Here is a 72,089-nt window from a genome sequence, read left to right as displayed (position 1 = left end):
CTAAATCAGGTTGACTTGACTCAGCCTACACTGACTGACACATAAAAAGAGAACCCGATGAAATACAACCTTTAATTTGTTCTCAAACATTCTGAAATGTCATCTTTAATGCAGAGGTCACTGACTCCTATATATTGTTAAGTTTTATCTTCCTGACAGGACATCACTAAACCAGAATACAGTATTTATATTGAGAAACTTTCCAATTAAAGCACAAAACCAAGCATGGTTTTACCACACGGTGGGGTTGGGGCGGGGGTTCATGGCTTTTTAGTGTTTGCATGAAGGGGGTTCTCAAGGAAAATATGGAGCCACTGATCTTGAAGAACTGTTGACCTCTCTTGTAATGTCCCTATTGGGATACGTGTCCTGTGGATGAGCAGCCATGGTCTTCTGCTGCCCTCTTTTGATCTTGTTAGGTTATAACATTAAGTTATCTATCTATCTATCTATCTATCTATCTATCTATCTATCTATCTATCTATCTATCTATCTATCTATCTATCTATCTATTGTAAATGAAATGTCTTTTCAGATGATTATAAATATAATAATTATAATTGTAAGGATTATAATACAGTTGGTAGCAGCAAGAACCTCTCGCTGATTTTAAACACAGAGATGCTGTTGAATCCCAGCTGAATCAGACCATTTCATGTCACTCCTTTCGTTGGGTTTCTGTCCTCACACATTATTGTAACAGCTAAGTTAGGCCCCTAGGAAAACAACTTCTCTTTGTATTTTGAGTTGAAAAGCAATGCTGTACTCTCACTTCCTTTAACTTCTTAAGGTGTGTTTTGTCTGACAGCCAGACTGAGGTGTATTTTTAAGTTTCAGTTTTCATTGTAAGAATGGCAAGTTAAGCAAGCCCGACTGCTTGATTTTTTTATTTTTTATTTTTATTTTTAGAGAAAAATAAAAATTAATGAGCTGAACTAAATTAATTTAGGGTTCTCTTTGGACCATGTAATTACCTGATCATATGTCTTTATACCTTTTTATTCAACATAAAAAATATATGTTATAAAATAAAATATATGATAATAGATTTTGTTTAAACCCTGGAGCTGCTAAACTCTATAAGTTCCAATAAACTGAAGAAATGCCATATGATGACATTTCAACTACTACATACTACATACTTTAAATGCCCCATCTTTCTGAATGTGTTTATCAATATGTATCAAATGAATTCATTATTTTAAAAAATAGTTTTAATAATATAGTTTATAACTATAATAGTTTATAATAATATAGTTTATCACGGAAACAGAATAAAATAGCAATAAAAAAATAAAAAAAAGAAGAAAACACTTTCCAAGACTTTACTTTTAGTTGTAGGTGGGTAAGTGCAGGTGTGTTTGTCGCCCCCTTGTGGTGATTATGGAGATGGGTGGAGCTTCGGAGGAGTGAGGAGTCTCGCTGAAATTCGCTGTACTCCCATAGCCACTCAGGTCCTCACGAAGCGGACCTCCTTCTGCCGGAGGAGACTCCTTGTTTCCTCACTATATCCGGTAGTGCTAAAGTAGACATGGTGATAGGCCTATCGTGTGTATTTGTGCTGGCACTATGTGCCCCTCTGTTCCCGAGTGTTTTTGGTAAGTGTAAATTCATGAAGCTTTAACAACCATCCTTGTTGTATCGTCGGCTGCTCGGTTGGTGCAGGGAAAGGTTAGCTTCAAATCGGCGCTCTTGGTTCACATTTAGGGCGATGTCAGTTATTTTCGTTTTGCGGTTGGTTATCAGCTTTTAATTTATTATAACACTGTCTCAAAATTAAAAGTTGGATTCCCGCTTGTCATCGGAATTTGACTATTGACTTTATGAAGATCAACAAGGAACAAATAGCGTACTCACAGACTAAACAAACAACTGATGTTTAACCGGTTTGTCACCGTGAGAGCCTGGATCCTTTTTCTATCACCGTATTTTTATTATCCGGTACTGTTTGTTCTGTTTGTTTATTTATTTATTTTAGCCCATCCTTAATTGCCTCAATAACTGCCCATCATAGACTATTGTATGCGCAAGTGTTTTATATATATATATATATATATATATATATATATATATATATATATATATATATATATATATATATATATATATATATATATATAATGTATGTATGTGTGTGTATATGTATATGTATACACGCGTTTGTGTGTGTGTGTGTGCCAGCTTATAACGTGGAGCCAACTCAGTAAAACAAGCAGCATAACACTTCACTTTCATTTCCTCGGTAGGGAGGTAACATCATGGCATGTAATTTCCTGGCAGGGAATAGAGGTGAAGAGAGAGAAACTATAAGAGCATATTTTAACAAATGACACTTATTTAATTGAATTTTTTGCAGTATAATTCAGCATTTTATGACACTCTAAATATTTCTACAAACTCAAGATTAGTAAAATAAATTAAATAAATAAATTGTGACAAAATAGCCTATCTTCTATCTAGACACCTGTTGAAATGAACTCTTTTGCTGAGGAAATGACCTGAAAGTCCCTGAGTAGCAGCCACGATAACAGTTGATATGATCAAATACTAAGGCATAGTGTTTCTCCAGTATTTCTTCTTTTTATCTCAGTTAGCATCAGAAACACTGGGCCATCTTTTCTTAAAGAAAAAAGGAGATATTTCCATGCCACAACTGCTTGTTGTGCAGCTTTTAAAATTGCACTTTATTATTCAGTTAAACAACTTGTTTTGCCGTTCGACTGCCATAGAAAGAAGCAACTTTTCTAATGTGAAGTTATCTGCATTCCCGTTCTTAACTTTGTTCTTGTTTTTACCAATTTCTCACAGGTGCATCATAATTCTGACTTTGTCTTTTGCAAAATAAAGCTCTTTGTTTGTGTTGTGTTACAGCTTGGGACTCGGACTGTGACGGCTACACAGATTTTTCTGGCAGATACCATTCCTCCCAGAGCTGTTCCCCTTTGCAGTTTTGCTGTGGTACCTGTCAGAACAGATACTGCTGTAGTAAAATTGGTCAACTGTTTCCTGAATCTCAACAAGAAAAATGGTATCTTAACATCTTTTGTCATTATTACTGTTTTTAAATGATAAATTGCCTCTGTTTGGTCTAAAGTTCGATATGCCGCTACAGATATTGATATTCAAATGTATTCAAATCCTACAAAAATGTGGTTGAGGCCATTTTTTGCCAAATAAACAGAAAGCTGCCTTCCTGAGCCATTAGTCCAGAACTAATCTGTAAACTAGTAACAACATATGAAAGTGTTTGGATTATCAGCAGTATTTCTAAACCATGTTGCTGAGTATTTTCTTACTTTGAAAAGTTAAAAAAATGGAATATCCATTTCCCTCCTTGGCAAGGAGTGAAAGGTGTGTATGTGTCAGTCAGCACTCTAAAACATGTAACACTACTCATTACTGTGAGGTATAGGTAGCCCATCAACTACCATATTGGTTTATCAGCTCAGTTTTCATTGTTAGAAAATAGTTATATATATTTTTGGCAACATGGAAAAATTTTGGTTATTTACTGTTTTCTGCTTCTTTTTCAGTCCGAAATTCCATTTTTCCACACCAGTGCCTATGATCATTGGTATTGTTGGGTCCATTGTCAGTTTCCTCATCTTCATCTGCTGCTGTGTGTGTCCCTGCTGCTGCCTGTACAAGATGTGCCGCAAGCCACAGCGTAAGTCGTCCTCCGTTAACACCGATGCTTCCTACTGTTATTAGTAATGGCTTAGGTTACAGGCCTATTGGCCTGATATTTAACTAAATAAGTATAAACAATGTTAGAGAATCTCAATATTTACAGTAGTTTAATAAATTGATGTGACTGAAACGAACAGGCGTTAACACCGACACTCACAGTTGCTGCAACACCAGAAAACCCCAGAAATAGATTTTTTTTTAAAAACCCAAAAAACATCTTCCTCATGTGAGCATCCTCTACTAGCTCTGGCTGCATAAGTTATAATAACTTTGGAAGTGTCAATTAGAGCTGCACAATATGTCGTTTGAGCATCGTCATGGCAATGTATGTACGTGACTGCAATAGTCAGATCGCAGGTCCTGCAATGTAGGACGCAGATGAACACTGTGTGCTCATCTTGTCTATCTACAACTTTCAGACGTGGATGGGGAGCCTGACCAGCTTACGACTCCAACGAATGACCAGATATTTTAAGCATAGAAAATAGTACATTATTGAGTATTGAGACAAACAAAAGATTTAATCATCCACTGCATCAGATTTCAGAGCCTTACTTTTTGCAATTTCACCTTCGAAGGTGAAATTTTGTCTTCAAACATCAGACATCTTCACACATAGACAGGTTTTGACTCGCAACAAAAATCTCGACACACATCAAGAGACATTTGCATCTGTCTGTAATGTTTTACCACATATGTAGGTTTCCTGCACCCAACCTCAAACTTTGTTTTCACACACTTTCTGACTTTTTTTTTTTTTGTTGTTTTTTTTTTAATTCGCTTTTTTGGTTTTGAGTGTGAGGGTATAATTTTCTTCTGCTTTTCAAAGAGAGGATCAGGAAACTTATATGAGGACTGTCCGCCCACCCACCACATGACATTCATTACAGCTGTGGTTTGACCTTGCTGTTTAACATGGGTATTAAGACGTAGGAGGAAACTGATCTGTCTCTGAATCAACTTTTTGTGGAGGCTCTGACTTGAGTTTTGGTGTGCTGCTCACAGTTTTGCTTTTAGTGACTGTAATATATCCCTGCGATTAATTATGACACATGCAGTCATGAGAGATGACAGAGATTGCTTTTTGACGGCTTTTAAGGGTGACAGTACATACTTTCAATGTTTTTAATGAAGAACATCTCCAGTAAGAAAAACATTCAGCTTCCTACTATAGTGGCAACAGAGTTGGTTCTTCTGATGAGGTTGATTGACAGAAACAAAGTACAGAAATGTGTTTTTTGCTGGTCATGATTGTAATTTAGGCAGACCAGGCTTTTGATAAGGCAAGAAGTGTATTATCACTTATATTTATTTACAACACCTATCCTGTTTCAATATTTGTCTTAACACAACACAATGTTTGCATGCACAAAATTTTGATCATACCTGTAATGTTTAAATGAGCCTGAACAAGTTTTTGTGATCATGTTTGAACGGGAGAAATACTTTTGACTGCAACAGTGTAGCACTGTCTGCCTTTTTGGGAATTAGCAGTGGAAATAGGAACAGTTATTTCTGATGTAAACAGCAGGGTGTGTTTCTGTATTTAATGCTGTCCTACTGATTTCAGTTTCTTCCTTCTTAATAATTTAGATCATTTTTAAAATCATAATCTTATATTTGTATCAGATACTGATAAGATCTTCTCTGGTTTCACAATCTCTTCCACTTGCTGTAACTTCTTTATTTATTTTACTTTGAGTAAAGCATATAGTGCAATACAAGGGTGGGATTACGTTACTTTGAGGTACAGCTGATGTAACAGCCATGAAAGTAAGGATTATTTCTACCCGACATTAAGAATATGTGTTTTCATTGGAATTAAAATTTTGATATGATTTAGTCTGCTCCAATCAGTTTCCTCTGTTTTGTAATTTTTTTTATCTCAATAGTTGTGTCTGCTGGAACAATGAATGTAACATTGGTAAGCAGATGCAGCGGTGTTATTTCCTGCTGTTTGGAGAGGGATTCTGCCTTGATGTTGCAGACCTGCTTTCCACGCAGCAGACCTTTTGCAGAGCTCTGCTTTGCAGGCTTTGCACATGTGCATGCACAATTCCCCCCCATTAGTTGTGTGCCTCCTCAATGAAAGCAAACTTGACTTGCAAAGCTTGATACCTACTGTGGCTTTCAAGTTAACATAAACTTGTACCAAATAATTTTACACTTTGTGATAGGCTTTACTTTTCTGTCAACATGAAAATGTATAATTAAAATGATCCATTATTTAAAGGTGGAGTGTGTAAGGTGGAGTATGTAATTTTCAATATTAAAAAAAAAATTATTAGAAAATAACTACAATCATAATTAGATGTTTTTTTAAGCATGTATGTTCCAGTCTGTCCATATTTGATGTGTTATTAAATTACAAGTTTAATTAATGACAAAGACCCTTCTTAAATGTTTGACTACCAGTAAAAAAAATGTGCTTTTTGTCATTTGTCATTAATTAAACTCGTAATTTAATAAAGCATCAAATATGAACTGACTGCAACCGACATGTTCAAAAAAACTTTCTAATTATGATTGTAGTTATTTTATTAGGTAATTAATTTTGAAAATATTGAAAATCTTACATATTCCACCTTAAAAAAAAAACAAAAAAAAACACATCTGAGAAATTTTTTTTATCATACCCAGAGTGGGTGGATAGAAACAGTAAATGGGATTTATTTTCTCTTTAGTTGGAGGGGGCAGTTAGTTTCACAAACTGCTTTCAATTAATGTGAATGAACGCTCCTTTTAAATTGGCTTTTGAGAATTTTAAGTTTGTCTTTTCTGCCATCTGCTACAGAGGTCAACTCTTATCTAGATTTACTAGTTATTTCTACAAACACTGTATTTGCACATTTCTTTTCTGGTTTCCATGTTTTTCAAACTTCATACCACAAATGTTCATCCTCACCTTTTTATTTTCTCCCAAAAAACAATTCTTTAACATTTTTCTTCACCTAAAGAGGCCACCTGGTTAGTAAATGTCATTTTTGTCTTTCTTACTGCTCACAATAGTCGTACACGTGTTGCCAGTTTGATATTTGCCAGCTTAACACATGTTGTCAGGAGTTGACAATGTTCAGGCAGAGAGAGTAGAACACAAGTAACACGATTGTGGCTTCCTTGGCTGTTGCAGGTTGGGATCATGTCCAGGAATGTCAGACTGTGAATCATTGTTTCCACAGCAACCACAGTGGGGAACTCTTAAGGCCAGCCCACATCATTTACAGGAAGTGGTTATGATGACTCGCAGTCTGTTTTTCTATAAAAGAGAAGAGAAAAACCATGATGGTGACATGCTACATTTGTCCTCACACCCTCTGTCGAGTTCTTTCAGTTTAACTGAACAGTAAAGGCTTTCCAAGAGGGCAAACCATCACAGTTTATCTTTACAAACTCATACATACATACTGTATCTTTAAGAATATTCATAAAAAAAGGTTTATTTGTAGTAATCTGGTACGTTTTTAGTGAATGTATGTAACATTTTATGACTTCACTACACATGTAGATTGAGGGAGATACAAAAAATTTGAGAAATTTTAGCAAAGGCAAAAATAATTATGCATATTTAAGAGAAATTTGCCACCTTTACCTCTTCCCAAGTGCTTTTAAACTAAAGTGAGTGTGTGGAAGAATGGGAAAGAAATCTGATAACCTGAAATAAAGTAACACCTGATTTGTAGTCATTTAAAGATTAGACCAGACAGTTGTTTTCTGAGTGTTACTTTCAGGCTTTTGAACAAACGTGAAGTAATGGTCTGACTTCTGCCTTGCTGCACGCATGTGGAAAGAAAACATGACTTCCCTTTTTTTTCAGGTGTTATGCTTTGTTCTGGACTGTGCTGTGCATGAATTCTTATTCTCTGTTGGTCTCCTGGCATAAGACCACAATTTTTTTGTCACCTTTGTTTATCAGATCTAGTGAAGTCATTCAGTGTTTACTCTTTTCGTCTCATTGCCGAACACTTCTTCCCACAGCTGTACTCTTTCTGAAGCTATTATTGAATTCAGATCTTACTCAAGTTATTTGTATTTTAAATCTGTGTTGTTTGTTTGCAGCTGTGATAGCTACCACCACCCACACCACTGTGGTCACCACCAATCCTCAGCAGTACCCGCAGCAGCCAACTGCCATGCCGGGACACCCTCAGTCCTACCAGGGGGGCCAGTATACACCCTATCAACCCATACCTGTGCAGCCTGGCTACGGCGCTCAGCCGATGCCCACATCGCCTTACGCTGGACAGCAGTTCACACCAGGACCACCACCAACATATCAGGAAGCCAGTGAGTGCAGACCGTGACACAGACGAGGGTTATTGGTTCATATTTATCAAACTTAAATGACTAAATCTACTTGCTGACAGATATTTTGCCACTATAAAAGTTTAAAACTGAAACAAAACTGAAGAACTTCTCTTATGTAGGATGTTAAGACAAGCTGAACATGTGTGGAATTAGAAATTGAAGCTTATGACTGGAAAATTTAATCCTTCTTTGCCAAAGATGTACTTTTAGAATGGAATTATTGTTTTTTAATTGTATTAACAAAAACTTTACAAATACATTGAGAAGTCAACAAGTACCATTCTGAACCACTTCCTCCTGTGGGAGGAAGTGGTTCAGAATGCCCAACATACCACCCACATGTATGTACAAACTAGTCCCATTTAAACTTTTATAATTTAACCAAAGTATTGTGTAATTTTAAATCTTAAGAATAGCAGAAGTGGAGGCAGATAAACTACGGACCACGTGTAGTTTGATCCTTTCTGGGTTTTGCAAAAGGAAAATTGAAGTTACACTTCAGTTCAGCTTTTTGAAACAGAATTGCAGTTGTTGTAGAAACATTTTCAGCCTTTTAATCCTCACGCCGTGTTTTCTTCTCATTGCCAGCTGGTCCTGCCTACCCTCCCCAGCCGATGCCCTACAGCCATGCTGCATTCGGCCCCGGACAGCCAGCGTACCCTCTGCAACCTCCTGCCAAACCACAGCCTTCGACAGCTCCACCAGCTCAGATGGACTACCTATCCCAGCCTGCATACAACCCGGATTATGTTGCACCACCTACAAATGGATAGTGTCTTTCCCTGTTAAGCCACAAACACGCTGCAACATTTTCAATTTGCTTGAACTGGAAAAAATGTTTTCTTTGAATGAAGACAAGTAGTTCCACAACCTAATGATTCATTCAGTTTAAGAGTTACACTTAGAGATCTAACAACATCTGTTAAGCTGAAAAATGACCCAAGAGAATATGTTTATGCTTTTCGGCTTGTATTGCATGGAATTGCAATATACGTGACACATGTTAAGATTGTCTTTACAGTTTCTTAGTGGCTTCTTCATAGTCATCCTGGCATCCGAAACATGAAACCGCTGTGTGATTTTAGTTTCTGAAGTGCTTTGTAATTTCTCATTCCTCTGAATATGCCTCATAACTTTTCCTCTGCCTTAACTGTCCACCAGCCAAACCTACCTGAGCCTTTCATTCCAGTGTAGCAGCTGCTGTCTGATGTGGGAGATGGTTTGTCATGGCTGTACCCATCATCTGCTGGTTAATTTCCCTGTGTGTACTCCTTTTTCCATTTTCTTTTTATTAGTTTTTCTTTAAAAAAAGTGTGTACTATTTTGTAATACACTCATGCATGTGTATTTGTCTGCAGAAATTCTTGTTACAAAGACTGCTGACTACTAATGTGCTTGTTAACAGAGTGTGTTACTTGTGTTCGGTGAACATGGTTTCCTTCAACCAGTTTTAACTCCAGCAAAAGGGAACATTTAGATGTCTGTTCAGCGCTCTCCAGCGGTTGGGCGGTTTTCTGTCTACTAGTTTGTCTTGATTTACTTTTTTTTTCATTCATTGTTTTTATTTGTTGCTCTGCTGCTTTGGCAGCTTTATGTAAATGAACCAAAGTAGATTCTTTTTCCTATTGATAAAACAAACATTAAGTTCAGCCCAAGACAGAAAGATAGTTTGCTCTATTAAGGAAATGCAGAAAACAAATGTGCCTTCTCAGCCTGTTTTTTTTTTTTTTTTTTTAATCAAAAGGGTGCATGTAATTTTAGAGCACTTTAAAATGTTTTTTTATTTATTCACAAGTTTTTAATTTGTTTGTGAGAGTTTTTTACAACGTCATTAAGGTCCACATTCAGCCATTTTTTCATCACATTGACAAAGTCCTTTGTGTTGCAACAGAAGTTTGATGTTATGAATATTTAGTGTTTCTTTTCTTCAGCTGTTTGCTGTTGGGGGAATTTTAAGGTTGTTGTTGTTGCTAATTAAGAAAAAAGTTTTCTTGTGATCCAGCTGAAACTGGTAAAGTCACAGCAATGGCCACATTGCTTTTTTCCGTAACCATGTTGGAAATTCCAGTATTTGACTCCATTGTAAAATCACTTTTTGTGAGCTTGCCTTCTGTGTGAAATCCACTTTTTTTAGTTACATATTCATGTTATTTCAGCCCTTTGGTCAGTGTTAAGGTAGCTTCAGCTTCAAATCCTTTCATTTGTTTCTGTCTAGTTTTATATTTTGTGTATCTGTTTTAGACTTTGCTTAAAAAAAAGATACCTGCACATATTTTTTTCTTGTTCTGTCATGTTTACTTTTTTCATTACAGAATATTTATCATTGATGTTGCCTTATTGTCTTTCTCTAAACTTGTTGAATTCTCTGGCAACAAAGAATTTTTGTTTATGTGACTCAGCTCTCTTGAAAACCTAAATCCTCAATGATTAACAATGTTTAAATAAAATTAGCTACTTATTGGTTCATTGTAAACTCAGAATAAAGTCACAGCTGAACTTCTCAGCTTGCAAACTGATAATACTGCTATATCTCACTTTGTCAGTAAATAAGGAATACTTTGCTCATCTAGAGGCAAAAAAAAACAAAGTACATCATAATTTGGAGCCAACAACAAGGACAATGTGTTAACATAATTAAAATGAGTGTGATTAATTTTAAAGTTTGTCTCGTTTAAGGAGTACAACTTAAAAATACCTTAGTGGTATAATACCTTGGCAGGCAATATCTTTCAAGAAAATAGGCTACTTGTAGGATCAGCAGGACAGATCCAAAAAGGCTGAATGGAAAGAAGAAACAGAAACAGTTTAGAGCAAATCTGGGTGGAGTCCCTTATTGCATCCACATGTTAAGAATGAAAGGGAAAAAAATTGCAGAGTGAGACCTTGCTTATGCCTGCAAAACAGATAAATAGCATCAGTAGCAAACATAACTTATCTGTATTGTTGTCTTTACCAGTCTTTCATCCTGCTTTTTAGTCCTCATTAAAGGAACTTGCACCTGAATGTACAATGTGTGCTCAATGAAAAATCAGACATTTTCAGGATAAACCGTCGAGCCGCCTGGAACTCCCTTGCAATTGTTTCACATGTATTGAGGAATGTTGCTGGGTTGCTTGTTAAAGGGTGGGACTGACACACAGACTGAAATGGTTGTCTCACTGCAGAATCACTTCATTTCCTCTTTACACCACAGAACAGCAGTTATGGTCTCAGGTATCTTGTCTTGTGTTTGGTGTTTTTGTTGTGTGATCATGGTCCCGGCTGTAAGGGGTAAGTTTTCATTTGGTATTTGTTTTTTCGACAGGTGTACGTTCTTTGGCGCATCACCCGCAGCAGAGAAAAGCCAATGTGAAACTGTCAAGTTAAATTTGTTTTTAGTATTTATGCCACAGTGTGTAGTGGTCGAGGATAGCGGTACACATGTATAGTTACCTTCTGCTGCCTTTAAGATCTCTTGTTCAGCTTTTACCAGTTTATCTGATGTCAGTCATCGTTCATCTCACTATTCTTTTCCATGAGCCTATGCTTTATCACTTAAGGCAGTTTGTGTTTCTTACAGCTGATGATTGCAAGAGCTACTGGGACACGGACAATAACTACCATGATGCCCAGAATTGTTACTTTCGCTACTGCTGTGGAAACTGCGATAATAGATACTGCTGCAGTGACAAGAAAGACAGCCTAACTCATGAAGAACAGGATCGCTGTCTTGGGTGTGCTTCTTAAATCTGTTAATCTCTACATAATAAGAATGTTTCAGATGTTTGATGTTATGAAATATAAGAAAACATTATTAGGATTTTAGGAAATGAGACTGTTTAAATCATTACACTCTGTCAAACTGCTGTAATGGTTTTTCATTATTATTATTATAATTATTATTTTGTTGTTGTTGTTATTTTTGTTATAATCAATAATTATTGTTTTTATTTTATTTGAAAGGCCTTTCAATTACAAATCCCCAAAAATTGCTCTGATTGTGGGAAGCATCATTGGCTCACTTATTCCCATCATCCTCTGTGTGACTATCATCATCTGCTGTGTGGCTCCTTGCTGCTTGTGCTACAAAAAATGTAGAAACAGAAACAACCAAAGGCAAATGGGTAAGTTGTTACAATGTTCCAAAATGATTATGCAAATGCTAGTTTTGTTCCTTTCTTGTAAACAATCAATGTCAATGACAGTGAATACAGTTCTATATCAATTGTCAAAAATTATATTAGGTTATAAAAAGGGTCTTAAAAATGTTTGGACAGATGAAGGTTCATATTAATACCAGATCCCTTCTTTGATATCACCTGGGGTATACCAACTCACTCCCCATTATCCAGACCAAAACATCACTTTACAACCACTCTACTACTTTGCTACTACATGTCGCAACCTAGTTGTGACATGATGTCCATCTACCAATCACCCACATCCATCTGGACTATCCAGTGTATTACAGCATTATTCAGTCAATAAAACTGATAATTATCAGTCCTATTTTTCTGAGTCCACTAAAACTGCAAAGCCAAGTCATCCACTGAAAAACTAAATGTTCCCAGATGTTTAATACAACTGAAATCTTTTGAATCACAGTGTAATTTCTACAGGCAACAGTTGGTCAAATTTACAAAGACAAATGACAGAAAACTTTACCCTCCATCTTGTTTTGTTCTTCAGTGTTAAGTTCCTTCAAACATTTGCACTTTTCAATCACTAAAAAAGATAAACATCTCTATTTATTATTTTCTAGCCAAACTAAATGTGTGACTCTTGTTCTAGCTGTTGTGACTATGGTCAACACACCTCAGCCAACAGTATCACCCACTGGATACCCACCATACCCTGGCTATCAGACCATTCCCACAGCACCACCACCCTCATACCTGGACAGCAGTAAGAGGGATCATAACATGCAAAATTCTTGTTCTTTTATCTTTAAACCTCAAGTCTTACAGAAGACTCTGCGTCATGATGTGGTTTGTGCTTTGCCTTAGTTTCAGGTTTCCTGTTTTATTTTGTAGTTTTTCCTGTTTGGTTCCCTTGTTTGTTGTTTAGCTTTATTGATTTCCTCATTGAGTTCACCTGGTCTTGTTTTAGTTCATTCAGTACACCTGTTTCTTGTTTGGTTCCCCAGTGTATTTATACCCCTCAGTTTTAATCTTGAGTTGCTGGATCATTTTGTTGTACCTTGTTGTTGGTTCCCTGAGTGCCTTGTTTAGACTAAACCTTCTGGAATCTGCATCCCTGTTTCCCTCATCTCTGCATTTGGGTCCATACCTTCACCCTCCCTCACCACCACCCCATGACACTCTGGGCCAGTCCAGACAGGATTCTTTGTCAGCTTGTATTTCAATGTTGACTTTTTAAGTTTTGTTATATAATTTCATTAGCAAAACAGTTTAGTATTTAAGTATGCTCCAAAACTAAAAGTTTAGAATAATGAGGATATTAATCAGGGTCCATAAGAAATGCCCAGAAGTATATTACCTGAAATCACATTCTGTAGGCTCAAACCTGTTGGACATCTCTGCTGTGTTTCGTTTTAACTGGCGTAAAAATTCCAAAGAAAATCTTTGTAAAATGAAATCTCAGTTTCTGAATTTTATTTTAATTTCTATAGCTAATTCTCCAAGAGTGATTTGAATATGTTGGATTTGATAGCAGACCGTCATATTTTGGGAGTATTTATATTGGATTTATTTTCCTGTTTGACTTCCTATGGTGCTTTCTAATATAAAGGCCTGGTCTAAGTCTTAGCAAAACTATAATATAACCAGTGGGAGTGGCTAATTCCCTTTGAGGGTAATTAGCCACTCCAACTACACATCTTTGCAATAGTTTGAAATGCAGGTTTTCTTTTTGTTATTAAAAGCTAGTGACATGTTGTACTTTCTCTTCACAGCCAATCCAGATAATTCTGCAGTTGTTTACTCACAAGGCCAGCCAATGCACATATGCCAGCCATCCACTGACCCTGTGACCACTGTGCCACATTTAGATGAACTTGTACAGCCACCTTACAATCCCTCCTATGGACCAAACCCGTGACCTTGATGCAGCTGGGTGAATTATCCTCAGGGATGTGTAAAATGTGGATTATATTGTATAACTGTGTGCTGGGAAACACTTAGTAAGATGTCAAGTTAGTATTAACTGTACAATGGGAAATCTTCATGCTGGTTTTTCTATGGAATGTGTTATAAATAAGCCCTTCATTGATGATTCTTTGTTTCGCATTATGTATTTTAAACTTTCACTTTATTAAATTATATATAATGGCAAACTCAGAAAACTGTTTTTGTATTCAAGTGACAGCTCATAGAAACATTTACAATTGTTATAAGTTATTCTTCACTTAGTCGTGATGATTTATTTCTTGTGGTTCTATTTATGTTTAAATTGAGCTCATAATTAGATACTATAACACAATGTACTGTTTCACCAAGCATGTAACATTACAGATGTAATACTTTTGATGTTGTTGTGTATTGTTTTAGTTCATTAAGCCAAATGCACTAAACTACACACCCGTAAACTGACCTTGGATTATTTAATTTCATTAGGAGATGCAATGGGACTTCCTACTCTCTTTCAGTAATGAAAACTTAAATAGTTATTACAAAGTTTTTGCCATTTTTCCAATCACATTAGTGTTTGTGGTGTTCATTACAATCTAAAATGGCTTTATTTTTCTTATGTACTGTCTGAGGTTATGTCATTGATTGTCTTGTTGAGTTTTGAAAACTACTGAAACTGTTGAAATGTCAAATAAATTAACATATAATTTTCCCATAATTGCTTCCATAAATTTCAATTCTCACTGCTATCGTTTATAATTGTATATGATTCTTGTTCCCCGTACCACATGTGCCCACCCTCAAGTAAGAACAAAGTATGTGTATCTTCTGACAGCATTATTTTTGTATAACCTTGAGAGAATGCAAAATTATTTGCTTTTCAAATCTGTTTTGTTCTTTTACCTGCATGTGTACTGTTTTGTTTTGTTGTTTGTGTTAGAAATTAGGTTATAATTGTTTCGGTGCCAGGATTAAGTTTTTTTTTTAATTTATTTATTTTTTTATCATTATTATTATTATTTACAGTTGAACTTGAAATTTTTTAAATTGAACCAGAATAAACAGGAAAGAATTGAACGTAGAGATATTTTCTTTCTGCTTGTTGTTGTGATTCACACTACGCACCAATTGGGGGCGGCAATGCACCATTTTGTGGTTTACCCGGGTTTACAACCGCCACTACAGAAGAAGTAATTCCTAACCGGACGCAGAATAATCAAACAGGAAGCCGTCCCTGCCCGGGAAGAAGCAGACGGGATCAAGTTAAAGGGCTACGGGTTGTGTTTGTATGGTTTGTACCATAGACTGTATATAAAGTATATAAAGGCCTACAACAACACATAGCTAATGAATTTAATATACAGTATGATAAAGAACATCCTAAATAATCATTTGTCAGCCTCATAATATCTGTGGTGTCACCACTAATTAATTACCAACAAATAACAGATATGGAGGTACACTACAACTAAAGCTATAATTAAACAGTTTATATAACATACGTAATTTGTACAATATTCATCCAGTGCATGCTCTCCAACAAATACAAATTAACAAACAAACATCCAATATTTGGAACTGCAAATATAAATCACTGTTGTTGCTCTGAATTATTTTGTTTTTAAACTAAACAAAACTGTTGTTTATGGGAAACATTTGTGCATAGTTTTACTATATGGCATTTTTTAATCTATATGCTTACATTGTCATCTTATAATCAGTTTTTTTAAGTTCCAAAAGCAATTAGGTAAACATGTTTACGCTTTTGTTTCAAGAACTTTACTATTTATTTCTTTTCACATTGAATAATTTTTTTGCGCTTTCATCATAGTTATTCATGATGTTGTTTATTAACTAAAATGAAATACATATAAAGATGCCAAACATGAAAATGATTAACTTTTTTTTTGTTGTATATAGAAGCAAAATTTGAAGTTTCAGGCTCAGAAGAAAATATTGTTGCCAGGATGTGAAATGTTTAGCAAGTTGCTAATTCTCTTAGCCAATTTCTGCAGATTTCATGGTGGAAAATACTAATTTCTTTCAAGCTTTGTACAAATTTAGGACATTTTAGGAAATTTATAAGTAATAGCTTACTTTTCTAAATAACAGTATTATAAATACTGATAATAGTTGTTCAAAGATTAACATAATGAATTTGAAATAGCCGCCCCGAGACGATGAAATAGACAGCTAGTTTACAAACCAAGCTAGCAGTGGCTGTAAGGGTGGCTAAACTTCTGGATCCAGCCAAAATGTTTTTAATTTATCTTTGCCCAATGTTTGAAATACTTCACAAAAAAAACAAAAAAAGAAAAACAGAAAGAAATCATAGAAAAGCTGAGTTCTAACCTTGTCTGATAAGTTTTACAGCACAAAATGTGCTAGGCTTGATTTTTTCATAATGTTACTGCCACTATGCCAAAACCTGAGCACTCAGTTTAGACTCTTATGGGGTCCATATCCTATTCAATCAAACAGTAAGAGTGGACATGCTTGAATTTAATCCCATAGTAACAAGCATCACTCCCTCTTTTAGTACTGTCCATTAATCAATACAGTAACAGTGCTGACTGCAGCTATCTCAGTTATCAAAGTGATGGGGGAGGGCTAAAAAGGGAAAAATGACCCTGGCTGTACATTCTATTGCCATCTAAAATAAGCGCTCTCCTTGAAGTGTGGCTCAGACTGCTAATAAGCACTTAAGATGCTACTGTGGTAGATTTCTGTGCCATCTTCACAGTTGTTTCTCCTTAATACCTTTTTTCTACTATCTTTGCTTTCTTAAATCTCAACCTCTAACTTCACTTTGTTCTGTTTGAAGGCATTCTTGTTTGGCTTCTCGCCCAATTTATTATTAGGATGTTCTTAGCTTTTCTTGACAGCATTTCCTTCTTCTTTTCCCTTTCCCCCTGTAACATTAAACAGATGATGGCAGGGGTAATGCTGAGATACTGACTGTATCGACCAGGTGGAACTTGAATCCGTCTTTAGTATTTATGTATTTCAGACTCTGCAGTGATAAAATGTGCATGGGCAAAGGTTTTGAGTAAATATATAGAAAATATCTTATTTTGTCATAGACACTATGAAAGATATGAGCAAGTGGAACTTTCCTACATATATGGAAAGCACAGGCAGAACTGACAGATGTATTTAGGTTTTATTATTATTATTATTATTATTATTATTGTTATTATTATTATTATTATTATTATTATTATTATTTACTGTGATAATTCTAGATAAATATTGTGTTGAAAATATACATTTTTAATTACAGAAGGCAGTGAACAAAACAATAATTTCTACATTACTGTTACAGCCCTGTGCCACGAAAGCTGATGAGTTCTGTCAAATGCAAACAACAGTAAATTATGGCATGGTTACATGCAAATCCTTTCAAGTCCATAATAAATATTGAACCAGGAAAAAGTAGTGTTATATACATTCTCAGTGGGAAACATGCATAGTGTAACTTTTAGACTCAAGAGACAAAGAACCATCTGTTACCAGCAAACAGTTCAGAGGACAAAATGATGGCACCATGCTGTATTGTGATGGAGAAACATATCTTACCAGCCAAAAGATGTAACTTATTTTAGGAATTATAATAATATAAAATATCAAAACAAATTGAGGCTTAAGAATTTGAAACTGTTGAGCCGTAAATCTTATACTAAGCAAGAATAGGAACATATTTCACTTTAAAAAACTACTGCAAATATATATATATATATATATATATATATATATATATATATATATATATATATATATATATATATATATATATATGTTGGAGAGATTGTTTTTAAAAATCATGAGACGCAACACAATGCAGAGCATATTGCATCTGAGCTGGGTTGAAATGTGTTGATGGAACAAAACTCTCTGTTTGAATTTAGTTCCAATAAAAAGGCATTTCTGAGATTCGAGATTTCATATATTTTCTTTGTACTTTTTGGACTAACACAGTTTCTTTGAAACAAGGTTGTAAAACTTTCTCACCCGTCTATGGCCAATAAACTGCCAGCTAATTGTTTGAGTACATACACGTAGTTTGTGTTAAGAAAATGTTTCATGTAAACTAAACTAAAATGGTCAAATGACACCTAATGACACACTGAAGTGAAAGCATTTCTTAATACACCATTAAGGCAGTAGGGGGCAGACCAAAAGCTTTTTCTTCACCAGTCCATGTGAGGAGAATTTACCCCTGATGGAAGCTGGTGTGCTGATGATGGTAGCTAGAGACACTAATCTTAAACTACTTTTAATCCTTCTTAATCTGCAAGTTTTCAGAGGCTCCTAACTTGTCTCTTTTAAACAGAAAATGTATTTATAAACTGATTTCGGCCAACTGAAGTTTCTTTGCTTTTTGATTTTTGTAAAATAAAAAGTATTTTAAAATGAAATTATATTCATGTCAATATGATGTTGTGTACAGGTACTGTTACAGGGTGTTATTAGTAAACCAGATGTAGATAATTTGCCAGGGTTATTGAACACAAAAATATGACCGAAGGAGGCAAAGAATAAAAAATAAAGTGTCACTGGGCAACAAACAATAACATCAACAACAAAAAAAAACCCCAAAAAACAAAAATAAGGCTTTTCAAAATGTAAATGTTATTGGGGGGGGGGGGGGGGGGGGGGCGTAAAAGAGAGAGATAAAGAGAAAAAGAAAGAAGCTCAGTGTATCAGGAAAAGTCCCTCAGCAGTCTAAACCTATAGCAGTATAACTAAGGGATGCTAACCATCCCTAGCTATAGGACTTAAAAAAAAAGATAAGTCTTCAGCCTAGTCTTAAAGGTGGGGAGGGTGTCTGCTTCCCTAACACTAACTGGGAGCTTATTCCATAAGAGAGGGGCCTGATAACCAAAGGCTCTGCCTCCCGCTTGGCTCTTTGAGACTCTAGGAACCACAAGTAAGCCTGCAGTCTGCGAACGAAGTACTCTGGTTGGTATATAAGGAACTATGAGGTCTTTGACATATAGTGGTGCCTGGCTGTGGAGGGCTTTATATGTAAGGAGAAGGATTTTAAATTCTATTCTAGATTCAACAGGCAGCCAATGAAGAGAGGCTAAAACTGGAGAAATGGGTTCTCTCCTGCTGGTTCTGGTCAGGACTCTGGCTGCAGAATTCTGGATCAGCTGAAGGCTTTTCAGGGCATATTTAGGACAGCCCAGTAATAGAGAGTTACAGTAATCTAGTCTCGAAGTAACAAAAGCGTGAACCAGTTTTTTTGCATCACTCTGAGACAGAATGTCCCTCATTTTGGCTATATTACGTAAATGAAAGAAGGCTGTTTTAGTAACCTGCTTAATATGTGGGCCAAAGGACAGGTCCGAGTCAAATATTACTCCAAGGTTTCTCACTGTAGCACTGGAAGCTAAAGTAATGCCATCCAGGTTCATTACAAAACTGGAAAATTTAGCTCTGAGTTTTTCAGATCCAACGAGAATTACTTCAGTCTTATCTAAGTTTAAGAGGAGAAAATTTCTAGACATCCAAGTCTTTATGTCTATGAGACAATTTTGTAGCCCATTCGGCTGATTTGTTTCATCTGGTTTAAAGGATAAGTATATTTGAGTATCATCTGCATAACAATGAACGTTTATTCTATGCTGTCTAATAATTTTGCCTGAAGGGAGCATATATAGTTTAAAGAGTACTGGTCCAAGTACAGAACCTTGAGGAACTCCACGACTTACTGTAGTTTGTGAGGAGGACTTGTCATATACAAATATCAAACTGAAGTCTATCAGATAAATATGATTTAAACCAGCTTAACGCTGTACCTGTAATTCCAATCACCTGTTCTAGTCTTTGTAACAGAATGTTATGATCGACTGTATCAAATGCAGCGCTAAGATCAAGTAAGATAAGTACGGACAGAAATTCTTTGTCTGAGGCCATAAGAAGGTCATTAGTAACTTTCACCAATGCTGTCTCAGTGCTATGATGAGCTCTAAATCCTGACTGAAACTCTTTGAATAAATTATTTCTGCTTAGGTGGGCATGTAGCTGAGCTGAAACTATTTTCTCCAGAATTTTGGATATAGATTAGATATAGGTCAATAATTTGCTATCACCTCTGGATCCAGAGATTTCTTTTTAAGTAAAGCAGAGGTGTCCAGCTCCGGTCCTCGAGGGCCAGAATCCTGCAGGTTTTCTATGTATCCCTGCTCAGACACACCTGGTTCAAATTAATTAGTAGTAGAGCTTAATCAGTTGTGCACGTCATTGGCTGTTTGATCCATTTAGTGGAAGGTAGATGTGTTGGAACAGGAATACATGGGAAACCTGCAGGACAGCGGCCCTCGAGGACCGACTTTGGACACCCCTGAAGTAAAGGCTTGATGACAGCAGTTTTAAATGATTGTGGTACATATCCTGTCACTAAAGACATATTGATAAGATTTAGTAGTGATGTATTAATTAAAGGGAAAATGTCCTTAAATAAGCTTGTTGGGAGAGGATCTACGATACAGGTGGATGGTTTAGATGAAGCTATTATTTCAGTTAATTCAGAGGGTTGGACAGGACAGAAACTGTTTAGACACAAGTCAGATCCTGGTTCTAAGGATGCTTCGGAGACCACAACAGGCTCAACATTATAGGTAGAAGGAACAGTATTGTGAATTTGATCTCTCATAGTATCAATTTTATTCCTGAAAAAAATACATGAAATCATCACAGCTAAGTGAGAAAGGAACACATCGATCAACAGCGCTCCGGCTCCTAGTAAGCCTAGCTACAGTGCTGAAAAGAAACTGAGGGTTGTTTGTGTTTTCCCCTATCAATGATGAATGATAAGCTGTTCTTGCTGTACGTAAGGCTTTTTTGTATACAATTAAACTTTCTTTCCAGGTTAAGCGAAACTCCTCTAATCCTGATGATCGCCATTTGTTTTCCAAATGCCTTGAAGACTGTTTTAGAGCTCGAAGCTGGGAATTAAACCAGGGAGCCTTCATAATCTTACCTAATTTCTTCTTCTTTAGGGGGGCAACATTATCCAAGGTTGTACGCATTGAAGCTATTATAGTATCAGCATGTTGATCAGTCTGAGCAGGAGAAAAGCTTAAAGGGGGACTCTCAGTCATGCTAACACATGGTAGATATGAAAAAATTGATTCAATTGATTGTTTAAATTTTGTAATATTATTGTCTGATAAACATCTACTATAGTAGAATTTATTTTTGGTCAGTGAGTAATCAAATAAAGTGAATTCAAAGGTTAATAAGAAGTGATCAGACAAGACAGGGTTTTGAGGAAATACTTTGAGCTTATTAGTCTCAATACAATATGTTAGAACAAGATCAAGAGTATGACCATGAGAGTGAGTGGCACCATTAACATTTTGTGAAAACCCAATTGAGTTTAGAATAGATCTAAAGGAAATGTTTAAACTATCATTTTCATCGTCAACATGAATATTAAAATCACCTCGTACAATGACTTTATCAGTAGTCAGCACTAACTCAGACGAGATCAGAGAATTCGGTCAGAAACTGGGAGTAAGGTCCAGGTGGGCGATACACTAATGCTAAAAGGAGTGGTTTCTCTGAATTCCATTTTGGATGAGATAAATTTAATGTCAGGAATTCAAATGATTTATAGTTAGTTTTGTGCTTAGGATTAATTAAAAATTCTGACTGAAAAATAGTTGCAACACCTCCTCCTCTGCCTGTAGTCTAGGTATGGGAAAGTTTAAATAGTTAGCTGGCGTAGCTTCATTAATACTAACATAATCCTCTTGCTGTAACCAGGTTTCCGTAAGACAGAATAAATCAATGTGGTGATCACCTATCAAGTCAAGTATCCTTTTATGTTAAGAAGTTTAGTGATTAATTGCTAACTTTCAACTGCACACAACAAAATATTATTCACAACACTGACCTGAATATCTTTCATTTTCCTAACTGGATAAATAAAATCTTCCCTTTTGGTAACCAAAATAACTGTAACCCACTAAAAATGGAGACATTTAGTCTTTAATGGCGGCAAGCTGGGGCCCTGACACATTGTCTTAGTATTTCACCTGTTAATGTAATTGGTCTACAACTGTTTGTGTGAACTTTATTGCATAGAGCAGTTGCGGTGACACACTGACAGCTGCACACAGAAACCAAGGTTCTGGCTTCCTTTCCCGTCACTTTTCTCTCAGTGGCTCATGGTTCTGTGCCCACTTCTCTCGAGTGTTCCCTTTCTCGCTGCTTTGGTCTAACTTATTGTGCGGACCGAGCTCTGAGTTTTCTAGCTCTCTTCATTTCCTTTTCAACAGCTTTTATAACCTAACAACCAAACTTATAACTGTCCAGCAACGGAGTAAAATGTCTAAGTTTAAAAAAACCCAAACAAAACAAAATAAGCAAAACGAAGAAAAAAAAAAAGAAAGGGCGTGCTGATTTGTGAAAATGCAGAAAATGAATAAGTCAAAAAAGCTTTGTATTGTTTTATTGCTGGAAATTTCATAGAAGTATATTTTGCAGAAGCTCATCATATTGTGGTAAAAGTATACATGCTTTATAGTATGCTTTGGCATTTTGTTATCTTATTTCTATTAGCATTTCTCTGTCATACTGCACACATTCTCCCAGTCTAGCTTTTCAGCAGAGCTAAAGGTCAGTAATAAAGTTTCCTGGGTCACTGTGCACATTTCAGTCCCTTTTGTGTCCCAGATTCTTTCCAGATCACTGCCATCCGAAGTGAGATGTCAGGACTTTCAAGTTCAGTAAAGAAAGAAAGAAAGAAAGAAAGAAAGAAAGCTTGTTTCTCTTCCAAGCTGGGTTTTTAGCGTCTCAGGTTTTCTCTTTGGGACCATCAGATGTCCAAGCACCTGCAGCAGTAAGTGGCCGCAGAAGGAGGAGATCTGGAGCGTGTGAACTCAGCAGATGAAACAGTCTGCTGTCTTTTCGCCCTCTCTTGCTCTGTTCAATAGCCTCCAAGTATCCTGACAACCTTGCCTGGTATTTTGGCACAAGTCCCTTGAGTGTTGATGTCAGCTGAGAGAGGGGAGGGAGGGAGGTTAGGAGGGGAGGGTGGGCCTGAAAGAGAGAGGGGAGGAGTGAGCGGGCTATTCAAGGCACTTGTCCTCTGTCTCTCTGAGTATGGAGGAGGGGGAGGCACACATGCATTGAGAGAAGCACACTTGCACACACACACATTCACATAGTAGTAGCAGCCGCATTTTCACAGCGCGCTCTTCAGACTGACAGCAGCATACGGAGTTGAGAGCCAGCAGGGCAGAGCGAGGCGGAAAGAAGGCTGGAAACAAGGGTGGCATCCACAGAAGAGAGGAAAGGAGAGGAGACTTACACAGGATTTGCGCTTTATTTTCTTCTAGCTTTCTGGGAGCCACAGAGGTAATCTCCCCTGTGTTCTTCTTGAACTGAACTTGCTCTGCAGCAGGACCTGCACCCTGCTATGGCAGCCCTGATGGGACATGGGAACAGTGTTTCCCTCTCATCTTCCTCCTCTCATCGTTGGAATCTCTTCATCTGGGGTCTGTTGTCCCTTTTAAGTCGAGTGTGGTGCTTTAACCTGGATACTACTCACACACTGCATAAGTTAGGAGACCGTGGTACTTTTTTTGGTTTCTCTCTTGCACTTCACCAACAGCTTACTCCAGAACCTCAGAGCTGGTAAGTGGATCAATGTGGGACTGAGCTTGTCCTGTGTGACCCTTGTGTTTTTGACTTAGAGTTCAAATGTATTGTTTCTTGTATCTTCATCTGCCTCCCATTGCAAGAAGCTTGACATACTACAATTTGTAATCTCAAAATTAGTTTTTGTTGTAGTTTTTGAGATCTAGACTCAGCATTTCTTTGCTGCACCATTACTTGATTTGCTAAATCACCGTTTAACTCATAACTGCAGGAGTTAGTGCACATTTATGAGCAGCATGTGCAGTGAGTGCAGCCTGAACTCTGAGTTAATGGATGGTGATTTATTGTAAACAGAGAATGGATGAGGTCTGTGGAATCAGCAGGCAGGGTTTGATCTCTGAAACGTTTTGGAAGTCTGATGATCCCGTTCTGTCTGTCGCTGCCACACGAGATGTGATACCAAAAAGCTCTTCAGTGTGTTCACTTGTTTGTATGTGGTCATAGATGAGTTGTGCATGTGTGTTTGCTTGACTATGTTTGCTCTCCAATCAGCAGTTTGCCAGCAGCTGTTTTGATGCATCTTTCAGTGTGAGTGAAAGACCTATAATCCCTTTTCTTGTCCTTCAGAAATCATGAGTTCACTAAAACAAAAAAATCTTGTAAATCTTTGGAAATGTTTATTTCAGGAAATGTTGTAAATAAGAAGCATCTTTCCTGAAGTTAATTGCTAAAACGGATACAGACATACTCATTTGATTTGGTGGTTGAGACTTTATCTGTAATATAAATGATCATTTTTAAAGCCTGCATTAAAAATGTTACTTAGATGTACAGAGTTAGTCTGAAAAAGGTACTTGAAGTATCAAAAGTATATATGCAAGAAAATAGTACATTTAAGCTTTATGCTGCATTTGTTTGGTGCTTGTTTGGTAGGATTGTTCTGACAAATGTGTTTTATATTAGTAGCCTTTTATTTCTTTATTTAGTTGCAGCTTAAATGAATTGTTGCTTAAATTGTAACATAACAAATGTAATGTATATGTGAAAATAAGTATTTTTTAATTTAGCACAAGCTCCTGATTAGGAGCGCCATATTTAACTGTTGGTTTCTCAGTTTACTCGTGCTGGAGTCATCCTGACGCCTGGTAAGACCAGAGGAATGACATCAGACACAGTCATGCTACCTCTCTGCTATCCTCTGTGTTTATTTAGCAGCTCTATTGCTCACTGTCATTGGCTGCAGTAAACAAGAGGGAAGACTACAGAGAAATTGTGCACCAGTGATGTTAGTGCCAGTAGACGGTCAATAAATGTCTAAACTGATGGGTGAAAATGATGATGCACCTACAGGAAGAGAGTGGCATGAATAATGCTGCTGCCAGTATGCTGTGACACCAACTTTTATGGTCCGATTACTTATGATGAGTTCATCTCTAATCTGAGTCTCATTAGTAGATTTTCATGGCACTGAGTCTTAGAAATACTAAATAGCGACGTCACAAATCTCTTCGCTATTTGGAACTCTGAGCCAGATTTACAGATTTTTTTTTTTTATGGATTTATTACAAGAATAAGCATTTATGCACATGTAGTGCCCAATAGACTTTTAAACAGGCACATACATGCTGTGCTAGAAGGTCAAAGTAAGAAGGACCTCTTTGAAATTTCGGGCTTATTTAACCAAACTGCACAAACAATGTCCACATCTATTAAACAACTCTGTCATTTTACCTTTTAACACACACTGTACACACTTCACATAACTGCCTACGAATCGTTGCTGATTTTGTGAAACCAGACCTGACCAGATAATTATCTGAAAAAAGTTTTACCTTAGTTATCTCATAGTTATAAAATGAAGGACTATGATTTCTACCATTTGGTTCGAGGCTGGTGGGATGCAGTGTTTTTTTTTCTCTTTACCTGACACACAACGGGCCAAAACTCACTGAAAAGCAATAGATTCAATAAAAATGTCCTAAAGATGAGTAAATATGATCATGATTTTTGACATAATCTTCCTGGAAATCTAATTTGTGAAACATAACTGACTTTAAGAAATGTAAAACTATGTGGGCTGGGATTCTGAATTTAGTTGAATATGACACCTTAGAGTACAATACATATCCCTTCTGAACTCATGGTTTAACATCTATCCTCCAACCACTCGGGGGAAATTATGAACTTTTTTAGATGATTTTAATTATTAGATTAGAGATGACTCATTCAGGCAGCAACACGGCACATATTCCATTTTCATCAGGTTTTACAGTAGTGTTACTGTAGTTAATCTGCTTCCTAACAAACTCATCAGTATTCTGCTTGTTTATTCTACTAAAATGTTGCTTTGAAATAATCTCCCCAAAACTGATTGATAATATCTTGACTCATTTTCTTCTTGTCTTGTGAGAGTTTGGGTTACTGCTGCCTGTAGCCACCCTGCTTTATGCTCATTGTGGGTCTTTTGTCACTTGATCAGAGGTGAAAATGATATTCCCTCTTTGATTCAGTGTCCTGAGCTTACTCATGATAGGATCACACAACCTGTAATGTATGAAGGCTAATACAGATGGGCTTAGTCATTCTGTCATCCTAAAGAGGTTTTATGACTCTGGTTACCAGAAGGCACAGAAAACCTGCTGGTTCCGAAAGCAATGGAGACGATGAGTATACTCTTTCAAAAGTCTCCCTAACAATATCTTTCAGTGTCTTTTTTTTTGGGTTTTACAGTATATCTACAATTCCAGCCTTTGGCTGCCACAGACTTTACAGCTCCGTTATTATATGACAAGGAAGGTGGAGGTAAAAATGGACCCATGTAACACACTGGTCTCATATTGACTGTAAGGGATCATCACTAGTGTCATGTCTCGAAGCAAAAGTGTGCCAGTCTCAGGAGAAGAGCCTCCATCTAGCATTCTGGACTTCTCTAAACTCTTAAACATTTTCTGTCATGGTTGTCAGGAAGCAGAAGCCTCTTGTCAAGAGGGGCTTCTGTTGCTGGTGATGTCAGAGGATAAGTTGAAAGTGTATTTGAGTCTTCATTGTGTGTTAGTCAACTATTTATAATGCCATGAGAAGTGCTTCTGCATATAGTTCACTGGCCAGTGAGGACAGGGAGCCCCTGAGCTTAATCCTTGCACTTATATTGTCTCTGAATTCAGCTACTGCTTTTTTCTGCCCCGCAGAAAAACACAAAGTGTCCCAACATTATAACATTTTATTTTAGCATTTTAAAAACTATATGTTGTAGTGGATAATGTGCTTCAATGCATGGTCAGAGGCTGTGTAGGTGAAACACAAACTCTTAAGGATTTCCTTGGGCATTTTCGAAACCATTTTGCTGCCTAACAAGAGTATTATGAGTACAACAGACGTATTGGTTCTATGAAGCTGTACTCATGCCCAACAGTGCCATGGATACAATACTTACAACATGGACACACTATAGTGTCAGCATTCATCCTACATCTACATATGTTGAACAATGTGATCAGTCTCAGAAAGAACACCAAGATTTCTCTGTGTCTCTGAATATAAATCATTCTGTTATCAACACTACTGTACAGCTTGTAGCTTTTCTCATGTTTTTCTTTCAGTTAATATCTGGCGCTCAAGATTTTAGCCTCTTTTGAAGTGCTTTGGGGAAAAAAAGGAGGGGGGTGGGGTGGCATATCTGTTGCTGCTGCAATGCAAGCCACAAATAATCTATTATTGTTTCTTGCTGAAAGATCTCTGACCAGCTCTGGTAACCTCTTTTGCACTATGTCTTAACTTGACCAAGTTGCCTACTTTTGGAATAGGGTTAGAAATGTAAAGCCGGTATCCTTTTTCTGAACAGCTCTTCTTAGACAAATGAACATGTTTGAGTCTTCATTTTACCTTTATTCATTTGGAGCATCGCCACTCATCATAAATAACATTGTTTGACTTACTTATCCTTCTGTCTGGCTGCTGATTTATAATCGACTGGGGTGCATTGCTCTCATAGGGAATTTGTAAAAGTCTCTGGTTGCAGTGAGGTTCATGTTTACGTGTGAACTTGCTTTGGTGCCCTTGTAGAAAGGAATGCTCTGTCTCACTGCTAGGTTGGCTTTGGGCAGCCAGTATGGTTGTAGATGTCTTGTCTGGAGTTTGGTGTAACCGGCTGAGTAAGAATCTAAAACAGAGACTTCTGAGGCTGAACAAATCCTCTCACTGAACAGTCACCTGCATGAACTGCTTGTATGAACAAGACTGTATCAGAGAAGTTATTTCTGTTTGATTTTAAAAGAAGCAAAAGAAGTCAATCACAAGAGACCAGAATCTTTTCATCAAACATGCTGAAACAGATACAACTGTAGGATCCTTTTGTAAAGGAGGATGCTACTTTTACATTTCACCAACACTTATAAAGGCTGTTTTAATACTGATTACTTTTCTGTAACTACAAGCAGGTTATACAAAGAATAACCCCCTTAATTCTTCTTCTACTGTCAAAGCACCATCATGCACAAGCAACTGTCATACAGAGGGAGACATGAGTGACTGACAGGTTTACTGCTTTAAAGCAGCCAGTAAATGTCAGGACTGCAATAACAGACTGCTCTTATGTTAGCTAAACAGTTTTTTGGAATAGTCACACTGAAGACAGAACAGCTACAACTTTATTACTAACTTTTCTTTATAAAGCTGTTATTTATATAAAAAGTTATTTTTGAAATGGTTTATTTTTACAACAAAAGTAGAGTCTTTACCTCATAAAATTCTAAAAATAACTAGGTTCATTTATTATTTTTCCCTGGAACATGGACATTTACTCTACAGGACTAAGAGTGAGTTATTATTATTATTATTATTATATCATTAATAATAATAATAATAATAATAATAATAATAATAATAATAATAATTTTTTTTTTTTTTTATCACATTCATAAAAATTGAGATGTACCCACTTTTGCTGCCCAGAGAACAACATTATTAAACATTGTCACCTGTTACTAATCTTTGTGTTTCCATAAAAAATAATTTGACTTCTTAAAAGTACACATTTTGGCAACTTAACCAATCATAAGCTGGTTTTTCCCTAATGTTTTCACAGGCATTGATACACCAGCCATCTTCAGTTCCTGTCCTCCTTTTTTATCTTTTATAAAAAGAGAAAACTGTATTTAAATGCAGCCTAGTAAAACTGCTTCATACATTCATAACACAAAGAAGAATTTGTGTAATTTACATGACAACAGCCAGATAAAAGCTACCTTTTCACCCCAGCTCAAGAGTTTTGAATGAACCATCCCCCCTTTTTCTTGCCATTAATTCAATTCAAGTTTTTTTTTCTTGCTTACTTTTCTTTCTCCTTCTCCTCTTCTCCCACAATAACTGTCCTACTAAATCTCCCAGACGCTATTCAAGTGAAAGTCTTATAAATGTAAGAACTGTTGCAATGCTTATTTATATGAGAAATCAGAAAGAGCAAAGGGTGCATGGACTTTACAACATTCACACACAAACACACACAAACACACGCACACACATGCGATTAATGCCTTTTTTTTTTTTTTTTTTTTTTTTTACCTCCCACTTATTCTTTGCCTATTTAGCATTCTTCCATTCCTCCACAGTGCAGCCCAGGCTTGGACAATAGCTCAGTTGGAAGCAGTGCTGCCTGGCCGAGAGCTTTCAGGAATATTGCTTTGCGGACCACGTGCTCAGTGCAAGTGCAGGCACAATCTGCAGAGTCAGGAAGAAAAACGCACCTTAAATCCGACAGACTTGCAGTGAAAACGTACAGTTTAGTGGTGTTAGAAGAGCAGGTGCTGATTCTGCATTTGAACTTTAAAAACAGTTGGCGGACAAATTCTTGAGGTCACATGAAAATATCTTGATTTTTGCCCTTTTTGTGGTTTTGGTTTGCAGAATTATGATTGCAGTGAGTCTTGTTTGACTCTGAACTTGTTTGCTGTATTACTTGTTATAAAACACACACTCAGCATTGCTTTCACTTGACACCAGCAATTGCTTGTGAAGATCGCATGATCTGTATGTGGGGGAGGTGTACAGGGTCTGATGGGAATGGGGGCTGCAGAGATGAATAAATCATTGTGGGTTTCTCTTTTGATTAAATATGTGTGTATCCATGTCTCTGTGTGTATGTGTGCATGAAAGGAGTTGACACAGATGCAGTTTAATCAATCAACCAATGGCAGCTGTACTTGGAACTGATACTGAAATTATTTCAGAAAAGCACAATGAAAAGCAGAAGGGAACAGGAAATTACTAGCGAGGTGGAGGCTTTTGTTTGCATTTATTAAAGAAATCTGCTCTTTTATCTTTAAACAATCGCACTATGTAATTGTTGTAATTATTCCTCGAACATGTCACCCATGCTTTATCACAGTCCCTTCCATCCTTTGTCATTTTCTCCAACTGTTTTGGGTTGAATTGCTTGACCTCAGGCTGTGTCTACACAACTTTTAATTTGAAATAGCATTTTGAAATGAAAGAAATGACCTCCAGGTTAGCATTTTAGCACTGTTTTTAGAAAGTATTTGTGTTATTGGTAAAATACAACAATTTTATATAACCTGTTTGTTCATGCACATGGTGAGAAAATAGGAAACGTTCCTAAACTGTTGAAAATGAATAAATATAAAGCACAGGTAACAACAGTAAAGACAAAAAGACCAGAGATGTATGTATGGACAACAAGGCAGAGCTGATATTTGACTTTTCATTGCAACTGCTTCTCTGATTTGATGAATCTTATTGTTTCGAGTTTAGACAACCAAATTTGCTAAATGACAGCTAGCAGCAACATAATACCACCCTCTGACAGCTGCATGAAGCCTATAGGTGACCAACATGTCAATTTAAACATGTTTGATTTTGCCCCATATTTGCTCGATTTAATTTGGCCTTTATTTTACCAGGCAAAACATTAAGAACAAATGTTCACAACCATAGAATGGCAAGTGCCAGAAAGCACTTGTAGAACAGTAAAACATTAAACAAAACATTATGCATATACAACAATAATGCACATAAATTTCATTAAACCATCTAAGCGATTTTAAAAAGGGTACGAAATTGTATTAAAAAAATTACAGACATAACTAAAATTTTCTACATTTTCAAAGATTTTAGCAACAAGCTCTAGTCACTTCATGAAATAAGTGAAAAATATATATTTAACCTAAGAGAGTTTTGGTTTTAAGGATTAGCATGATACAATGGGAAGACTGTGTGCTGTACCTGGCTTCTGATACTGGGTGCAGAAGCTGTGTTAGATATGGAGGTGAATGACCTTGGAGTGTCTTATAGATGAGAGCGAACAATGAACGTTGAAATAAGTATGTAAGGAAGGCCACTGAACCTGAGAGTCTAGCAAACAGTGATGAGTTTGCTAATGAATATCAAATCAAATTTATTTTTTCAACACTTTTCATATCAATGAGCAGTACAAAGTGCTTTACACAACAACGGTGATTAAATATCAGTAGCACTTCAACATCCTATTGAAAACAAGCCTTCATGCACTTAAGCATATAACCTAATAAAATTAAAAATAAAAACCTAATCATTCATCATATATCATGCAGACAAAGCACAAACCCCAAGCCCACTCCAGCCGAAAGTAATAGATTATCATTAGAAAGTCATGATATATGGAAATTTGGTCAATGACTTTTAAAGTTTCCAGATTAGCACATATATTAAAGGCAATCTTAACACTTTTTAAAATGACAAAAAAAAAAAAAAAAAAAAGAAAGATGTTGTTTTTGCAAAGCAGTACTCTCCACTGATAACACAGCAAAAGTATGTTGGTTCATATAAAAGTGAATATTATAAAAGTGCAGATATTACATTAGAGATTACACAGAATATCTGCAGCTTCATTCCTTCAGGCACAATTTTACCAATATTCCCAGGTACCAGAGATGTCATTTTATTTACATCAGTAGAGATAAATTAAACCCATGAGGGATACTGGTGAGGCCCGTCGCTGTCAATCTGCAAATATATATCTAAATCTTTTTTTTTTTAAATGACAGGGATTTTATTGAAATTCTGTATGTAGAAGGTCTGCACAGACCGATATGACTTCATGGTAGAGTAATACATCGCAGTCAAGCTACTCTGGCTTAAAGAAAGGTGAAGAGAGAAAGGATGGACATTTGGATGTTTATATTGCCAACAGACTCACATGTTCAAGAAAAAAAATCCAGAAAAGAACACAGACAAAGAAATCACTCAGTTAGAGGAGGAAAGTCAGACACTGACATTGACAGATCAATAGATGGATGAAAGGATAAGTTTAAAGACAAAAATCAGATAAAACATAAGACAGAAGATATTGTGTAGGGGTGGTGTCCCTTTACACTTCAGGCCTTAGACACAATCATTACCCCAACTATGCCTGAAAATGGACTTTCACTTATTGATCAGTGAGGCAGGTGGTGATCAGAGGGGCCGTTAAAGATGCATATGTTGTGAGGATAAGGTTACCATTGTCCTTACAGCGAAAAGCATTTTGTTTCCTTTTGCTGCCCAACATCCACTTTCACCAAGGTATTGAGAAATTCCCTTTCATTTGTTTATCTTTTTTTCAGATTTGGATTCAGTCCTTGCAATATCCTTTAAAAGAACCATTAAATATGAAAGTTGAGTAATACTCACTAGCAGCAAATTGGTGTTGTAAAGGAGTTTTTTTGCGCCAGCTGCTTCTGTCGCTCTTATTGTACTGTATTGTACTTTGCATGACCAGTTTCTCTGTGGTCAGAGTAGGTGAAAGTTGAGATGTTAAAAATATGATGATTCACAGCTTGGTCACCAAATCCCCAGCTGCTGTTTTCTCATCAGCAAATCTGGGAGGACAGATTGATGTCAGTTGTGAAATCCACATTTTCCTATAAACATCTTTCAGCTTTATGAGACTCATCCCACGATGTTGAACTATGGGTCGATCTCAAATTGACACAGTTGCTGCATAGCTTCCAGTTCTCTGCTGACTGTCTGGTTGTGTGTCTGTTAGTTTGTGAATAAATATTTGAGACAAGGAAGCACTTATATTGCTAATAATGTCTTACTGGCACATGTGTTCACTTGCATTTTCCCCTGTGGGTCAGAGGTCACAGTCTTGCTGCAGGACAACAACAGAAGGCTGAAAGAACCATGTTGATCCTTTCAAGCCACTGTCTACAGAGAAAAGCCTCACACTGCAGTGTGATGGACAGATGTTAAAGATGTTAGGAGGGAGTTGGAGGAATAACCATGAAACTAGAAATTATTAAGAGCAGTTGTTGAACTTTTACACGCTTTAATATTCTTGTTAACCCAGTTTAAACATTCAAAGGAAGGGTTTGGTTTAAAAAAAAAAGTTGTATCCTTCCAACAGAATATAAAAAATGCATTTTACATAATACTAAAGTGATATGCAGACATACCAAAGTCTTTTACGAAGCCAATTTTGTCCCTCCTCACATAATTGTTTCCGTGTATTTCTCATTTTGTTGGATTGAAAATCAGTTTCCTCTCAATAAACAAACAAGTTAGAGCTTTGCATCGTGTTTGAACTGCAAGACATCTTCCTATAAATGTTGTGATGTGTTGGGGGGTTTCCCTTTTCTGAGAGTTGTGTAGCTATTGTTGACTGCAGTCAACCCTTTAATTCCTTCTTTTATGACAATGAACATTGTAAGTTTTGAGTGCATGAAACTGGTTCTGAAAAGAAAATCTTTTATCAAACCTTTGTAAATCATTTGGCAAAAGAAAGCAAAGAAACACCAAAAAAAGCTGCAAACCATTTGGCAAGCTGCAAGACTAAAGACTAGATAAACCAGCATGCTTGTTGCAGTAGTTCAATTTCTGCTCTATCTTTGGTTTTGAAAGAGGAAACATTAGTCTGAATGGTTACATGGACAATGCATTCATTTTTCCAGTTTCTCTCAGGAAGGCTGATTACAGGGATGTAACTCTTTAAAGTAGGATGATATTAAGGGGGGGAGAGATTTGTTTGCAGATGGACTGTAGGGGGAAGGGGTGGATGGGATTGTAAAGAAAAAGTAGTGCTGGGGTCACTGCACAGGTTCCCCTCAGTGAAGATGTGTGTGATGAGTGCAGTGTAATGAGCTATCTTTGTTGTATTCTCATGACTGACAAAACAAAAAACAAAAAAAACAACCAACAACAAATTGGAGCAACATTACATCATATTTAACAAGACATTGATCAGAATACAGCAGCCAAATTTTGGTCATTTTCATTAATAATTTGTTACAGCCTTTAATCTTTGAATATATTCTTAGCAGGTTTGTCATGCCTACAGGTGCAGTAGTGTTAGTCAATATATTGATTGAGGCACACTTCGCTTCAAACAGCCTTTCAGCAGGCGATGGATGAGTTTGAGTGTTTTGGTGAAACTTTTACACAGATATCCAAAGCTCCCAACTGCGTGACTAAGACCCTGCAGACCTAATGTGATTTCTGTTGGCTTCAGCTGTGCTGTTAACAAGCTTATCTAAGATGGTGAAAAAGGAAAATATAACCCCTTAAACATCAATATGTTCTTGACTGTGTTAGCAGACTTGCATTGGCATAGCTAATAGCATTGCTGTGCCGAACAGACTCCAGACTTGTTTAAATTTATTTGTCCGATATGATCAGTGAGTCAGAGTCCAGTCAGATAGGGTCAAATGCATGTGGGTTTCACATCACATTGTTCTCAGTCTCTTCTCCAGAGTTAGTCACTGTGGATTCCTGAAAGATGACTTAGGCAGTAGAGATTATGATGGTACAGTATAATCCTGAACAGTGAAGTGATCTTAGAAAATGGAAAAGGGCAAATAAGTGTACGTATTACTCGGCTATGACGCTACATCTGTGTTGAATTTGGGGCATGTGTGCATGTTTGCTGAGCATTTCATCCTGTTTTATAGTTTTATTTAAGATTCAATTGTTCTTTCTCCTCATAGAAATGGGTAAATTTCTGTCCAACGTTCAGTATATTCGTGTTAGATGAGGGACAAGTTCCTTGAATTAATAAACCATCTGAGCTGCAGTGTGCCCCAACTGTTGTTCTTCCTCTTAAAGATTTTCACAAATGTTCAGAATTGTACACATTAAGAAACTGAAGGAGCACACTGTTTGGAAACAACATTAAAAAAAAAACAACTTTTAATTATCAGTATTCTTATTTGCTAATTAGGTATGTCTACTAAAGTTTTTTATTTTGATTCATTGATGATGTTTTCATATTTCATCATTGCTTTATGAACCCTGACAATAGTCAAATTTTCATATTTTTCCAACACTCAATTACTCATTTCACCTTCCATGAATACCAGTAACTTTTTTCTTGACCAGTTGACATATTAGCAAGTTACGCATAATTAAACCAGCTATAGTGTGTAGTATTACAGCCATGATGTGATCCCAAAACACACAAACAAAAAATGTTTTCAGCAAAAAGAAAAAAAATAACATCAGTCTGGCAGGCCTGTAAGAGTTAAGGGAAATAGACATGTTGAGATCCATCCCAGTCTCTTCTCCAAATAATGGTGGTATGAAAGTTAAGAAGACCTCCCAACCTGACACCCCTACACCTGCTCCAGCATCTATACATGTTGGGGGGGGGGGGGGCAGCGATATCACCTTTACTCCTAAACATAAACCAAAGTCTCCTGGAATGTCGAGTTAAGAGGGATCTGATCTTATCATGTTCTTTAGTGATGCATTATTCATCTTATGAAACAGGCTTTTGAATTGACCTAATGCCAGCCTCTAATTTTTTATTTTATTTTATGTGGACCACCTGTGATGGGCATCATTGTTATCATGCCATTTTGTCTTGTAAAGTCTCTGCTGTGAGGGTCTGCTTTGGGTCCTTGCTCATTAAGGTGAATAATCATTCCTGAGTCACGCATAGCTGCACCTCAACAGATGCATTTGTCAGAAGCAGAAAATAGAAAGTTGAGCCGTTCCTCAGTCTGGGTGGTACTTGTATCTGTAAGTCTTAACCTCTATATTACCAGTTTTATTTCAAGTTTTAAGAACAACTTTATGACAAACTGCAATATTAAGTAAAGATACCGAAGAACTGAACTATGGCTGAGAGGGTTCTTTCTGCTTAGGAAAATCTTTTGCTACATTAAGTAGACATTGCGTGAAAAATCATTTTGCCCTCATACTATTTACTGGTTTGTCACTTTATAACAGCACATTATCGTATGTCATGTACCTATTGGCCTAATAATAGCAATTTCACAAAACAGAAACATTTATTAAATCAAAGGGGGACTGTGATACTTGCAGCTAGTATGTTATTTAATATTGTACTAACTCTTATATTTTAACCATCCTCAGTCTCGCTTTAGCATCGTGAGGCTAAGAAATCACATATTAACCCTTTAACATTGACGCTAACAAAAAGGCCAGAGAAAAATGTTCCTCTGTGTTTTTCCATTTGTTTTTGACGAGAATAAACAGAATGAATGTATTTTAGCAAATGGTTGAGATGTTAAAAAGAAGACATTATCAATAATATAACAACAGTAAAATGGTTTTAATTTTAAACAGTTTGTTTTACATATCCAAACCAGTTGGGGGAGATGGCTCAGGCAGGTTTATTTCCACAATTCTTTAGAGAAATTCTCTGCAAGTCACTGCAAATTAACCTCTACCAAATGGTAGACCAAAACTTTAATTGGTTAATCCACAGGGTTTATATTTCAATGATCTTGGCCACAGAAATATGGTGCACTTGTACAAATGTACATCCGCAAGCCAAACGAGGTTTTTTTTTTTTTAAATGAACAGATTGTCTGAGTGCGTGTGAAAATAAATATGTAACCTAAAGGCAAACATCCGATATAATGAGATTTTTAGGTTTTCTTTTCTGTTGGTCCAGTTATTGACCAGTCATATTGTGGATTGCATGCAAGTAAGTACTGCAGAGTAAAAAAAAAACAACAAACACACTAGGTCACAAAGAATCTTAAAACCACGTTGTGTCTTTATCCAACATCCTATTTAAAGCAGATATTGCAGTTCCTCCTAGTTGTATTTAGTGTAATGTCAGTTCTAGTGATTAGTACGTTATCTGCAGATTACAAAAGTCAGTTCTAGGGTTTGACATTTTACTTGGAACCAGGAAAAAGTCAGTAACAATATAGATGGACAGAATTAAATTCTGTTTTTTTTTCAATAAACATATAATTATCTGCAGGCTCATCCGTTTTGAAGGCTTAATAGCAGCTTGTATACCTTGTCATTACTTCGAACAGGCTTGTGATGATACAAACATTATAATATCAATTATTTAGAACAGGGGTAATGTTCTAAGTGGCAATGGCTGCCTCTTAGCAGATATGATGCTGAATGAGAGTTATTCTGCATTGTAAATTAAAGGATGTTTTGCAGACACAAACTAAGGTCAGTTTAAGTCTAAAAACAACTAAGTTGATATGAGAGGAGAGACTGTATGTTGGTGAGAACCTTGTACCACCAGGTGCCACAGTTTATTAGTCACCACACGTCTGAGACAAGTGTTTTCATAGCAAACATTTCTGTCATATTTAAATGAGAGCTACATGCTAGTTTTAGATCATGGCTTCCAGTGTTTTGTTTTTTAAATGCTACTCTTTTCTTCTGTGCTTCCGCCACTGCTTCTGTTTCCCGTATGTCTCACTTCCTACCATATACCCTGCTTGATAGTGTTGAGTGGAATGTGGCTCAACACTCAGTTTTTAAATAGCATCCCTGCCTGAATCGGCCACTCCTAATATGGCAGAGAGCAGTAACACTGCCCCCAAAATATCACAACTACCTCACTTAGAATAAAACTTTTCCTTGACTTGACTTGATTGTAAAGGATGGTTTTAGATAGCTGAGTGTCAGACGAAGGTGCCTGTTACAAATCAGCAAAACTAACATGAAATCATCACATGCTCTTCTCATGTCTGAGCAGGATTTTAGTTTAACTTCAGCTGTAGGTGCTCAGATAAGGAGGATTTAAAAGTCAGGTGTGACTAATAATGTGGATTGATTTTAATCTCACATCAAGTATTAATTTTGGACATAAATGACATTTAAAGTTGGGGTAGGTAATGTTGGGGAGCTAGCAAGATCTGAAAGTGGCACCCTGTCATGGCTCCTCCCCCTCTGGTTTTGCTCCTTGTGTGATTCAAGGCTTTTTTCTTACCTCTGCCAAGGAGGTTAACATTTTACCAGCGTTTATCTGTTTGTGTTCAAGATAACTCAAAAAGTTATGGACGGATTATAATTACATTTTCACGAGTTCTTGGAAATGTGAAAAGAAAGAATGGATTTAATTTTGGTGGTGATCCAGATCACTGTTTGGATCCAGGAATTTTTTCAAGGCTGTCCGGGAGGTTTGTGCTCTCCGAGTGCTTTTCTACTTCGCAACTTTTTCCACCAACAATTTTCTCTTTCTTGGCTGTTTAGCGGGAGGAGGCAAATAAACCGAACTGAGTCGGGGAAATCCTTCCTGCATTTTCCCAGCCATGAAGAAGCTTACAAAATATAAGAAATGAACAACTTCAATTCGGCCCAAACATTTTGATTGGTCAGAGTTTTTACAGATTTACACTAAATTGAGGGGACTAACTATATTTCTTATCAATCATAATTACAAAATGTATCGACTACTATCAGGACGAGGAACCACTTCACCAAGAGTAAAAAAAAAAAAAAAGTCTCTGAACAAGATTACCCCAGCTTTAATTCTGTTGATTTTCCCTTAGGATCCTGGTGGGGGCGCCACAGGCCGCAGGGCAGGGCCTTTTGAGAGGCAGTCGTCCTGGAGCTTTATTCAGGTGTCCAATCACACCAGAGGAGTATGACTGCGAGAGGGTTGACATTGATGGAGACTGTGAGTTTGAGTTCATTCACAATTATTAAGTTGATCTACAAAGTATCAAATTATCATTGAAACAACAACACAACCAACAGAGTGAAAATTTGCCCCCTTGTGTACTTTGGTTCCAAGTTTGATTGGTTAACATGATTAGCGCCACAAGTTCTTATGGCTCTGAATATGTCTTGATTGACAGTTGTTGTGTTTTCACTCAGTGAACCTGGACACAGAGAGAAAAGATAACCAGTGGCTGGGAGTGACAGTCAAGAGTCAGGGGATTGGAGGCAAGGTGGTGGTAAGTATAGCAGAAGCACCGTGTATGTTCATCAGTACAGAAAGCTGCTCTGTGACATTGTTCGACTTTCCCAGACAAGTCTCAAAAAAGATAACATATTGGTAGTTTTGAATAATTTGTCAAGTCATTATTTGTAATGATGAAGGCTATTATTTTTCATCAACCAGAGGTGTTTTTCCACAGACTTGTGCGCACCTGTATGAGCTGAGACAACGTGTGAGTCAACCTCTAGAGACTCGCGATCCCATTGGACGCTGTTATGTTCTAAGTGAGGACCTGACAGAGCGAGACGACCTGGATGGAGGAGAATGGAAGTTCTGTGAGGGTCGGCCGCAGGGACATGAACAGTTTGGGTTCTGTCAGCAGGGCCTATCTGCCAGTTTTACTCCAGACAACAACTACATTCTGTTTGGGGCTCCAGGAACATACAACTGGAAAGGTAATTTATATGAGCCAAACGTGTAGCGCTGTGGGTGTCCAAAGTCAGTCCTCAAGGTCCCCTGTCCTGCAGGTTTTTGATGAATCTCTGTTTTAACACACCTGACTTACAGGGGAAAGAACCAGCAGCATATGAAGTTCTGCACAATGACGGATTAATTTGAGTCAGGCGTGTTGGAGCAGCGATCCATAGAAAACCTGCAGATTTTTGGCCCCTGAGGACCCCCCGGTGTAGAGGTTTACCTGCCCAAATCAATAGCAAATCAGGAAATCTAAACAATTTGATTCCTTATATCGAATGAAACTAGAAATTAAGGTATAATGATTTCCCTAATTTATATCAATCCCTCTTTTAATAAGTACCTATGTGCGGCACAATTTTAATGCTTCAAACAAATCAAAGAAATAAAAAAAGAAAGACAATCCATGTAAACTGTTTAATTATTACTAGGACAGTGTATTTGATTTATAGACCAATTTGCTGATTGAACAGAGAAATGATGCAGCTCAGTGGCATGGGTGTAATTAACAAAAGGTCTGAGATACACTGTGTAAAGAAATCAGTTAGCTGATTGAAGGTAAACTCACAATATCCCACATAAGAGCAGCACATTGGTACATTTTCAAATTTAAAACATTGAATCTTCATTTTACATTTAGCCTGCAAATGAAATTTGCTTTTCTGATTCTGCAAAATGACTAATTTTTCTCACAATACTGAATGTGTATATTTATATATTGGGCAGAAACTGCACCTGTGATGGGCCTATTTGCTTGTAACAATAGTCTGTCCACAGTAAAATAATGACAAAATACTTAACAGGGCTGAAACTTGGAGTGTGATGATAAAAGCAGACTATGTTGATTAGTAAGTATTACATACTGAAAGGCATCTAAATCTTGATATGAATGTGTGTTTGATGTGCAAAATGAATTGCAAATGTTTTTCTTGTTGCTTTGCTGTGCCCTCACCTATTTCCTGTCTAGGTGAGATACGGGTCCAGTTCCTAAACCAGACTCTGCTTGACCTCGGTATCTTTGATGACGGACCGTATGAGGTGGCAGATGAGAAACAACTTAATGCCCAGCTCATCCCTGTGCCCTACCACAGTTACCTGGGTAGGATTTGCCCTCCCTGCTCACTGCTGCTCGTGCACAGGAGAGAAAGAGAGGGCCGGGGGAAGATGACACCAGGACTAAACTGCTTCCACACATGACTAACTTATGACAAACAGTAGCAGATATTAAACTGCCCCAAACTGGTGAAGGGAAAACTTATTTCAGTGTTTGTCTCAGTCCCTGGGGATCATTTTCTGGCTGAGCATATCAGTCTATGACTCATAAAATTCCGAATATGACTCCACCTCATTTTGTGAACACTTTCTCACAGTGGGTGGACATAACAAAAACGCCTAGAGCTAACTGTGGCCTGGCAGGAATTCTTGTGATGCCAGCGATTGCTCTGATTTGTGGACAAACAAGGAAAATATTGTACATAATAATGCATCAGCCTCTAGCCCATCTGAAAAGTGGAGAAGAGAAAAACGTGTCTAAACTTGAAGTCATCTGCAGTCTGAGTCTGAAATGTCATCACTCCTCCAGGTACCCAGTGGTTTTGCAGGAAAAACCACCAAAGCACCACGAAAACAAAACACCAATCAATCCCAACCTGCCTCACCAGCACTCCCCTCTCCCCTTTTTCTTTCCTCACCATTTCACCACCCCATCACCCCCCCCACACTCCTCCCTCTGTCTCTTTCTTTCTTTCTTCTCCCATTTTGGGCCTTAGGGCTCTTGTTCATGGCTAGCCCCGTTGAAGATACACTGCTGTACAAAACTCTGGAGCCCTCCAAGCGGCCCACAGTCTTTGAGGATGTAGCTCATAATAGCTACTTAGGTTTGTAGGCGTGGAGTTTCGTTGTTTGGATCAAACTGGGCGTGTAGTGGACATAGTCTCTGTCGTTTCTCTGTTTTTGACTTGTTTGTTTCTGCTAATTCCATGTCATGTCTACATATATAGTTTAGTGTTTAATTTTTGTATACATTGTAGGAATTTGTCTTCGCTGTGATAAAGAAGTAGCCATCCAAAATTGTTAATTTATTTTTAAATTTGTCTATGATAAAAGTCAACTTTAATTCATTGTTTCTATTTTTTATTCTTTAATTAAAAGATGGCTATTTCTTTAAGTAGCAGAAGGGTGTTTGTCTTATCTGTCTGTTAAACTTTGTCTTTATTGTGTCAGACTAATTTGTCAGTTCATAAGTGTCTGTCCGAATGAAGCTTTCCAGGGTATTTTGGTGGTGGTTTTTCTATTAATTTTTGCAGTTGTACCAAACTTAACTATACTAAATTCAACTAGAGCATTTCCACCAGGCACACATGCTCGTCTCACTAAACACTAATATCAAAATGTTTACATGAACACAGTGGATTTGTTGTTGTTCTTTTAGGCATGAGAAAAAACCTGCAAACATATTAAAACATATTTATCCTTGAAAGTTGAAATTTGTCAATAAGAGTGAGTTAATTAAAATATTTGTGGTCCAAAAGCCTATAAGTCTAGGATCTACGCTGTTCTCTGATGCGTAATTTTCTCCTATGTTCAGTAATTGAAAGTTGTTTTTCCCTTATTTTGAAGTTTAGTTAATTTACCCTTTAGTAAATCAATTTTATTGTTTGGGCTTTATGTATTTTTATTTTCAAAAAAATTTGTAAAGGCGTTGATGGGTGAGCTTCTTTGAAGCTTAAGACTCGTGCATGAAATGTAACTGTATAGAAACAAGGAGAAATTTAGCTAACATTAAAGTAATATAAACGAAACTGATCCAGTATCCAGAATCTTACGAGAAGAGTTTTATAAGTGAACGTTTGTTGGAGACTGAAGTGTTTCAGATCCCTTTCATGTGACTTGAAGTGGCACCTTCATACTGATAGTGTTAGCTTGGTCGGTTGTTTTACAACAATGCTTTTTTACATGGAAACCAAGAAAAAAAATGTTATCATTAATCATTAGCGTGTACCCCATTAAATGTTTTGATAATTAAAAAAAGCAAAAAAATGGGAAAAAAAACCCAACAACATGAATGCCAAAGACAGTGGGATTATTTGTTAATTGTGGATGTCGTCATAATCTCAGCTCCACCAAAACTGGTTCACTAATGCATGTCCTTCAAGTGGTGTGAAAGTCATTCTTATAAATCTCTCCGTATTTACCACCAGTAATTAATGACTTGGCCTTGGCTAAACAGGACCTGCTTTTAATCATTACATTACCTTTTAAATTCTTCACAAAGGATCATCTATAAATCTCTATTCACATTCCTCCAAGCCTTCTTACCCTCTCCATATTGAGCCGTCTCCTTGACAACACTAATTCCTTCATGACCTTTTAGCCTTCATTTATACCTCAAATGCTTCCATTGATCCTACCAGATTATATGCTACACCTATGCATGCTCCCCAAAATGATAGAGACTGTTGTATGTATTTAAAACTGTCATTCTCAATTGCCAAAGGATTTCAACTGTTTTCTGTAATGTCATCACAAGTAAACAAAATGATTAATTTGAAGGTAATGTCTTACTGAAAAAAAGAAAATGTTGCATTTTTATTTTATTTCAAGGTCAAATGCTGTCCACAAAATTTAAAAAAAGTCAAAATTGTATTTTATAGGGGTTATTGAGGCTTTGTTGTATACCACAGTGCTAACAACATGAAAAAGATTGTCACTGACAAAACCTTGGCACAGCGACTATATTGCATTTAAACTTCTACAAATTCAAACAGTATTTAGTGCCATTATTTGTAATGTATTCAAAGAATAAAAAAAATAATTAAAAAAACAACAACAGCTATTTGTTTCACAAAATTTTTTCTTACATTATTGATTAAGCTTTAACCGTGATGCTAGAAAGCAAGAAAAATACAAAACACAAGTCAAAACTATAAAAAGGTGTTAGCAATAATATTCTAATGGTTAAACCACAACCCATGAAGTAAAAGCCAGCAGTTTGTTAATGCCCCCCCCTTACTGAGGTCTATGAAAGGTCCCCCTTTCCTTTAAAAACCTTTCACACCATTCATGTTTTTATTCTCCATCTAGTTTTACAGTGAAGACCTTGTTGCAGGCATGCATGTAAAAAGCCACGCTGTGAGCAAAACGCAGCACCCCGTCTCCATCCTTTAACTTTATGCGAGCTGCGATGTTGCATTCCACACCTGCCACCCTGGAGCTACTCACTGTTTGTGTCCGTTTGGTCTCCCTCTGCATGTTTACTCAGCACTAACAAAATGTCCTCCTGGAATATCCTCAGTCTCACACCCTCTGCCTGCTTTTATAACAGGAAAGCAAATGCATGTGCTTGCTTGCTTTCAGATGGAATGTTTGAAATGATTTGTGTTATTATTTTACATCTTGATCACTCTTTTTTTTTTTTTTTTTTTGCATAAGTTTTGCATATGACACAATTTTGTATTAAAATAAACATGCCTCCTCTCCTCTGCTCCCTTGTGTGCTTCACCTGTTTCACATATAAGTGTGCAGTCACATTTGCCACATTCCTTCACACAGACACACACATACAGATGTATGTGTAAGTGCACGCGCACAAAGGAGGAGATGCTTTAGGCAGTAAATCTGATTAATGTCCCTCAACTGTGTTTACATATTGCCCTCACTAGAGGAAACTGATGCAGAGCAACAGCGTCATGAATCTCACAAGACATTAGAAGCAGGCTGATACATCTTCTGTTACTGTCACCGCCATCTTGTTTCCTTTTTCCAGCAAACACACTACCGCTTTGCAAACACAGCACACAAAAACATTTACACTCATCATTAGTTTGGCATAAAATCAATGGCCACTTAAGGCACACATTTCATTAGTAATAAGATGAGCAGAACATCGCACACAGAGAGGAGATGAGCCCCTAAAGCCCATGGTCAATACTAACCCCTGACCCTCCTTCCCTGTTCCCTCCTCCTCCTCTTTCTTCTTTTTTCTTGTTCTTAATTTTCTTCTGCCAGGATTTTCTGTAGACTCTGCCATGGGGATAATGAGCCTCGGGGAGCTGACCTTTGTGGCTGGTGCACCTCGAGCCAATCACACAGGGGCTGTAGTGTTGCTGAAGAAGGACAATGTATACAGACTTGTGCCTGAGCACATCTTCTGGGGAGAGGAACTGGCATCCTCATTTGGATACTCGGTGGCCACCACAGATCTCAACAATGATGGGTGAGATAAGAAGAAATTGAAAGACAGCAAGAAACATCACAGAATGATCAGTATAAGTAGAAATGCTACTGAAAGCAAACATCTTCACTTGAAGAGTACCACTAGCTTTAGGTACTAAGGCACTAGTCTTAATACCCAAAGCTATCACCTATTTGGATCGTTCTGGATTGGCACCACAGGGTAGTTTCTGTTGCTTTATTAAATGTCAATAAACCGATCCTTGTGCTTTTTTTTAAATTTGGAAATCTGACAAACAGTAAAATAAAAACAGAGCAATAACAAGAACAACATAACCCCTAGGAAACTGAACAAAGCTGCATCAACAACTTTCTGACTCAAACTGCATCATTTTAGTACCGCTACCACAAGTTACTATGTAGTCTGAGACGTAAGGTGATGCATGGGCTAGAAATGTTGTCCTATAAGGCAGCTGCTCATTCTTTAACACTTTGGCAGATATACATATTTGTAACATAATGATGTATACTATTAAGAGTTGGAGCATTTTTAAGCAGTTTTCTATAGAAGTGAATAATTTTCCTTGAAGTGAACACTAGTCTTTGAAACTGACCTCTTACAGGGATTAAAAAAAAAGTAAACGGCAAAAAAAAAAAAAAAAAAAAAAAAAAAAAAAAAAGAATCTAAATGCATAAAATTGCCTATTAAACGCAAAAGGATCAGAAATTCACATGTGCTCAAAACTGAGTGTGAAAACTAAGAAGGGATTTGACATAAGTAGGAATTGCTTGAAAAGACTTTTATACTTATGAAGTTGTTTAATTTAGTTTTTTAATTTTGTTCCCTTTTCTCTTGTTTTTGTCACCAGCTGGACAGACCTGGTTGTTGGAGCGCCTAACTTTTTTGACCGTAAAGCAGAGATTGGTGGGGCTGTTTACGTGTATTTAAACCCCTTTGGTCACTGGGATGATCAGGCTCGACCCATTCGCCTCAATGGGACATATGACTCGATGTTTGGGATGACAGTCAGCAACATTGGGGATCTAGACCAGGATGGATACGGAGGTGTGAGCAATGCTTTGTGTTTATTCATGAGTAAATCCCAAATCTTCATCTTAATCTGAGAAATAATCTGAAGTCTTTATTGTTTTTGTGATGGTTAAGTACAGATCATATTGCGGCAAGATTGTGTATGAAATGTTCTCAGTGTTGGAACAGTAAAAGAAAAAACTATGGTTTGGGTTCTTCAAGCTTTGTTTTACATAAAATAAAATGGCTTTAAGAGGAGGATTTTAGCTGTGATATGTGATCAGATCAGCTATGTTGGTAAAATTGAATCTGTAGCGTTCTGGCTGTTATTACACTGTGATTTGAGAACTGTGGGACTTGTAAATAAAATTGTTTGGAATCTGCATAGATATTGCTGTTGGAGCCCCGTTAGACGGAGATGGAAAAGTTTTCATCTACAGGGGCTCAGATGCTGGAATTGAGACTAAACCTGCCCAGGTGAACTTAAACATTTGCATGTGAAAGGAAAGAGGAAAAGGAGGATGATATTAAAATCTCTAGAATAATGAAGTGTGACACATTAAATGAAGTCTGTTCCTGTTAGGTTTTGGATGGACGTGATTTTGATGTGCGTCGTTTTGGATACTCCATCTCGGGTGGTTTGGATATGGACAGCAACCAGTATCCAGATGTGGCTGTCGGCTCTCTCAATGATTCGGTAGTTATCTTCAGGTGAGAAAAGACTTTCAAACCCTAAATTTAGATCTGCAAAAATAACATACATCTTTTGGGATGTAAAAGGAATGTCAGCTATTTGCTACGAAAGCTTTGATCAAAGATGAAAAGATGAAAAAAGTCAAATTGCATTTTCTACTACAAAATGCAGAGATACTTTCTGAATGTATATATTGTGAACAATGAGAGCTACAGTACAAGTGGTCATAAATCTGGCATCTGTATTATCTTTCTGCCATCAGTAGGGTAATAGTTTTCCCCCTTTACCCATCTTCTCATGTTCTGTTTCTGTACTTCAGGTCTCGGCCAGTCATCCATGTGGTCAGAGAGATATCAATTGACCCTCAACACATTGATTTGGAGAACTTAAACTGCAAGGGCCAGGAGGGAGCCTGGTAAAAATGGATTATGGGACAAACCTCCGGAATTATCATTAACTTTTGTCAGTATTTTGTTCTCACTCTTCCACCTTTGTCTTATAGTGTGGAGATCAAGGCCTGCTTCACCTTTACAGCCCACCCAGTACACTACTCACCACACATTAGTAAGTTACATTAAAGTTTGATTTTTCTTTTTGAAATGATTTTTGTTAATATAGCTCATACACATGGGATGGTCTATCATCATCCACAGTGACAGAAGGTATTTCTATTTGGAGCAGACAGTAACCTAATCTGAAGCGTATCATTAAACCTCATTATGGTTTAAAAGCAGCTGTGTAATACTGTAAACATTTAACTGGGGTTTTTATATGTTCTGTTCCTGGTGGGCTGCCTAACTGGTCTCAGTTTGAGTCCTGACATTTCCATATATATCAATCCCTCCATGTGTAACTTTTTTTTTTTTTGCTCTGTTAAAGCTCTTGTGGTGCACTTTGAAGCTGACACAGAACGCAGGAAACTGGGTCTCCCGCACCGTGTTAACTTCCTGGGTCGCAGCTCACTTGAGCCTGAGTACACACAGACTGAAGAAGTGGAGCTGCATCGGCAGCGCCACGCTGCATGCACCACTGCGGTCTTTCAGCTACATGTCAGTAACCAACAAGGACTTTTTCTGTGTTTCTTCTTGCCTTTGTTGGCAGAAATGTGATGTTTACTCTTAAGTAATACTAAAGATGTACATTGTGTTGCACTTACTCATCCTTTATATGACATTGGTGAGTCGGTAATCTAAAAAGCTTCTAGGAATGTACGAATCAAGATTTCTGGTCCCTGATACCAAGATGAGTCATTTGAAATTGAATATTTGCTGTTTTTAAATTCCAGTCCGACACTAAAAGAATAATGAAGTTAATTAAAATTTTCCTGACATCAGTGAAGCAGTAGCTCAGACAGCAGTCCTCCTCCTAAACATGTTCACCTTTTATTGGGCAAGACACTGAACCTCACATTGCTATGCTATGCTCAAAATCGTTTAGTCTGTAAGTGAATGGGGAACACATAGTAAAGGGTTTTGAATAGTCTAGGCATGACTAAAATCTTGAAGTATGATTAAAATACCAGATGGTAAGGATGCTGTAGTGATATGAAGACAATGATTTGTGCTGTGATAACATGTATGCAATATGTCAGTACTGTTGTTTCACCTGTCTCTCAGACATTGAGTCTCTCAGTGAATGTTATATCATGAGTTACAGTTGTTGTTTTTCTTCTTTTTTTCTTAAAAAAAGCTTTGCATCAACATCACATAAAAATTATATTAACACTAATAAAGATAAAGCTTAAGCGTTTTATGCTGACCTGCTTTTTGACAGCTGGTGCAAATGACTGAAACATAATAGGATGAAGTCGAATGAGTAACTCTAATACTGATTGATCATGTCTTGATACATGAGACTACATAGAGACATCCCGACAACCTTGTTTGTCTACGTAAGTCTTTAATCAAATCTTGCAATGAATAGTTATTGTATTGTCTGTCTTTGCAGGACAACATCCGAGACAAACTACGTCCCATATCACTGGCAATAACTCATACTATCAAGCCTGTGCCACCACACAGACACTCTGCCAAGAGACTGGAGAGGCTGCCGCCAATACTGAATATCTCTCCCTCCAATACGCTGTATTCTGAGGTCTGTAACAAAGAGAATAAATGAATGTTTTTAGTCAGAGATTAGTTTTACAGGGCTGCTGCTCATGCATTCCTGATATAACTAGTCAAGTCTTTGTGTAATGTAAAAAAAAAACCTTTGACATTCTCTTCTCTGCTCTGAGAATGATTAAACAAATTAAAGCTAATTAATGCATATTACAGACATGTAATGCTTTAAATCTGTGTAGTATTTTTGTTATATTTTACTTTTTTAAAATTTAATTTCATGATTTTGTGAAAAGATATTTACATAAAATGTACCACAGCCAAAGAAAGTATAACTAAGAAACATACATGAGTTTACTGTAGCAATTTCAGCCCATGTTGGTAAAGTACAGTTATTTGGCCTGTGACTAGTTTTATCATTAACCCTTTAATGTATCATGTGCACCACAGTGGACACCTGTTTAAAGGCTGTTTTCTCGTATACTGATAAGTGAGGATGATATATTTGCAACTTTGCCACTTCAGCAAAAATTAGTAAAGTCAACCTACACACTGTCACAAGTGACAAATAAAATAAAAAAATATATAGTTTGAAATATCATATATACATGTACATTAATTACCAACCTCAGTGATAAACAGGACAAGAAAATGAGACTAGTTTGTAGAATATTTGTATTCCATAAAAATGAGAATATATTATTTAAAAAATATTACTATAGAGTATATGAAATAAATAAACCAAATAAATAAACTAAAAAGAAGTCAAATAATATTAAAGACAAATAAAAATGTCTTTGTGAATGTCTGTAGAAATACAATTTTGCATGTGACAACATATGGCATTGATTTTTAACAATTCATGCATCACAGGGTTTATTAATATTTTCACTATTAAGTATCTTATTTAATCAATCATTAAAGAAAAGGGTGTCGGAGAATAAAAAACAGCTCTCAATTCAGATAAATGTAAGTTCTCAATTAGAAAAGCATACATAAGGATAAGCTCAGACCTTGGCTTGACCTTTGTCTTGTTCAAACCCTGAAGGTGAACTTCCTGCGAGAAGGATGTGGCAGCGATAAAATCTGCCAGAGCAACTTGAAGCTGCGCTACCAGTTTGGAACTCGACCGCTGACCTCTGACCTCTTCACTCCTCTGCCAAAGTTAGTGTTGTACCTGGCCCCATGTGAGCTGGTGGATCTGATGTTACCTGGCCCACCTTAACACAATAATGTTACACAATTAGAAAATAATGAAAAATATTTTTGTTTTTACCATCTGATGTTCTTTGTTAGTTAATTAAAATTCCATGAATAATCTTCAGTCTTACTTTATGGAAATTGACTTTTTGTAAAATATCAGTGGCAAAAAAAATATGGTGTATTCATCTGTCTATGCTGTTTTCTCCTCTTTCATGTAGAGACGAGGATAACGTGCAGGTGTTTTCTTTAAAAGACCAGAAGCTAGTGGTGCTTCAGATCACTGTCAGCAACATGCCATCTGACCCTCTTTACCCTGAGGAGGATGGTGACGATGCTCATGCTGCTCAGCTGTTGATCTCCCTTCCAAACACACTGTCGTATGCTGGTTCCAGGATTCCACCACAGGTCTGTCTTAAAGTACCGTTGTATCTGTAGTTTTATTGACTACAGAAGAAGCTCCTTAATTGCATTTGTTTCCTGTTTTGATTGACTTTAGATGAGATGCCAAGCAAACCAAAATGGATCCAAAATTGAATGTGATCTGGGAAACCCCGTCAAACGGAATACAAAGGTAAAACAAAAATAAAATGATTAAAAAGAAGAAGATGAGCCATATCTTTTTTACTTCTAAATGTACTGCAATAAATAATTTTTTTGCCATTTAAATCCAGTGCACGCACTACATATATTGTAAACCTGAAACCCAGTTTGATCCACAGTCATAGATCCTTATAACTGCTATAAAAATGCATGAATATGTCAGATGTGAGATGCCATTTTGCTCTGTTCACTTATTCATCTCAGCTAAAGTTCTCCATCAACTTGAGCACATCTAACATCACCATCGAGACCACTGAGTTGACAGCAGATCTTCTTCTGACAACGTAAGCCCTCTGTGTGCTCTTTGACAGTAAAACATCACTGTCACAAGGATCAGTAATGATTTTTCTTTACTTATATTGAATGACTGTATGATTTGATCACCACTCTTATGTTTTCAGGATCAGTGAGCAGCCTGATCTACACCCCATCAAAGCTTATGCTAAAGTTGTGATAGAGCTCCCTCTCTCTGTCAGTGGGTGAGTAAATTATTTAAACTCCCCATTAAAATGCAACTATTTTATAGCAGCCCATAGCGTTGTGTATTTACACTATCAATAGGTAAAAAAATGTTCTAGATATTTTCTATTGTGCATAATGACATTTTAGTGGCATTAGAAACTAATAACTCTGTGCATAAGTCAGTGTAAAACCCATATCTAGCAGGTTCATTTATCTTCAAACAAAGATAATAGAAATTTTTTTTATCAAGTCAAATTTTAATTTCCTTGTGCAAAAATGAGACAACTACCTTGTAAACATATTGCACTGTAGGTGTAGCTGTGAATGCAGAAGAATGATAAATGCATACCCCTTTATATTTCTCAACAGACTGGCTCGACCTCATCAGCTGTTCTTCAGCGGCACGGTGAGGGGAGAAAGCGCCATGACCAGTCTGGAGGACATTGGCAGCCCTGTGGACTTTGAATTTTTGGTGAGGGAAAAGTATGTGTGTAGTATGTATGTATCTGCAATGCATACTTAGAGGAACTGGAAGTTTTCATCATAAGTAATTGACTGCAAGTACAGGACCTTGAACCTTTAGGTAACATGAAAGATGCGTATAGAAAACCTTTCACAACAGCTAATGGTGTTTTTATGAAAGTAAAATTATGTTTATATGTTGTTTTAGATTGCAAATCCTGGGAAAGCTCTCCAGACATTTGGTGCAGCCTTCCTCAACATCATGTGGCCTTATGGGCTGGCCAATGAGAAATGGCTTCTGTATCCTGCCAGCTTGAAATTTGAAGGACACCCAGAAACACACTGCACCCCCATAGGAGCCTTGAATCCTCTGAAACTACAGAGATCCTCACCTACAGAACATCCACCTGCTGACCAGGTGGTAAGTAGAGCTATTCATTTTAAACTGATTAAAAAATCTGCTTCGTCCATGAGCATGAAACTGCAGTTTCATTTATTAGCTAATTCTTTGTCTTATAGGTTATTTGCAGAAAGTTTGAAACCATAGAGAGAATGGCCATATTATTTACTAAATGCTTTATGTATGAATATCCATTTGAACTTAACCCTTTAAAGCCCATCCTTAGAACCATTGGGCCGAAAAGTACATTTTGTTTAATCCAAAGTCTTTATTTAGCCCTTTAACAAAATCTGAAAAAAGTAACGAAAAAGTAACTTTTTTTTTGGGTATTTTTACCATTTATTGCCATGTGATAGGTCAAAATTATTGTTGTGAAATCTTCTGCTCTCTGTTGTCCACTAGGGAGCAGAAGACTAGTATTATGTGGTGTACAACAGAGTTTTGGGGAAAGTGATGTAAAATAAAGTGATGTAAAATGTCTCATAAACTGTATGCATCAAATATGATACATTTGGCTTTATAGGGTTTTAACGGTGTTAACAGGGATTGGACTTTCTATCGACTTTAACCAAAAGGTTTTCTTTTGAATGTGTACGGTATTAATGTGTCGCTCCATACAGTTAGGGAGAACACGGAGATCTCATTCAGAGGAGGAAGGACAGGTGATGACAAAAGGAAATGTGGGACAAAACACTCCGGCCGTGGCAGCTTCTGAGAGACGAAGGTCACTCAAACTGGTAAGAAGTGAAATTATTTCCATGCAAATCTCTGAATTTGCTTTAGACCTCAGTGAAAGATAAATCACAAACTTTGTTTCGCATTTTCTTCTCCAGGATTGCCTCCTTGGGTCAGCGCGCTGTCAGGTGTTCCAGTGTCCTCTCCACAGCTTCTCAGGTCAGGCTGTCCTCAAGATCCATGCCAGGTTATGGAACAGCAGCTTCATTGAGGTAAAGAAAAAATCCTGTGATTACATTAGAGAGTGTGTGTGTGTGCGCTACTCTTCATCTCAGCTTTGATTGACTGTTATTTAGCTTGCACTCACATTCATCTAAGCACACAGCTAATGCAAGTGAAGAGTGATAACCACAGTGAGCACATTTACAAAGTGAATGACAAATGTTTAAATGTTATAATCAGAAATTACTTTTCTTTTCTGGCCACTGAGTCCCATTTGATTTAATGTTCTGTCAAAGAGTACCAAGGAGGGGCTTATACTCTTTTTTTTTTTTCCCACTGTACAGAAAGAAATCACACAAATCATGTGTGTAAATTAATTTATTTGCTTTTCTTTATTGGTTATTCTTCCATAACCATTATTATTTTATATGATATTAACATTCTTGCAACATAAATAATGACCAAATCTAAATTAGATGAATGTTATCAAGAATATTGCATTTTTTTTATATATATATATGATGTTCAAAATTAAGCTTAAAATACATTATATTGAATAAAATACAAATGCCACTTAACATGGACGGATGTAATAAAATTATACTTTAAAGACAATTTAAACATTTAGTGTAAGTAATGTATTGATTGTGAAATTCTTGTCAATATACTTTTTAAAATAATAATATTGTGACAGCTGATGCTGATTGTTTTTATCTTTTATTCTTTGTAATTGCAAAGAAACAATTGAAATGTGTTTGATTTAAAAAAAAAAAAAAAAAAAAGAAAAAAGCTGAATAGATTTGGGGTATTTGAGCCATCTTTGGATAAGCACAAATTCACTCATACAAATGTATCAAAAAATCATCAATATAAACTCAGTGACTGATTTTGTCCTATTTGTTGATGGTCATTGCTGTTTAACATATACATACATCTCCAGTTTGTTCATTTTAAATTCAACCTTTGGAGGGTGTTTGTTTTAATTTGTGTCTTTCAGGAGTTTTCAACAGTTAGTGCCCTGGAGCTGCTGGTCAGAGCCAACATCACTGTAAAGTCCAGCATCAAGCACCTGGTCCTCAGAGATGCAGCTGCACAGGTACTATTATGTTGAGTATAGTGTACGATGACACCTTTTCATGAAAAGCAGGAACAAATAAGGAAAACGTCAACACAAAGGAATTGACTTGGGTTAGTTTAGCTGCTACTACGATAAATATTTCATATTTTCCGTTCAGTTTAGCACATTTCATCTTCCCTTTTCCTCCAGATTCCAGTTATGATCTATCCTGAGCCTGGTCTTGCTGACCAGTATTGGATTCCTTGGTGGATTATCCTTGTAGCCATCCTGGCTGGCATCCTGCTGCTAACACTACTCGTCTGCATATTGTGGAAGGTAATGAACGGAAAAACTGTCTATTTCGCATTCGTAACATAGACATAGACATAGACCCTGCTTACAAATTTAGGTCTGTATCATCTCATTTCTCAAAGTTTTATGTGAATTACAGTCTTACTTTCCAAGAAAACACTTTTCATCATGGAAAAAAAAACTATAAAAAACAGGACATAAAATTAAGTATGCATAACATAAATTATCAAAATTTTGTTAATTTAAAATAAAGCAAAACATAATTGTAAAATGCTCCTAGTTTTACAAAAGTAAAATTATCATCTAAATTGATGGTAACATATGTGACATTACTAATCATTAGGCAGATACTTGTGTAAAAACTAAACATATTCTATTCATATGCTATTGATAGGCAGCTGTATGCTAATATGGGGGACATGAAAAACATGCAGTTTTTAAAGCAAGGATGGGCACCTCTGCACATCCAGGGCCATACTCCGCAAGTGTCAGGAGTTTTCCTGCTGCAACACACTTGACTCAATTCAGTGGAGTATTAGCAGACTTGTGTAGGGTTTGATGTCAAGCTCTGAATAAGTCGGATGTGTGTCAGGTGTGTTGCAGAAGGGGAATCCCTAACAGTTGAAGAACTGCTGCTATCAAAAACTGAAATTGCGACCCCTGTTTTAGATGGCAGAAGAATAAGTCATCGAAGTAAAGTACCAGTACTTTTCATTTCTGATGAATGATATTTTCTATGTAAATGTTTTTTGTATGTTTCTTCCACTTATTTAGCAGCCAGTCGAGGCATCTCTGACATTATTCCAATTCCTGCACTTACTATAGCTATGCATTTTCTCCTCACTTTCCATGTTATTTTTCTACTTTGGCTGTACTCCTTTTATTTCTTCCAGCTCACACTTATCTCTATTTCCTTTCTCCTGTCCTTGTGTTTCTCTTCTGTCTCTCATTCCGGGGTACATTTTGCCTCCTCTCTATTCCATCTTGAAACTGCCTGCACCTAAATCCCATTTCTGCTGCAATCCCTCTTTCTTCTCCTACTTCCCTCGGGTGATCTGATGTCCCAGTGTGGCTTCTTCAAGCGCACTGAGCGGCGCCCACACTATGAGACGGAATTCTACCGTGCCCATTTGGGGGTCCAACCCTCGGAGGCGGAGAAGCAGGCATCAGAGCTATAATATCAAAACAACTTCCATCTAGCCTGCTCTCCCCTCCTGTCCGTCCCAGCGGTAAAAATCGTTATGCTCAATGTCCTTGCTCCTCAACCCACTCTAAGGCCTGTGGTGTCTGCATGAAATCCAAAGTTGTATGTAGCCACTTAAAAAAAAACAAAAACCCACAGCTCTGCAAATAGCTGCTAACAGTGCTCACATCAGGCCTGTACAGTCTCCGTCCTCTTTATTTTACACTAAGGGAAAACATTAAAAGAAGAACCCACCTTAACTTTCTAATAATTGTTTCAGATTTTAAATGAGACTTAGTTTTTTGCACTGACAGCTTTTGTGATCTCTGAAATTCTAACATGTTCAATGATGTACTTAGAGCACCAAAATGGCAGCCCTGCACACTGCAACACCCTTTAATAAACGTGGTTTTTTTGAGCTTTCCTAACCTGTCTTTGGATTTCTCTGCATCCAGACAATGTAGTTTTGGTATATATTTAACTGTTCCCTTTGTTCACTGCAGTTCAGTTGGTGCCTTTTGAACAGCATCCAGCCGTTTTCCCTTCAAGGCTTGAACACGCCTGCTGTGCTGTGTACTGTCCGCTTAGTGCTTAATTATCTGCACCTGTTCATTCTGGCATCGGTCAATAAAGACTGTTCATTTCCATCAAGTGCTTCCCATACACTCTGCTATCATATCTGTTTTCCATCTCATGGACTATGGCAGCTGCCAGTATGAACTCTCTATGTGGATTAGTGGGTGTTTTTCTTCATTCAGTGAGTCTATATTTCTAGTAGTAATTCAGTGTGTTAGTGTGTTAAATCACAGGTACTGAATGCTGACTTTGAATCAGAGCATGTCAGTGTGCTGTGTTTGGCTGATGTGTGTTTTTCAAAATGAATCATGCTGATTGCAAAGGTAATTATAGTATAACTTTGTGCTTACATTTGAATAAACCAAATGAAAGATGTTCATTTCAATCAGTTCAGATAAAATGATTTGTTTTCAAAACATCACGTTGAATGTTAAAACTTTTAAAAGATAAATAAATGCAGTCAAATACATATGAGACATGAAATAATTGTATTTTTTCTCTCTCGCTTGCTTCTCCATCCATCCTTCATTTTCCTCCCTGTCTGTGCCTCTGGTTGGTCGGCTTCCTGTACTGACAGTGTGGCTTCTTCCGACGCGCCCACTACAATGACAAGCTGCCTCAGTATCACGCGGTGAAGATTCCTCGTGAAGATCGGCCACAGTTCCAGACTGAGAAGTCAGGAAATGTCCATAAAAAGGAATGGGCCACACACTGGAGTGATGGGACCTTGTAACTTGCCTTGAAGCACTGCCTGACTAAAACAATTTAATTCACCTTGTGTGGCCCTCATTCTGTCTTTGCATTAGAACTCAGTGACTTTTAAATGTGCATAAAGACTGGGATCATGAAATTTTGTGCACACTTCACAGTCAGTTGTTGCATATTGGTGACCTGAGACTGGATCCGTAATTCTCATACTGTAGCCTACTGACAGCTGGCCTCTGCCTACTTATGCTTTGTGTGATGTACATCACAGATGTACATTAGATGCTGAGGCCAAAAACAAAATTATAACCAGTCTAGCTAATCAATATGTCTCGGATACTACACAGGGAGTTTTCATTCTGTCTTTGGTTTTGACTGTCAGATGAAAGAGGGTGTACCTACAGTATGTATGTGCATGACATACCAGTTGATATAGACAGTGTGTGACAGACTATTTGCCTTAACTACTGTGAGACTGATGGCTGGCTTGGGGGGAAAAAAGAGAAAAAAAAATGCTTTTAAGAAAAAGTGTATACTTTATATGATGATTGGAAGTTTTCATTTAGTCAGTAGTAGTAAACACTGGGAAACTGTTGGTTCAGAAAACCCAACAATTTCTTCTGAAAAAATTTAGCATATTATAAAAAAGTTGAATAAAATATGTTTAAATATTTTACAGTCACATTATTTGAGGAAAACAAAAACAAAGCATTTGTCCATCTTTCTTTCTTTTTTTTTTTTTATGTTTTAGTCAGATCTACTGTACATTTCTGGTCAGCTGTGATATTGAATAAAAACAAGTACAACACACAGCCTCTGACAGAAATAAATGGATGCATTATGGATGCATGAAAACCAAATGTGTCAGAAAAGAAAAAACAATACGTCAGCTGTGCTCTGCATTTCCTGTTTGAGGAAAAAAGGGGCAACATTTAAAATACAACTATGAAACATTTTCTTTTAAAATATACATGCCACTAAGAAAACATAACCTTGCGTAACCATGTAAACTGGAAAGCTGGTCTAAATGAACCCCCTTGTCATGAAATTCACACTAATGTGCTCCATTCGTACCAGATAGGGTGAAAAAGAAATAGCATGTTTAATTTTGTACATGTGCCATATTGTAAATGTGGCAGATGGTGAGCTAATACTTACAAACACAAGGCTGCTGGTAATTAGATGATGCTGTCCTGAGACATCTGTTGGACACAGGTGAACAATTAAAACATCCTCCCCAACACTGTAGCAACAAGAAAAATGCAGAGAGAAGATGACTTTTAAAAAAAAAAAAAAAAAAAAAAAAAAAAAAAAAAAAAAGCTGGTACAAGACAAACACATTTTGGATATAATTAGGACAATGACTTGGCAAGAAAGCATGATGACACAGCTTGATTTATAGGTATTGCTGGACAATCGTATCTCTTAGCTGCATGGAGATCCTGGTTCTGACATACCCACTTTTCTTTTCTTTTTTCCATTTTGAGTCTTTTATTTATTATTCAAGTTTTTGGGGGTTGGCTGTTGTGTTATAACATTGTAAATAAAAGTAAAGGAGTCAAACAACCTTTGCTGTCATTTGTGGTTTCTGTGAAAAAGCTGCAGTTCAGCTAAGCAACACTTGGTGGCGCCAAAATTCTTAAAAACCCTTAGATTCTGTTGTCCATGTACTAAACTGTGTAAGATTTTTGTAAAATAAACAAACAAAAAAAAAAAGGCCAATCTTTGTTGCTTGCAGCCATTATATATAACATATAAATGTTTAAAATGTTTATTTATTCATTTGTTACAACATTTTCTGTTCACTATTACAGAATATTGTGTGAACATATAACATAGTCCATCTAATCCAAAATCAGCCTAACAAAAAATTACTTTACAAGCCACACTGACACATGCCTACTCTTATTACACAATGCACATAGTCACACTGATGGACACGTTGGAAGTTACTTGGTTTTCATGGTCTTGAACAATGGCCCTTCATCACGTATGATGCCAGGGATCAATAATTTTTCCTCCTGGGATTCAATCTGTCCAAAATATAAAGAGCTAAACCAAAATGGAGACATGACAGCTTTGTGGCTAATTTAATGCAGTGGCAGGAACTAAGTAACTACCAAGTTACTGAGTAAGTAAAGTGGTGAGAGGTAATAAAATTAGCTTTTCTTGCTGATGTCATACTTGACTGGTTAAGACATGATTACATTTTTGTAGTGTTTGTTTGAGTTAAATGAGAAATGATATGAGAAATGAAAAATAATAGTTGTGTATTAATGGACCAGTTTGCTATGACAATCTTCATGAATTTAGTGTCTCTTGAGTTACCACCAAGAAATACACAATGTACAATTAATCCTTCATGAACATATAGATTAGTTTGCCTTTCAGCATCAGTCACCTAGAAGAAAATCTGTGATTTGTTCCCAGGGAAAGAAAACCCATAAATCTTCATAAAGTCCTCAAAAAATTACATGTAATCAGAGCTGATAGCTCCAGTTCATAAAAGCAAAAGTCAGCTAAGTACAGCAGCTCAGGGTCAGGCTGAACTGGCCATTAAATCAGAAGCTCTTGTCCTTTTCTCACCAGTAGCTGCAAGATTAATAAATTGGTCCTACATTGTAGGTTTCGCTCACATAAAAAAACAAATACTACTGGAGAAAGAGTAAGAATAGCATTGCATGTAAGCAGGCTGTCACTTCATGCATGTAATTTCCAGGCAATTTAAGCATTTCACATCATTTAACAATGTTAAATGACTCAAAGACAGTTGGCTTAAGCAGAGTTCAGGACACGGTCAAGTATCCCTGACTGCTGCCTGCAAAACATGGAGCAGTTTAATGTTGCTTATTTTACTTTCACCTGCTGTAATCTGACAATTTTAACTGGGTTACTATGCAAAACTTTCAGTGTTACCAAAAAGGATGAAAACCACAACGGTACATGTTGATAAACCATTATCGTTTAAAAATACCTCTATACACACGCACACGCACACACACACACACATATATATATGTATATATATATATATATATATATATATATATATATATATATATATATATATATATATATATATATATATATATATATATATATACATATATATATATATATATATATATATATATATATATATATATATATATATGTATGTATGTATATGGAGATCCCATGTCAACAAAACTCCCTTTTCATTCAACTCTCTTTTCATACATCTTTATCTCAGGATAACAAAAACTCCTGTCATATTATCCTGTAATCTTGAGAAAATAAAATTTCTTTTCTCATGAAGACTTTTTGTCTTCTCAATCAAACAAATCCCAACATTCATTTGAAGAATAAATTTTAATATAGCCCATTTTTTTTTTTTTTTTATTTTTTTTTTTTACTTTTGACCAGACTGGTTGATCTTTATCTGCAGTATACACATGAGCAGGAGTTGTTTGTTATCATCTTTTCAAGTAGCAATTGTAAATAAAAAAAAAAAAATAGAGAGTTATTATTATGTTATTATGTTCCATCTGAGCTAAGACACTATCACAGATATTCTATGATAATGGGGCCAGTACTAAATTAGTAGCTACATACTAAAGGAAGAAGATCACATTAACACTGGAACAATCTTTCTCAGTACTGGTTACACGTTGTTTTTTTATGCCTGGGTTGAGCAAAACTAAAATTTCTCTAATCCAAAAGCTTCTGATCTTATTATAGTAATAAAAACGAATTCCCTGCTGAATCCTTTAAATGTTGTCCTGGTTGCCATGGCAATTAAACAGGGCCAGTCAGACACTGTATGTGTTTAAGCCGATTGTCACCCATTAGGTACTTTGATGAGCCAGATCTGTTGACGTCTCATCCAGTATTGGTGGAAGTGACTAATTATTATACACAGACATGCTTACACACACACACACACACACACACACACACGCATGCACACATGTACGCAGGGAAAGGCAGAGACAAAGTGAACACTTGTGGCTCTAATAAAGCTAGAATCACTCTTGCTAATCAAGAAGAAAGGTGCCTTCATTTAAAATAAATTAAATGAAGAAAGCTGACATTTAGCAGGTGAAGAGTTTCATTGTGTGGCGCCTGTTCCTCTGGGAGGAAATTATTTCTAAAACACTGTATGAAAGAGTATGAAAGAAACTATTAGCAAAGGTTTTGAAGGCCTGCAATGTTATTAGTGAGCTTAAAGTTGCTTTGCATTCAGGTGGGGGACATTTTTGAGTTGGTGTGAAGTAAATATTTTACACATAATGAGTTGTGAAAATGAGAGTATGAAAAATCTCACAAATAAGGTTTAGGACAAGGTTTTGACTATTCTACCGATATCACATTTTGATTCTGGTTCATCTTTTGGTTTATGAAATTGCTGTACAATAAGTTTCAAACTTGTATTGTCATACATTCATAGTTAAAAGAGTGTTTGCTTTGTAATACTGTTTATTTCTTTGCTGCTTTAGATCACTAGAGTCCTGACTAATCACTCATAATGATGCATGACTACTTCAATCACAAGTGTTTGTCTTTGTATTTAGTGTGAACTACTACACAACGGGGACTGGTAGATAAGGGCCCATTTGCAGGGATTTATATGTTTAATAACTGGAAGAATTGTGTTGTATGACCCTGAGGACCACATAATAATGCACTCTGGCTCATCTCAGTCATCACTAATGCTTTGATCCTACTAAATGGATAAGATTAAGTCTCATATTAGGATTTTTTTCCGTCCTCCATCATGTCCCCAGTTCCTTCTTTATACTGTAGCATATTTCTCCAACTCACCTGGGATTTGCAGCCTGTGACCTCGAGGAGTATATAAGACCCAGTGTGTATGATGCCACATGACTTAAGCCAGGACACTGCATACAAAGGAAACCTACCCTCGATCAGGACACATCTCGCTTCTGTTTTCTAGGATCCAAATTTAAAACGTCTATTTAGCCACCCAGCATCTTCTTCCACTTCTTCTGTTCATCATCAAATTTAATCTGACCTCTTCTCCAGCTTCAGACCATGGACACAGCCGCAGTGGCAACTCTTCTGGTCCTGGTCATGGTGATGGCTGGTGTCAGTCATGCTCTTCATGTCCAAGAGGGTCTGGACAAAAACGCCATCCTTCCCGGCAGCTCAGAGGAAAACATGGCTGAACACCTTCTGGAACTGGTGAGATAGCAAACCACTCACAAAGTTGTCAAATTTTTCCTTTCCAATTATAGAAGAAATGCAGGTTAACAGTTTGACTCATCCAATCAGGTGCGCTGTGGAAATTTGGTGTTCCAATAGTGGCAATTTTTTGCATTTTTTTCCCCACATAATTTCTGTCAAGTCAAAAATAATCTTGGCATCTACAAATGAAACTAATGTTGAATTTTATCTCTGGCACACATGGTAGCGTTGAGACATTCTGACGACCTCATTTAAATGTGGATTGCCAGCTTCACTACATGAGAGTGAATGTAAGATTCAGTGCAGGCAGAAGTCATGCCAACATTTTCAGTCTGTCACTCCGTGTGATGCAGCATGTAAATTGGATTTGAGCATTATATCAAACACGACAGCAGAAAACACACAGCCCATTTACATTCATTTAGAATTACAATTGTCATGCAACGGCATAAAATACACTGCTGGGCTAAATAGTCAGACAAGCAGAGCTGATAAAGAGTCTGATAAAAGATATGGATCCAGTTTACAACTAAATAATGATTTTTCTCTTTGTAGGATGCAGGAGTACAGTTCTGGGTTTAGCATAGAAATAAGGCGAAAGGGCATTGTTGGGTTATTACAGCATAGAATTTATTTTGCCTCTGTGCACGGATGTTTACATCTCAAGGTCTCCTTTGCCACAGCAAGATAGACCAGTTGGAGTTTCAAGCTCAGAATAGATGTGCTGCAACGTGACACTGATGTGTTTGTGGAATTTTCATTCAAATGCAAAAGATAAATGTTCTTTTATTAAGCGTTCTAATTGTAGAAGTGTTTGAATGTGTATAAATAAAAATACATATGTGTGTGTGTGTGTGTGTGTGTGTGTGTGGGCTCCAGGAGGATGAAAACAGAGAAAACAACATTGATAATCATCTGCTGGGCTCAGTGTTGAGAGCTCTGTTACTCGGATCTCAGAGAGAAACCAGGGAATCTGTTCTCCATCAGCCACAAAGGTCAGTGACAAGAGCGACTGTAAATCATCACATACATAAAAATATACGCACAAGGAATTGGTAATCAATACCTGTAACTCATCTGTATAGCAATTTTCAGTGTGCATAGAAAAAACCCCCTAAAATATTTACTTTCATTATCATGAGAAAATATGTCATCTGCTCTGTTTTGTTGACTTACTGCCTTACTTTGTCCATGCACAGTCAATAAATCATGTTCAATTTAGCTTTGGATTTTAGTGAGAAATAATACATGCATGTTACTTTTCATACTCCCTTAAAAGCTTCTGCTTTCAAGAGTTTGGGATAAAAATCAAATCTATAAAACAATTTGCAAGTACTCTCCGTATATGAAATACAAAAAGTACAGCAAAGTGCCATTACTGCTCAAATCACTGAAATGTGCATTTTGATAAGAGGTTCGAGAGATAGAAGCCTTGATTATGGGAAGCACAAAAACATGCTTTTTTCACCTGTAAATGCACTCAGTCTTGGTCGTTTAAAGCTTCAACTGCAACCTGTATGTAGTGTCTTCTCTCATATGTTTCATTCTAGAGCAGGTCAGTCAAACACAGTCAAAGGCCAACCCAGCCAATTAGACACAATAATTTATATTCGAAGGCTTTGTTTTGTATTATTTTTTAAAATAAATAATTTTTGGAATTTTTCTAATATTTTGTAAAAAAAAATCCATTTAAAAGGAATGAAAAAGCCTTACAGATATTTCCCATGTATTTGTTCAGTTTACATCACTCTCCCATGTGGTTATTCCTCCTATGCAGGTTTGGCCGCAGTTCCAGAGGGCAGGTAATGTCGGAGGATCAAATTCATTCCCGGGACTGGGAGGCTGCCCCTGGTCAGATCTGGAGTATGGCTGTGCCCCAGAGATTTGGCAAGAAATAGCTTGGCAGACAGACCCTGACATCGCTGTCTGATACAAGGCCAACCAACAGGCAGATGTAGAGAGACTAAATTGAACAGGACAAATCTGAAATGTATTCGCTTTTTCTCATTTTGTTCAACTCTGCTCCGGGCCATTAGGCCTTGCTTGACACCTGGGTTTCAGTCAAAGATTATTAAAGCTTCTTTAAACACTGTTTTTGTTACATTTAAAACACTGTTAAACACGTTTACTCGAGCCAATGAGGTGTTTTAAGCAGACTGACTGATATTTGATCAAAAGCCCAAAAAAAAGTGTTTGCTATAAAGTGGTTGCACATGTTGTTTTTTCTCTGTTTACTGTTCAAATAAAAGAGTTTCAATCTTGGAAAGGTTGTGTCTGTTCAGCATGATTTCTATTTACAAAAATCTGTGAAGTGACTGTACAATAAGTTAGGAATACAAATTTTCAAGGCTTGAAAAGCACAAACGCAATAAAGTTGAATCATCAAACTCAATAACAAAAGGCTTATTAAATTAAAATTGAGAGTAAAACCTCAAACAAAAAAGAAAAAAGGGATGATAAAAGGGAACGAGAGAATGAGAAAAAGAAAAAGAATTCAAGACTAAGTTTCAAAAAAGGGAAAAAAAAGACGACATTGAGTATCAGGAAGCTTGTTAAAATAAATAGCGATCTGGCAAACTAACTACATGGTTGTAAAAGTGAGCCTATTTTGACGCATTTGGTTTCAAAGGGAAAAAATAGTCATTATTGATAAAAACATCAAAGCTGTGTCATGTTGAGTGCAGCATTTTGGTTCATACATCTTTTAGCATCTTCCACATCTGATAAAACACCACACAGGCTCACCTTCCATCTATCTTACTTTTTCTAAAACATTAGCCTTGTAGTTTTAGTTTGTTTTAGTTGCACCTAATCATTGCACAAATTCAGTAAAACAGCGGGAAGAACAGTGCCAGATATGCAATGGGGCAGGGGAGGACAAAGGTGGTGGTGGCGGCGGTCAGATGTGTGTGTATATGTAGCGGGGGTGACATGTTTTTTTGTTTTTTTTTGTGTGTGTGTTTCACCTTCTCCTTTAGTAATTCTTGCTGTAGTGTTGCCTCTTGCAGCGAATGGAACATGTTATTTCGTGGATAGGGTCTAGGATGCATGTGGAGGGTTGAATTTCCTCTTGTATCCTTCTTCATTTAGGTCTCTCTGCACAGCTTTATCTGCGCTCCAGTAAAGTTGGTGCCACAATTGGACTGAACTTGCTTTGCATGGCCTCTACATGCAAAGAAGCACCCAAGAACATTTACACAGCTGGATGAGTCCATTGACTCCATCACTTCAACATGTACAGCTGTTGAACTGAAACAGCTGAACATTATGACCCTTGCTTACTCTCCACCTGCCCTCCTCTAGTGTGTCTCTGCCTGCCCTCCCATAGTCCCATGTATGTGAAAGCAAGGCAAGCTTTGAGGCTTTAAGGCTTTACGACTTTGAGGCTTTAAGGCGGTAGGTTAGTCATGCACTGTTTTTCTGGGTTCTTTTGGTTTTCAGCTTGTGACAGGGAATGCATTTATGGAGAACAGCGTTAACCAGTGTTTTGCCACCAAAGATGCGCAGGCCTACTGGTCTAAATGCTCCTTCCCTGATGTTTCACCTGCTCATGGGGATGTTTTGCAACAGAGATTTGTGGCTGTCCTTTGGCAGGATTGTTGGGTTTTAGGTTTTGGACATAGTTTTGGTTGACTTTGTGACATTAATATTTTTTCCAATTGTTTTAATACTTTTGCGAAAAACGTTGCCAAATTGGTTGCATTTTCTCAGTGGAAATAAGTCTGGGCAGGTTTTCAAGTTTTTCAATCACTGCTAACGGAGAGTGAGAATTGTTGATGTTCTTGTTGATCATTTCAGATAAATGCAGCTGTCTGGCCTTGCACAGCTTATTGTTGTAATTATGCAGGCTTTGTCTGAATTGTACATTGTGAATTTGAAGTTTTGTTTTTCTACAATTACACCCAGTTGTCCAGCATTTTTTAAAAAGTTTTTGACCATATTGGTCTTTTGTCATAGTGTTTGTATTTGCTTAAAGTTATTTATAAAGTGCTCCATGTATTCACAACTAATGCCACCCTGTGTAGACCTCTTATCTCTCCTTTGCCACCCCATGTTAAATTTTCCAGATCTGTCACTGAAGAAAAATATATCAACATTAGCCTCTGTTTTAGTTAAGTTTTCTTTTATTAACATAAAAAAACAGTATATTCTGAGGGTGGAATAACAGACTTTATACACAAAAATGTACAAATGTTATATATCAGCCTGATATTGTTTGGTCAGGAGTCCTTGGCGGGACATTTGACAAATGTTTCAGCTCAGTGCAACATGATACAAGCTCATGTGTGACTCAAAATGACACATTTGCAAGATTCAGCGTACTTGTACACTGGCTAACTGGTTAACCTAGACAATAGAAAGATAGTAGCAGAAAAAAAATATATCACATTTCTTTTTTGTGAAGCTCCATACTGGTCATCCATGTCTCGTTTTGACTGTAACATTATCAATGGTAAAATAGTATTTCAGTTGTCATCTCTTTAACAGAAATGGATCTTCAACTCTTTTCCACAGCCTTACAGTGGCCATTGTTTGTGGTGGATTTACAAGCCACCTGGGAAAGCAGCATGCAATAAGCTTGTACACTAATTAAAACACAGCAACATGCAATTACTCCAAGAGTTAATGGCTTCCATGGCCAATTACTGGGGAGGAAAGCATGTCAATCCATCTCAGTGAGGGTCTTTTGTGACCTCCCCTTCCTTTTTCATGAATCAGGAAGGAAAAGTATGAAAAACAACTGGTGCAAATGCTAAAGACATAACCTCTTCATTTTGCTATTTTGTTATTAGGGCATCTTCTGTAGTATTTTATGGTTGACTCAAAGTGCTATCTAAAAACATGGGTGTCTCAGCCAAGCAGTTGTAATCTTTTTTCTCCTTTTTGTCAATGATTTTAGTCATTATTTTTGAGTTAGCTCTGCTGGCAAAAATTTTCTGCTTACCTTGGGTTTTGAGGACATGTTTAACCTTCACTTAGTTGACATCCCAATGTCACTGAAAAGTGATGAGAGATAAATTTGAAGTGGGATAAAAGGAAGACTGAGACAGGCTGCGCACTGTTGCCTCCACAGCTGCAGCCTCTGATCAGTAAAAAAAAACAAAAAAAAAACTCATCTGAATTTCATGAGTCTGCAGGGGGCTCTGCAAAAACATCACTCTATGCAGTGATTATAACAGACAGACTGAGAGCGAAAGACAAAGCGGGAGGTACATATAAACAGACTGACAGACTGAGAAATCCATAGATGGTTTCTGGCACTTACTCGGCTATTTGTTGCTGAAAACATGAATTGCTTACACTGTGTTCTTATCCAGCAAAGGCCTGTCAACATCTTCTTGATCCTCCTCACTCCCACTTTTCCTCATGGTCTTCACCTTGGAGGGCAGTCATTCTAATCATCAAACAGGGAGTTCTCAGTCACTGGTGGTCAAAGCCATGACACAGCACAATTTGTCACACTTTACAGGCTTTCATGGATACAGAGTGAGAGAGAAATCAAGGATAATGGCAAGGTAAGATGATTTCTGTTGCATGGAGTTTATGTAGTCTCCAAAAGTACATATAGTGTTGTATCATGAGCACACAAAAATATATTGTAAGTGAGAAATGACCCCACCATTATGTGCTTTTACCTATTGTGAAGTTTGCAGGAAATTGAATAAAGTGCAATGAAATTTATTATCTATCAAAATCATCGTGTTTTGCCATTGTGCTCTGAGTCTGGAGAAAAATAATAATTTTACTCTTAATACTGTTTATGTTTACATAGAACTATAAACTGCATTAAAATGCACTAATTGTTATTTGCATAACTGAATAAATCAAGAAGGTATAAAAACATTGTGATTTGGCTTTAAATTAAGACCTATAGAACATAGTGAAATGTCATATGTCACTCCTGCTGAGAGAAATTAAGAAAACTTTGAATATTCTTTAATACAGTATTATATGAAAAACTATGAATTGTAAAATGATGCTTTTGAATAATGTACTGAGAGATTTGGGGGATATCTTCCTGATTTCAAGTTTGCCAATTCACAGACAAACATAATGTCTAATTTAGAGAATAAAGCATTTTATTGATCTTTTTTCTTTGAATGTTGAATCACCTGTTTGGATCTCTTAGTTTTATTTTGCTGTTGATGAAAATTAAAATTCAAGAAAAGCTCCAATTATGGAGATTTTGCATTAGCTGTTCAAGGAAATGAATAAAACAACTCAGTAAAAATAAAATGAAATAAAAGAAAAGAAAATATAAGAATGATCTTAATGCAGTTTCCATTAAATAAATGTGGAACAACTTTTGGATCAGAAAACTGGGAATTATTCTTTTAAGTCAGCTTTGAATCTTTAGTGGTCTTTAAATGAGTTGTTATTGCCTTAAAACATAACAAAACAATACAAAAAAACCCCAAAACAAAACAAAAAAACAAAAACCAAAGAAAAAACCTTATCTTCATCTTCATCTTCAGCCGCTTTTCCGGGGTCGGGTTGCGGGGACAGTAGCCTAGGCAGGGAAGCCCAGACTTCCCTCTCCCCAGCCACATTTGCCAATTCTGTGGGGGGGCATTCCCAGTTGGTCTGGGAGCATGTCCTGGGTTTTCCCCGTGGTGTCCTTCCAGAGGGACGTGCCTGGAACAACTCACCAGGGAGGCATCCAGGAGGCATCCTGACCAGATGCCCGAGCCACCTCAACTGGTTCCTCTCAATGCGGAGGAGCAGCGGCTCTACTCTGAGCCCCTCCTGGATGACCGAGCTTCTCACCCTATCTCTAAGGGAGAGCCCGGCCACCCTGAGGAGGAAACTCATTTAAGCCGCCTGTATATGAGATCTTGTTCTTTCGGTCACGACCCACAGCTCATGACCATAGGTGAGGGTAGGAACATAGATCGACTGGTAAATCGAGAGCTTCGCCTTCTGGCTCAGCTCCTTCTTCACCATGACAGACTGGCGCAGAGTCCGCATTACTGCAGATGCCGCACCGATCCATCTGTCGATCTCACGCTCCATCCTTCCCTCACTCGTGAACAAGACCCCGAGATATTTAAACTCCTCCACTTGAGGCAGGACCTCACTCCCGACCCGGAGAGGGCAATCCACTCTATTCTGGCTGAGGACCATGGTCTCAGATTTGGAGGTGCTGATTCTCATCCCAGCCGCTTCACACTCGACCGTGAATCGCTCAAGTGAGAGCTGGAGATCCCGACCAGATGAAGCCAACAGGACCACGTTATCTGCAAAAAGCAGGGACCCAATTCTGAGGCTTCCAAGCTGGATCCCCTCAACACCTTGGCTGTGCCTGGTAATTCTGTCCATATAAGTTATGAACAGAATTGGTGATAAAAGGCAGCCTTGGTGGAGTCCAACCCTCACCGGAAACAAATCCGACTTACGACCGGCAATGCAAACCAAGCTCTGATACCTGTCGTACAGGGACCGGACAGCTCGTACAAGGGAGTCCGGTGCCTCATACTCCCGGAGTACCCCCCACAGAAGCCCCCGGGGGACACGGTCGAACGCCTTCTCCAGGTCCACAAAGCACATGTAGACTGGTTCGGCAAACTCCCATGCCCCCTCCAGGACCCCAAAGAGGGTATAGAGCTGGTCCACTATTCCGCGATCAGGATGAAAACCACACTGCTCCTCCTCAAACTGAGATTCGACTATCCGGCGGACCCTCCTCTCCAGCACAGGGAGGCTGAGGAGTGTGATTCCCCTGTAATTGGAACACACCCTCCAGTCCCCTTTCCCCTCCAAAGCCAGCATCGCATGTCCTGGTGTCAGCCAGGACAGCCGCAGCATCCAGAGCCTTAAGGAACTCCAGGCAGATCTCATCCAACTTGCCACCAAGGAGCTTTTTAACAACCTTCAAACACCTCAGTGACTTCACCCCCAGAGATAGGAGAGTCCACCCCTGAGTCCGCCAGCTCTGCTACATGTTGGTAGGATTGAGGAGGTCTTTGAAGTATTCCCTCTACTGACCCACAACGTTGAGGTCAGCAGCTCCCCATCTGTCAACACTGTACACAGTGTTGACGGAGCATCCCAGTCTGCCAGTCCAGCGGCACTGTCCCCGATGTCCACGCAACGCTGCAGAGGCATGTCATTCAGGACAGCCCCACAGAATCCAGAGCCTTAAGGAACTCCGGGCGGATCTCATCCAACCCTGGGGCCTTGCCGCCAAGGAGCTTTTTGACCACCTTAGCAACTTCAGCCCCAAAGATAGGCGAGTCCACCCCTGAGTCCCCCAGCTCTGCTTCCTCATTGGAAGACGTGTTGGTAGGATTGAGGAGGTCTTCGAAGTATTCCTTCCACCGACCCACAACGTCCCGAGTTGAGGTCAGCAGCTCCCCATCTCCCCTGTACACAGTGTTGAGGGAGCACTGCTTCCCCCTCCTGAGCCGCTGAATGGTGAACCAGAATCACCTCGAAGCCGTCTGGAAGTCTCTCTCCATGGCCTTGCCAAACTCCTCCCATGCCCGAGTTTTTGCCTTGGCGACAGCCGAAGCTGCATGCCGCTTAGCCTGTCGGTACCCATCAGCTGCCTCCAGAGCCCCACTGGCCAAGAAGGCCTGATAGGACTCCTTCAGCTTGACAGCATCCCTCACTGCTGGTGTCCACCAACAATTCCTGGGATTACCGCCACGACAGGCACCATTGACCTTACAGCCACAGCTCCGGCTGGCCGCCTCAGCAATAGAGGCACGGAACACAGCCCATTTGGACTCAATGTCCCCCGCTTCACATGTCCCCCGGACATGTTTGAAGCTCTGCTGAAGGTGGGAGTTGAAGCTTGCTCTGATGGGGGACTCAGCCAGACGTTCCCAGCAGACCCTCACAACACTTTTGGGCCTGCCAGATCTGAACGGCTTCCTCCCCCACCATCTGAGCCAACTCAGCACCAGGTGGTGATCAGTTGACAGCTCCGCCCCCCTCTTCACCCGAATGTCCAAGGCATGTGGCTGCAGGTCCAACGATAAAACTACAAAATCGATCATCGAACTGCGGCCCAGGGAGTCCTGATGCTGGGTGTACATATAGACACTCTTATGTCGGAACATGGTGTTTATTATGGACAATCCATGTTGAGCACAGAAGTCCAATAACAAAACACCATTTGAGTTCAGAGGGGGGGGGGCATGCATCCCAATCACTCCTCTCCAGGTCTCACTGTCATAGCCCACGTGAGCATTGAAGTCCCCAAGCAGAGCAATGGAGTCCCCAGAAGGAGCACCCTCCAACACTCCCTCCAAGGACTCCAGAAAGGGTGGGTACTCTGCTGTTGAGTGCATAACCCATATATTAACCCATATTTATTCTAATTTTTAGTTAATTTTGTTTATTTATATATTTTATATATTGATTTACATCTTTTTAGTTAATTTGATATTATATATTTATTTACATATTAGTATAGATTTGATTATTTTATTATTTTTTTTAATGGATTTTATTTTTGTTTAGTTATCACTCCAGCTCTCTCCTCATTGGGGTCCTCTTCACCAAGGACTGCCCCTGCTCTGACTGCATGGGTGTTGCTGTGGGGGCTGTCCATGTCTGGTGGGTTGGGATCTGGCGCTTCAGCCTTACAGTTGTGGCGTGGGTCCTGTCTGCTCGGACCCGGGTGGCCACCATGGTGATGGCCTGGGTGGTCTTGGTTGGGGGTAGCCCTTTGTGTAGAGGCTCCCTGAGAATATCGTTTCCTTATCTGGTGAACATCTGGTACAAATGCACCTGGCCATTTATCTTCTTTTAACTGTTATAGGGGCTAATAGGGCATGGGTGAGGGTGGTTGTGGGTGGGTGAAAGGGGATGTGTATGTGTGTTAGTGTTTTATCTATTTTGATTTAAATTGTTTTATAATGTAAAGCACTTTGTATTGTTTTTAAGCATGAAAAGGGCTATACGAATAAAGTTTGATTTGATTTGATAAGCACAGACAACAGTCGGGACCCCACCTGAAGGTGGAGGGACACCACCCTTTCATCCACTGGGGTAAACCCCAACGTGCAGGCACCAAGCTGGGGGCTGATGAGAATGCCAACACCTGCTTGGCGCCTCTCACCATGAGCAACTCCAGAGTGGAAGAAAGTCCAGCCCCTCTCGAGGGTACTGATTCCAAAGCCCAAACCATGCGTTGAGGTGAGTCCAACTGTATCTAGCCGGAACCGCTCACCCTCGCACACAAGCCCAGGCTGTTTCCCCACCAGAGAGGTGACATTCCACGTCCCTAGAGCCAGCTTCTGCAGCCAGGGATCGGAATGCCAGAGTCTCCACCCCTTGCCGCCACCCAGGTCACACTGCACCCGACCCCTACGGCTCCTCCCACAGATGGTGAGCCCATGGGAGGTGGGGCCCATGTAACCCTTTCGGGCTGAGCCCGACCGGGCCACATGGACACTAGACGCTTGCTCTCGTACCCCACCCCCAGGCCTGGCTCCAAAGGTGAGTCCCAGTAACCCGCATCCGGGCAAGGGAACATTTCTGCCCAGGTTTGTGGTCATCATAGGGGTCGATGAGCCGTGCTTGGTCTGGTCCCTCACCTAGACACCTGTTTGCCATGGGTGACCCTACCAGGGGGCATAAAGCCCCAGACAACATTGCTGCTAGGATCTGCGGGACACACAAACCCCTTCACCACAATAAGGTGACGGCTCAGGGAGGGTCCAAAACAAAACAAAACATTCATTAATTTATTTTTATACTGCTTATTCCAGTTCAGGGTCATGAGGAAGCTTATCCCAGCAATAAGCAGGTGAGATAGGTACAGTCTATGGTACACCCTGAAGGTCACTGG

The 72,089-nt window shown here is 37.8% G+C and overlaps 3 protein-coding genes across 4 annotated transcripts; all 3 read left to right on the top strand.

Annotated features, from left to right (window-relative positions):
* Positions 1–1,480: 1,480 nt before the first annotated feature.
* LOC306757528 (protein shisa-4-like) lies at positions 1,481–8,791 on the top strand. The gene is made up of 5 exons (XM_079242607.1): positions 1,481–1,598; positions 2,872–3,028; positions 3,534–3,667; positions 7,747–7,974; positions 8,584–8,791. The coding sequence occupies exons 1-5, from the start codon at positions 1,532–1,534 to the stop codon at positions 8,766–8,768; spliced, it is 771 nt and encodes a 256-aa protein (XP_079098733.1). The 5' UTR covers positions 1,481–1,531; the 3' UTR covers positions 8,769–8,791.
* Positions 8,792–23,279: 14,488 nt separating this feature from the next.
* Positions 23,280–57,668, top strand: itga7 (integrin, alpha 7). Of its 2 annotated transcripts, none has more exons than XR_013771346.1 (26): positions 23,280–23,714; positions 38,423–38,550; positions 38,751–38,830; positions 39,014–39,269; positions 41,058–41,165; positions 44,296–44,503; positions 45,330–45,526; positions 45,879–45,967; positions 46,074–46,201; positions 46,504–46,599; positions 46,687–46,748; positions 47,064–47,233; positions 48,132–48,278; positions 49,293–49,408; positions 49,666–49,852; positions 49,944–50,018; positions 50,252–50,331; positions 50,449–50,526; positions 50,879–50,981; positions 51,180–51,392; positions 51,992–52,108; positions 52,205–52,318; positions 53,266–53,364; positions 53,536–53,661; positions 54,705–54,866; positions 55,974–56,145. XR_013771346.1 is itself a non-coding variant. In XM_079242215.1 (26 exons), exons 1-26 carry the CDS (start codon positions 23,497–23,499, stop codon positions 56,127–56,129), a joined length of 3,483 nt encoding a protein of 1,160 aa, XP_079098341.1. In that variant the 5' UTR covers positions 23,280–23,496; the 3' UTR covers positions 56,130–57,668. The 2 variants fall into 2 exon arrangements, 1 of the variants encoding a protein (XP_079098341.1); XM_079242215.1 differs by lacking the exon at positions 54,705–54,866 and adding an exon at positions 40,256–40,387 and having other exon boundaries at positions 55,974–57,668.
* Positions 57,669–61,135: 3,467 nt separating this feature from the next.
* npffl (neuropeptide FF-amide peptide precursor like) lies at positions 61,136–63,186 on the top strand (the record flags this gene model as incomplete). Its single annotated transcript, XM_079242826.1, has 3 exons — positions 61,136–61,285; positions 62,168–62,283; positions 63,066–63,186. 3 exons carry the CDS (start codon positions 61,136–61,138, stop codon positions 63,184–63,186), a joined length of 387 nt encoding a protein of 128 aa, XP_079098952.1.
* Positions 63,187–72,089: the final 8,903 nt, after the last annotated feature.

The sequence above is a fragment of the Telmatherina bonti genome (genome assembly GCF_933228915.1).
Source record: "Telmatherina bonti genome assembly, chromosome: 6".
Lineage (NCBI taxonomy): Eukaryota > Metazoa > Chordata > Actinopteri > Atheriniformes > Telmatherinidae > Telmatherina > Telmatherina bonti.
The sequence above is the reverse complement of the archived record's forward strand: the minus strand, read 5'-3'. Positions and strand labels throughout refer to the sequence as shown.

Coding starts and splice junctions, on each gene's coding strand:
- LOC306757528 (XM_079242607.1), top strand. CDS start 1,532: ATGGTGATAGGCCTATCGTGTGTATTTGTGCTGGCACTATGTGCCCCT. Junction 3,029..3,533: donor GAATCTCAACAAGAAAAATG/GTATCTTAACAT, acceptor CTTCTTTTTCAG/TCCGAAATTCCATTTTTCCA. Junction 3,668..7,746: donor GATGTGCCGCAAGCCACAGC/GTAAGTCGTCCT, acceptor GTTTGTTTGCAG/CTGTGATAGCTACCACCACC.
- itga7 (XM_079242215.1), top strand. CDS start 23,497: ATGGCAGCCCTGATGGGACATGGGAACAGTGTTTCCCTCTCATCTTCC. Junction 40,388..41,057: donor GCCCTACCACAGTTACCTGG/GTAGGATTTGCC, acceptor TTTGGGCCTTAG/GGCTCTTGTTCATGGCTAGC. Junction 47,234..48,131: donor CTGCGGTCTTTCAGCTACAT/GTCAGTAACCAA, acceptor CTGTCTTTGCAG/GACAACATCCGAGACAAACT.